This window comes from Xenopus laevis, chromosome 9_10S (assembly GCF_017654675.1).
Source record: "Xenopus laevis strain J_2021 chromosome 9_10S, Xenopus_laevis_v10.1, whole genome shotgun sequence".
NCBI classification, from domain to species: Eukaryota; Metazoa; Chordata; class Amphibia; order Anura; family Pipidae; genus Xenopus; species Xenopus laevis.
Window position 1 is genome coordinate 116,164,683 of NC_054388.1, and position 60,948 is coordinate 116,225,630.

At 42.1% G+C, this 60,948-nt stretch overlaps 2 protein-coding genes across 2 annotated transcripts; both read left to right on the plus strand.

Moving 5' to 3' along the window:
- The first annotated feature begins 6,986 nt into the window (after nt 1–6,986).
- LOC121398931 lies at nt 6,987–26,827 on the plus strand. The gene is made up of 9 exons (XM_041578526.1): nt 6,987–7,234; nt 10,823–11,152; nt 12,315–12,614; nt 14,937–15,038; nt 18,440–18,802; nt 21,385–21,693; nt 22,517–22,852; nt 24,660–24,965; nt 26,515–26,827. The coding sequence occupies exons 1-9, from the start codon at nt 7,186–7,188 to the stop codon at nt 26,535–26,537; spliced, it is 2,118 nt and encodes a 705-aa protein (XP_041434460.1). The 5' UTR covers nt 6,987–7,185; the 3' UTR covers nt 26,538–26,827.
- A 10,896-nt stretch (nt 26,828–37,723) lies between these two features.
- On the plus strand, nt 37,724–60,645 carry LOC121398862. Its single transcript, XM_041578321.1, has 8 exons — nt 37,724–37,818; nt 52,272–52,598; nt 53,964–54,263; nt 54,673–54,771; nt 54,978–55,334; nt 57,064–57,414; nt 57,933–58,229; nt 59,647–60,645. The coding sequence occupies exons 1-8, from the start codon at nt 37,764–37,766 to the stop codon at nt 60,141–60,143; spliced, it is 2,283 nt and encodes a 760-aa protein (XP_041434255.1). The 5' UTR covers nt 37,724–37,763; the 3' UTR covers nt 60,144–60,645.
- The last annotated feature ends 303 nt before the right edge of the window (nt 60,646–60,948 follow it).

The window sequence follows — 60,948 nt, forward strand, 5'->3', positions numbered from 1 at the left end:
GTTTCCCGGTGGAGATCGTCTCCGATAGAGGCACCCAGTTTACTGCCAAATTCTGGCGTTCCCTATGCAAAGACCTGGGAATTGTTCTTCAGTTTTCATCTGCATACCATCCGCAGACGAATGGGGCAGCTGAACGTGTCAACCAAGCCCTGGAACAGTTCCTGAGGAACCACGTATCCCTCTGCCAGGATGACTGGTCTGATCTCCTCCCATGGGCGGAATTCGCTCATAATAATGCTTGTCATTCCTCTACAGGGAGGTCTCCGTTCATGTCGGTGTATGGTCTGCATCCTCAAGCTTTTCCCCAAGACTTTGTGCTATCTGATGTCCCGGCTGCTGACGACTCCGCAGCCCATATGTCTGCTATTTGGGCTGCTACCAAGTTGAACCTAGAGAAGAGCGCTCTTGTTCATAAGACTTTCGCGGATCGTCGTCGAAGATCCTCTCCTCCCTACAAGGTGGGTGATAATGTCTGGCTCTCTTCCAGGAATATCCGGTTGAAGATACCATCTCCCAAGTTGGGTCCAAAATTCTTGGGTCCATTTCCAATCTTGGAGATAATCAACCCTGTGGCTGTCAGACTCCAACTGCCACCAGAGATGAGAATCCCCAACGTGTTCCACGTGTCTCTGGTGAAACCCGCCATCACCAACCGGTTCTCTGGCGGTCAATCTCCTCCTCCTGCCATCTCTGTGGAGGGTCAACTCGAGTACGAGGTGGAGAGAATCCTAGACTCCAGGATCTCCAGAGGGTCTCTTCAGTACCTCATTCAGTGGAGGGGCTTTGGCCCTGAAGAATGCTCCTGGGAAGGTCACCGTGATGTTCACGCTCCTCGTCTGGTGAGGGAGTTCCACTCCAAATTTCCCCAGAAGCCAAATCCTGGTGGTCCGGAGGCCCCCCGTGAGGGGGGGGGTACTGTCACGAGCGCCGCCCGGAGCAGGTCCAAGAGCTCCGGGCGGCGCGTCCTCTCCTGCCGGCGTCGCTCCCAAGATGGCGGCGCCCATGGCCGCCACGTGGGTAAGCGGCGCCGGCGCGATGACGTCAGTGCGCCGACGTCGGCGCAAGGACGTCAATGACGTCACTAAGGCGCCAAATTCAAATAAAAAGCCTGTTTAGACGCCAGAATGGCGCCCAAGTATAGGATTACCTTCCCTAAAGTGTATCCTGGGTTTCCTGTGTACCTTATTGCCAAATCTTGTTCCTGATCTGTTTCCTGACCCCTTTGCCTGGACTTTGGACCTTGTTGTATTCTGCCTGCCTGTGAACTCTTGCCTGATCCTGACTATTCTTCGTTTAACCCTTTGGACACCGTGACCTTGTTCCCTCAAGAGGGCTTCCTCCTTGATCCTGACAACCTCCCTGGAGGGAGCTCCCGGCTCCCTGACATGGGGAAACCATGGCCCAGCATAGGAGGACTAACTCAGCAGTTTATCTACATCTCAAGGAAAGGGGACACTCATTTGAGGACAGCAATGTGCATATTTTGGACTAATAAGACATGTGATTTGAAAAATACGCAAAATTTCCAGTGGACGCTTACCTGAACAAGCTCAACCCTTGTGATTTGGTGTCAGTGGCTGTACTCCCCTTAAGGGTTAAAATGCCAGGGAATTCCCTACCACTCAGTTGCACTGAAGAAGCCACTTGGATTTCCTGCAATTGGAGTTGGAAGCATTAAGCCCAGTTTCACTGAACAAGTCTGTCCTTTATCCCCATGTCTTATTCCAGTGTCATATAATGAAATAAATAAAATAATGTGTGTGTCGGGATGTGTAAAATAGCCATCCCCAGTATTATTGTCAGGCAGTCCCTCAGTGTTATAGACACCTAACTGGGTCCTAAAATAAAGTTGGGAGGGGTACTGTTTCCTATTCCTGCTCTAAGCTATGCCCCTTGCTGTTTCTGACAGTGACCAGCAGATGACTCTGTGCTGGAGTATAAAAGGCCCTGAAGCCATGCTTTCAGTGTCCATTTTGTGCTGACTGTAACCTGAACAGGCAGGTAGAGCTCTGTGGAACCTAGACAGGGCAGGTCTAGTATAGGATAGACTACTCACCCTTGAGAGGTCACTATAGGAGTGACAGATAGACTAGGTATAGAATAGGTTATTTAGCTGAGCAGCTCAAGGCTCCGACGAGGAGAGTCAGAGGGATTAAGATCCCGGGTACTAATAGCCCAGAAGTAGGGACTAAGTGTATAGGAACAGGGTAGATAGATTCCCCTCAGGTTCCACTTAGGGAAAAGGCTGAAAGCTGGTTGTATCTTTATTGCTGCTGAGCACGTCCTCTTGCCTGTGGGGACTAATACTGACCATATAGTGCTGTGAGTATTGCCGATCCAATGTTGATGCTAAATAATGTCTGCTCTATTGTATACTCCACTGAGGATTGTATATGTTCAATAAATATGTTCATGGTTAAGTTATAAGAATTACTGGCGCCCAATTATTATACCCTGAATCCAGTTACAGTTGCACTACACCCTGCCTCCACACCGTTGTGAGGGCTCACTCCCAAGGATTATAGGTCTCATCCGGAGCACATTTATTAGGAGTGGAGCTCAATAATAGTGTAACAGAACACACAATTTATTATAGCGCTACTGTCAGTCCCTTGGTACTGGCTTGCGCCCCGGCAAGAGGTCGCGGCGTGTGTGCGCACCGGCGCGGTTGCGTCGAGTTGTGCGCGCATGCGTGGACGGAGGTTCGCGGGCGCGCGCACGTCTTTGACGCGCACGTTTTGACGCGCGCGCGCGTTTTTGACGCGCGCGCACGTTTTTGACGCATGCGCACGGTGCGTAAAAGGACGCCGAGGCCTGCAAGTCACTGCGAAGTGATCTTGCCTCTGACACTAAGCGTTTTTGAATTCCACATTGCTGATCCACTGGTTTCCTGATTATTGGCCTGTTTTTGACTCTTCTCTTGGATTTCCCCTGGTACCGCTGATTCCGTTCCTGACCTACGCCTGGCTTTGACTACGTTTCCGCTTATCCCTGTTTGGCTACCTCGACTAGACTTTTTACAAGTGCCTATCCAACATCTATTACCGGCACCTCTGTTACTCTCCATCTGGACTTATTCCTGTCTCCACCCAGGCTCTAAGTTCCAGTGAGAGGCATAGGGGAGGCTATTATTTCGTCTGACCCATTACGGAGCCTGATAGCTACATGTGTATGTAGATAGGAGCAAGATGTCAGACATTGGTCAGTTCTCTATAATCTGTAATTTAGTTTTTGGTCAGTATAATTCACAAACACAGGAATAAGTAAAGTACTAAGGCTCAGCATCAGTCACATGTGGGTGGGCTGGAGTGTCCTTTTATTTGCACTGCACATGTGTGATGCATCCGCACCATGTTCCATTCATCAATCTTGATGGGAGCGCCTGCGCAACAAACAGCACCGAAACTAGCCGTGGATTGCGTGGAATGGCAATGTTTTTGGAGATTGCCTAACATTGTCCCCCTCAAGACACGTTCTCCGAATACAACTAAAGATGGTTCATTAGGATATCTCCTATTAAACTTATCAACTGAGGAGCATGGGCATTCCTAGCTGGCCCCTAGGAGTTGTCTTTGTGGGAAAATTCAAAGTCATATTGCAAATGACCCCTAGAAATTCTGGATGGCCTGAACCTCAAGTTCTTCCATACCTTGAATAATAATAGGTTTAGGTGGGAAAATTATTCACCCCAGAAAAGGATTGTTTAACGTTGGTTTAAGGAGTGAAAAACTGGATGAATGTGAAGATCTTGGGCAGCTCCAGCCTGAGGGCCACTGGATGAGCATGTGCTACTGTGGGAAAAGGACCCAGAAATCTTCTTGGAAGACCAAGGAACCCTTAGATTAACCTTGGGTTAAGTGTACAAAAGCCCAACCCGATCACCAACTTCGAAGACGTTGAGAATTCTGCCATTTCCTATCAACAAAGTCTTTTTTTGCCTTAGTCTGTTGAACTTTCTGCTGAAGAGTTTTAAAGTTCAAAGACAAAAGTCTATCTTGAATTGCCAGGACAAGAAGCTCAAAAAAGTCAAAGAGACTGGATGAAAACCGTTAGCAAGAAATAGAGTCTGTTGGGTCGAAGAATGAATGGAATTATTGTAAGCAAATTCTGCCCAATAATCCTGCATAAAACAACAATGGGTGAGTTATCCGAAAAGTCAAATGAATGTTGGATGAGATCCGCAGGTTAGAACTACTCGTTTAAATAAATCCATACACATAAATGGAGGTTACATGGGTCCTACTGTAAAGAGACGTTTAGCAGTGTTCCATGTTTTTCAAATCAGAAAACTTGTAAATACGTAGTTAAACCTTAGCTTTTAATAAATAATTAAACAAAAAACAGGTTACTACACACTGCCCAGTCTACTAACACACAGATTCACATCTCCTTACAGCGGGAAGACGTGTGCGACTATAAAACACATAAAACACATGTACTAAAAACCGCAGACTAAAGCCATAAACTTTTTTAACTGATTTAGATTTATATTTCAGATTCTGAGCTCTGGGCGACATGTTTTCAGTGGGAAAGGATCACGGAAATGCCAACATCATTCCCTGTATGACCGGCAACGAATAATAACAGTGAACCGGAAAATGTGATTTTAGAGAACAGTAAAAAGCAGAAATTCAGCGCAAATAAAGATTTATTCCTTGTCGTGTGATTTGTCCATTATATCCAGTTGTACATTACAGACTCTGAGCCAGGTCAGGTGATTTTATTTTGCTGCAGGCCAAAAAGTTGAGAGGGGCGGGGCTATCGGGTCAATCGCAGGGTTTCATGAAAGAATCGGCCGCTTCTCACTGTGATCAGTTACTGAGCCCTGGAATTCATGTTCCTGAGTTACAGAAAGTTCCCATACAGCACATAATAAAAATTTCATCTCGCCTGGCCTCCGTACATTTGTCCTCATAGTAACCAGGGTTGGACTGGGGGGGGGGGGTTGGGGCCCACCGGAACTGCTGTCCAGGGCCCCCTCCAGCCACCCCCGCTCCCCTAATGTGATGCGCTGAACACTAAGGAACGGCTGGGTGCGCATGTGTAAGTGGTGGCAGTAGGGCGCGCATGAGGAGATAAGCTGTGCGGCGCAGGGGTTTTTTCCCAGTGTCTCACCGGGCCAGTCCGACACTGATAGTAATTGTTACTGATCAGCAGCAGAGAGTGCGAGAAAAGAAGAAACAAAGCAAATCGCTCTCCAGATGACTGAGCAGCAGCCTGTACAGACTATTTACTGCCCATCTCTGATCTCAGGGTCGGACTATTCGGACGTTTTCGGCACAATCCGACGCACTGCAGCAAAACGCCTGTGAAAAGTCGCATATGACGGAAATAAAGTAAGAGATAGAAATGTCGGATGAAGTTGCAGCGTTGATCCGACTCAACACGACTGTTGGATGCAGACGCAGATCTTGCCCAAAACATCCGTGTTGTCCTACACTAAGTCCATTAGATTCCAGTTGACTCAAAGGTCTCTAGTTCCTTAATGCCATTCATAAGATACAAACCCAATGCAGAAATAAGGTTCAGAATGGGCTGATAATGAAGGGAAGGCTGCTGAGTGTTTTTAATTGGAAAACAGTAACAGCATTTTTACCACCATAGTTTACTGTTAGTTTTTCTTGTAGTTTGCACCAAGCGGTAGACTGTACACAATTTTTATTAAGGAAGATCTCATGACAGATATCAGGAGGCTGGAGTAGACCAGAGAATGGCCGAGTCTGGGCACCCCCTGATATAGCAGCATTCAGACATCACCTGACCAAGATGCCCCACAATGCCTTGCATGGTTTTGACACTCTAATTCTTGTTAGGGTTGTTAAATGGGAACTATCGCAAAAATGATCATTTAATAGAAGTTTCCTCATACTGAAATAAGAAACTTTCTAAATTAAAAATTCTGTATCATTTCTGAAATAATCAAGTTTATCGTCACTATTCCTCTCTCAGCATCTGTTTCTCTTCATTCTCTCTTCATGCAGCAGTTGGGTGTCAGATATTCACTGACAGTTAGATCCAATATATCTTATAGGGGGGCTCCTTTCCTAGCAGATGTATTAGAGTTCACTCTATTAAACTCACCAGACATCATGTCTCTCTACATGCAGGATTTGTGCAAAAGGCAGTTATTTTGTTAGATTGTGTTTGTACTGGAATCAGTTAGAGCGAGCTCTAATTCATCTGCTAGGCATTAAAGCCCCCTATAAGATATATTGGATCTAACTGTCAGTGAATATCTGACACCCAACTGCTGCATGAAGAGAGAATGAAGAGAAACAGATGCTGAGAGAGGAATAGTGACGATAAACTTGATTATTTCAGAAACAATACAGAATATTTAATTGATTGTATTTAGAACATTTCTTCTTTAAAGGAGAAGGAAAGGTTAAAACTAAGTAAGCCTTATCAGAAAGGTCCATCTAAATATACCAGTAAACCCCCAAAGTAATGCTGCTCTGAGTCCACTATCAAAAGAAACACTGCATTTCTTTCCTTCTATTGTGTACTCATGGGCTTCTGTATCAGACTTCCTGCCTTCAGCTTAAACCTCATTGCCCTGGGCAAGAGCATGCTCAGTTTGCTCCTCTCCCCCCACCCCTCCCTTCTCTACTGTAATCTGAGCCCAGAGCAGGGAGAGACTCAGGCAGGAAGTGATGTCACACCATGTTAATACTGCAGCTCCTATCCTAAACAAACAGAGTTTCTAGAGCTTTTTACTCAGGTATGGTAAAACATTCTACAGAATAAATATAGCATTCTAGCTTGCACTATTGCAGCTAATCTATTGGCAATAAAATGCCCCCGTAGCTTTCCTTCTCCTTTAAGTATGCTGAAGCTTATATTACATTTTTATTTTTGCGATAGTTCCCTTTTATGCAGAGAAAATACAAGGCATTGTGGGAGGGAATGGGTTACTGCTGCATAGTTGCAATGGTACTGTATGTGGAGTCGCATGAAGCAGTGCAGGGGCAGAGTTTCTGCTTTCACTGTGATTTCTGTATCTCATCTCAGTTGGAACAAGTTATTGGCCCAGTATGTGGGTGAGAGGTTGGAATTTCTCAATGGAGGAGAGAACTAGAGTAAAATCATTTCACAATAGATTCCCTCACAGTCACTGACAACACTGGACTATGAATTAGTAGATAAAGGACAGAAACTCAGTGGAACCAGCGAGTCCTTTCCCTTATGGCTTCTTGGATATTTCTCCTGATCCTTCTACTGCCGACAGCAGCGGGTAAGTTCCCCTTTACTGTAAGATTATTGGGGGGAGCTCTAGGGTTTGACTCAGGGGTGGGAGGTAAGTGCATGATTTTCTGACCCTTCCTCATTGTGTCTCCTGTTTCTCCCCTGTGTCTCTCTGGGCATTGCAGTAAGTATAGTAAGTACAGTCACTATTGTAAGTACAGTCAGGGGCCCATTTACTAAGCTCGAGTGAACGATTCGAAATAAAAAAACTTAGAATTTCGAAGTATTTTTTTGGCTACTTCAACCATCGAATTGGCTACTTCGACCTTCGACTACAACTTCGACTACGAATCGAACGGTTCGAGCTAAAAATCATTTGATTATTCGATAGTCGAAGTACTGTCTCTTTAAAAAAAAACGACTACCTACTTTGCCAAGTAAAAGCTACTGAATTGCTTTATAGCCTATGGGGACCTTCCCCAACAAATTTCATAGTTTTTTTTTATTGAATAAAAATCGTTCGATCGATGAATTAAAATCCTTCGAAACGATTTTTACATCGATCGATCAAAGTATTTCGATCGAAGTCGAAGGATTTGGTCAAAATCCTTCGACTTCGATATTCGAAGTCGAAGGATTTTACTTTGACTATTGAATATCGAGGGTTAATTAACCCTCGATATTCGATCTTTAATAAATTTGCCCCTAAGTGAACATGTGACTGTATATTCTGTGCCAAAATACTATCTGTGCCCCCCAGGGAGACATCACAGCAACAGGCAAATAACACACAACATTCTGGCCCTAGTGTCTGTGTGTGTGTCTGTGTGTGTCTGTGTCTGTGTGTGTGTAACTGTGTGTATGTGTGTCTGTGTGTGTGTGTCTGTGTGTGTGTGTCTGTGTGTATGTGTGTGTGTCTGTGTGTGTGTGTGTGTGTGTGTCTGTGTGTGTATGTGTGTGTGTGTGTGTGTGTGTGTCTGTGTGTCTGTGTGTGTGTATGTGTGTGTGTGTCTGTGTCTGTGTGTAACTGTGTGTATGTGTGTGTGTGTCTGTGTGTGTGTGTGTGTGTGTGTGTGTCTGTGTGTGTGTGTCAGTGTGTCAGTGTGTGTGTGTGTCTGTGTGTGTGTGTGTGTCTGTGTGTGTGTCTGTGTGTGTTGGTGTGTGTGTGTGTGTCTGTGTGTGTGTGTCTGTGTGTGTGTGTGTGTCTGTGTGTGTGTGTGTGTGTGTGTGTCTGTGTGTGTGTGTCTGTGTGTCTGTGTGTGTGTGTGTGTCTGTGTGTATGTGTGTGTCTGTGTGTCTGTGTGTGTGTGTGTGTGTCTCTGTGTGTGTGTGTGTGTCTGTGTGTGTGTGTGTGTGTCTCTGTGTGTGTGTGTGTGTGTGTGTCTGTGTGTGTGTGTGTGTGTGTGTGTGTGTCTCTGTGTGTGTGTGTGTCTGTGTGTGTGTCTGTACATGGATCTGTCTGTGTGTTGTTTAAGATACTATCATGTATCTGCTTCTCTTTCTGTTCATTCTCTCTCCCTCATTCATAGTGGCAGTTACACAAATGTCTAGTTGCTAGGGTAAGGTACCCAAGCAACCGCACAGCAGATTCCATAGTTTAAGGCTTCAGAACAAAATACTTTCCAAAACAGATGAGAAACAATGAAAACCAACTGCAAACTCTTAGCTGTTGGCATCACATTGCTTGTGTATAGAATATATTGTAGGGATCAGTTTGAGTGCAATCGCCATGTTTTTCCCACAATGCAGCATTTTATCCCTTAATTCCAGTGTCACTGCAGTTGGAAGGGGTCAGTTTCTAACACATTTGCATATGATTTGCCCAAAACGAGTGCAACTGTGTGAGCTTTGCCACTTATTAGACACGTCATGTAATGTCACTTCTATATGTGGGAGGTAATGTTTGAACTGGGACATAGGACACAATCGGAATGTTTCTCTCATTTATAAACTTTCTCATATTCATAAAACTTCTCTTCTAATGGAAAAGTTTAACATCTGATGCATTATGAATACGTTTTTTTGGCAAAATTAGAAAAACACATTAACAGAATTTTTCGACCGACTGATAAAACTGGGAAATGCCAATAAGGTTTTAGTAATATTTTCCTTTTTCCAATAGAGAATTCAGGGAGTAGGAAGCAGTTAATTTAGAGTGAGGATAATAGAGGGAATCAGTTGGCTCAGGTCAGTTCATAGACAGACACACAAACAGGGACTTTGTACTTTGCTTTGGTCTCTGTCTGGAACGTCTCTTATCAGGGTTTTTTGAAGTCACATTAATTTATCTCTTCCTTTATAACATAATTTCGCCTATTAAAGTGGAAAGGGTCAATATTGTCTACTGGTCGAGGTACATTTTTGAATGAAAAAAATCAATTTTTTGTGTACTACAACTAGGAAATAGTCTTAATTCGATTTGAATTTGAAATTAATTCAAAAATTTGAATATCAAAATTTATCATGTACTGTCTTTTTAAAAATTCGCCATCTAAAACCTGCCGAATTGCTGTTTTAGCCTTTGGGGGACCTCCTAGAACTGATTTGGAGTCAATTGGTGGACTTTGAAAAATCGAGGTTTTTTTGGGGAAAAAACTTAGATCGAATGCGCTATTCCTTTGTTTCGTATGATTCGAAAAACGATTAGAAAACTGACTTATTGAACCAAAAAAAACTTTGACTTAATTTCGGTTGGTCTTTTTGAATTGGAATTTCGAAGTTTAATTGAATTCGAAAATCGACCCTTGATAAATATGCCCGTATATTGCATGATGTGGGTTCTGGTGTACAATATATAGTAGTGGCAATTAAATTACTGTATTAGGAGGTATGTTATTGGAGTACTTTATATTCAATTGTTATTGCATTAATCCTACCATGTATTTAGGGGTTATCCGCAATGCACTTATCCTACCATTTGTTTTAATGGTATTATTATTGTTTTAATAACAATGTACAATAAATGGGTGTATACACTGCACAAACATTACAAATGACACCTAATACAAGAGATTTAAAGAGCCTTCCTTAACACAGGAGCTTACAATATACAATATAACATTTAAAATATATCATTTTAAATGTTTTTATACACATACACTCCGACCTATGGCTTTTTTTTTTTTTTAATGAGTGCTTATTGGAAATAGGCTTATTAATGGAGAACCTGGGACCCCCAAGGTACCCTGTGATTCTGATGGCAGCCCTGGTAACAGCAATATCTAAGCAATTTAGTGGCAAGTCTTCCCAATACCCTAAAACCCTTTTCTTTATCCATGGGTTGCGATGCGCATTTCCATGGAGTGAGTCAGAAGATACTGTTTATATCTGTTCAACAGCTTCTGAGAGACTTGCACTGCCCTGAGAGTCAAGAGTTGATCAGCCAAAGTGATTGGCTATAGGGAGACAAACCAAGAGAAGATTTGTTTATATCACAATTGTTATATCACATAGAAAGATCTCTAAGGGTTACCCCCCCCCCCCCACACAAATTACATGCTAATACTCATCTTCTTAAAACAGATTTCCTTATACATTGAGCAAACTGTAAAACTAAAAAAAAAAATCTAAAATAAAAAAAAAATAATAATCACATTTATGTGCTTATTTAATTCTGCTTTTAATTTCCATTCTGTAGGGTCTGTTTTTGAGATTTCTGCTCCTTCTCCCCAACATGTTCTTTTGGGAAATGAAGCTCATCTCAGATGCACCTTCTCAGTGGCTAAACCTCCCATAAACCCACTGCTCCTCGCTGTCCTCTGGTATTTTCAGGATAAGGAAATCCTTAGATATGATAACAAAGGTTTGTCCATCAACCCAAGAGTTTCATTCAGTAAAGAGGCAGCAAATAATGGGGATGTCTCCTTGTCTCTGGCCAACATAACCATCTCTGATAGAGGGATCTACAAGTGTCTGATCATATACAGTCCAGAAAAAATGGAGAGGAATGTGCTATTGGAGATCTTTGGTAAGGGGTTCTCTCCACTAAAATGCAAGGTTTGCCTTCTTGAGAGAATTTAGCATCATCTTTAAATAAATGATTCATGGAACATCAGAATATAAGAATATGAGCCTAAAATTAGGTTTCATCCTGTCTTCATTATTTATAAAGAAAATGTAACCAATATACGTAGTACAACTTTTAACAAGTTATGAATTAATATGTGAGTTTTTTAACTACACCAATGATTCCTGGGGGCACATTTACTAAGCTCGAGTGAAGGATTATAATGAAAAAAAATTCAAATTTCGAAGTTTTTTTTGGCTACTTCGACAATTGAATTGGCTACTTTGACCTTCGACTACAACTTCAACTTCGAATTGAACGATTCAACTAAATTCAATTCAAACTAAAAATCGTTCGATAGTCGAAGTACTGTCTCTTTAAAAAAAACTTTAACTACCTATTTCGCCACCTAAAACCTACCGAGCACCAATGTTAGTCTATGGGGACTTTCCACATAAGCTTTCTAAGTAATTTCTGATCGAAGGAAAATCGTTCCATCGATGGATTAAAATCCTTCGAATCGTTCGATTCAAAGGATTTAATCGTTCGATCGATTTAAATGCGGTAAATCCTTCGACTTCGATATTCTAAATCGAAGGATTTTACTTTGATGGTCGAATATCGAGGGTTAATTAACGCTCTATAGTCGACCCATAGTAAATGTGCCCCGTGGTGTGCATGATTGCAGAGTGCTAGTGACTTCCCATGATGCTTGGCCAAAATCATCTACTGGTTTCTTGAGAATAATATATTAGGGAAGGGAATAGAAACAGTAAATCTACTAGCCATAACTCCCAGTTGTGCAAAAGGAACTATCTGGTAAGGCTCTTTTCCCAAGAGTAAAAGTAGTAGGATCTATTTGGTCTCTAATATTTCATCTGATAGACAGAAGGTCAGGGTGGGAACCCCATGAATGAAGATAAGCTTGACTGCAACTAAAAACAATTTTTATTGTAAGGGCAAGGGTCAATTAAAGTTATAGCCAAGCAGTGAAACAGGGATTAGTTGGTGCTGTTTGTAGTCCCATTTTGAAAATATATAAATACTGGACTCCACCATTCTCTTATAAGTTTAAATCTTTGGGTGCACAGACATTAATATGTATTGTATAAATTTCTCCCAGTTTCTCCAGTGATCCATATCCAAAATAATGTTATTCAGAATAACAGGGAGAATACTTTGACTTGCATGGCCAATGGTTTCTACCCTGCGGATATCAGAATCATTTGGCTTAGCGACAATGAGCCCCTCACTAACTCAGAGTTGGGCAAACCAGAGAGGAACCCAGATGGCACATACAGAGTGACAAGCACCGTGACTTTACCCCCAATGGATGGGAAGATGGAGCATAACTTCTCCTGCAGAGTCCAACATGTCTCTCTCCAGCAGCCTCTCCAGGAAGACTTCCAGCTGGAGTATGAAGGTACCATTTATTAACTTTGTGATATCTTACATATTCACGTGGCTGTAAATAATAATAATAATCAGTGTCAACAAATTCTACAGAATTGAACAAAAGCTGTTCAGCTCGCCATTGTTGTAGGTCCTTCATCTGTTTCTCACTTGTAAAATACCTACTGCCCTGATTTTTACTTGAATTGAGGTGCAGGGAAAAGGGGGCTTCCAGTTTTGCTGCCTTAGGAATTTCAGTTTTTGGAAGATATTTAGTAGTTAGAAAAAAAGGTAAGAGTAAAGTAAAAATGAATAACTAGATGAAAATATGGGAATAAGTAGAAAACAAACAAAAGGTAGATAAAGTAAAACAGTAAGATGAAGAGAACATGAAGAAAATATAAGAATAAGAAAGGCAGGAAGAGGGGAAAGGAGTATGAGGAATAAAGGAGAACAGGAGAAGCGAATATGAAAAAGAGAAAGAAGAGTAGAGGAGAATAGAAAAAAAGAAGAGAGTAATCATGGAGTGTAATAATGGGGGGGGGAGGAGGTTATAGACAGAAGTGATATGGGAAAAATGGGAGAAAAAAATTATAGTAAGAAAATGAGAGAAGAAGGAAAACATTTTGGTTGACAAGTCATGTGTTAGCTGAGATCCTTGATTAATAGTCCTTTCTAGTATAGTCTTAAAGGAACAGTTCAGTGTGAAAATAAAAACTGGGTAAATAGCAAAATAAAAAATGTGTCTAATATAGTTAGTTAGCCAAAAATATAATGTATAAAGGCTGGAGTGAACAGATGTCTAATAAAACAGCCAGAATCCAACTTCCTGCTTTTCAGCTCTATAACTCTGAGTTAGTCAGTGACTATAAGGGGGGGGGGGGACATGGTACATTTCTGTTCAGTGAGTTTGTAATTGATCCTCAGCATTCAGCTCAGATTCAAAAGCAACAGTTATGTCCCATGTGACCCCCCCTCAAGTCTCTCATTGGTTACTGCCTAGTAACCAATCAGTGGAAAGCAAGAGAGCTGAAAAGCAGGAAGTAGTGTTCTGGCTATTATGTTACACATCCACTCACTCCAGCCTTTATACATTATATTTTTGCCTAACTAACTATATTAGATACATTATTTATTTTGCACAGACTATTTATTTACCCAGTTTTTATCTTTACACTGAACTGTTCCTTTAAATAAATGCTTGTTCCCTTCCATATATCTGGATCTTTCTACAATCCTTACATTAAGGGGCCCATTTGCTAACAATCAAATTAGTTATTTCAACTTGTGATTTTCCTTTATTTCTCCAAAACTGTACAAATTCAAGATTTCAAGATCAGGGGGCACATTTACTAAGCTCGAGTGAAGGATTAGAATGAAAAATACTTCCAATTTCAAAGTATTTTTTTTGGCTACTTTGACCATCGAATTGGCTACTTTGACCTTCGACTATGACTTCAAATCAATCAATTTTAACAATTTGAACTAAAAATCGTTCGAATATTCGACCACCTACTTCGCCCACCTAAAACCTACCGAGCACCAATGCTTTCTAGCAATTTCTGATCGAAGGAAAATCGTTTGATCTATGGATTAAAATCCTTCGAATCGTTCAATTCAAAAGATTTAATCGTTCGATCGAACGATTTTTCCTTCGATCTCTCTATCGAACGAATTGCGGTAAATCCTTCGACTTCGATATTCGAAGTCGAAAGATTTAACTTATTAAATGTGCCCCCAAGTGTCAAAACCAAGAAAACCTCTTAAGTAAAACTTCTCAAGGTCCTATAGAAGTCAGTGGGAGCTATTGGTCCATTTTTAATCAATCTCATTTGTAATTTTTATAATTGTGACTTTTGATAAATTCATTGACAATCGTGGTATGTGAGTTTAGTTGTGGCTTCCAAAACCTCGAAAACTGCAAACATTCGACCTTCAATAAATAAGCCTCCATGTGTTGGAGACAAATTTGTCAACGTTTGAGCTTGTGTTTTTTTCATGATTCAATTCTTTTCAGCTTTGAATAATCAGTATTTATTGAAAATTAATTGAAAAACAATGTGATTCTTGCTGACATGCAACTTTTTTTCTGTGAAAAAAAAACGTCCTTTCCATAAGCTAGCAAGAAAAAAGTCGCAAGACTTTTGTTGACGTGTTTTTTATTTGCGACCAGGTTTTATCATGAACTGGAGCTTTGTTAAGTTTATCCCTAAGTGTTTAGCAAAATGATATAGTTTAAATGTAGAACTACGCTGTCCTGAGAATGCAACACTAGTCTGAGTGCTACTGAGATGTTGTGAAAATGGACTAAAGCGTTACATACAAATGACACTATTTGCTTTTATTCCAACAGATGAAAGTAACGGCTCTGTAGTCGTGGCATGTGGTATTGCTGTGGGGATGTTACTAGTTGGGCTGGTAATTGGCTCCATAATATGGAATCAGAGAAGAAAAGGTATTTATATTCCCAGTTCCCATAAAGTCATTGAGTCCCGTGTGATGCAGGGTGAGTTGATGTTGAGCAGGACTGGGTCACACTAGGGTTATGAAATTTTGCAGAAAGTCTAGAGACATCAGGATATAAACAGCAAAATTCCCCTTGTTACCTGAAAAAACCAATCATATTGTTGGAAGAGCAAACTGTATGCCATAAAAATGAACAAATATCACCGTAGCAATATTGCAAATGCATAGAAAAATATTGTGAAAATGAATGAAATGTGAATACTTCATATAAATGCAGTGAAAGTCTTCTCAAAGAAGTTAATTATTCATGTGCCTCATGAATTCCTTCTGATTTGAAAAGGCAAAACACTACTATGGAATTAAGCAATAATAAAAAATAAAACAAAACAAAATAAACCTTGCCCAGTGGATAACTAAAAGTACTTAGGGAAAGTCAACTATCGTTCCATAAAAAGAACATCGTTGTAATTTTAGATCATTAAACAAAAAACTGTGTTTAGATCTGTAGCATCTTAGATGATCCAAGGCCTCCAATAATAGTTTGACTGACATAAAAGGAGTTGGCGAATAATCAAATCCATGAGGAGTAACTAGGTTTTTTTCAGACACAAATGGAATCTCTATACAAAAGATTTTAAAGTCACTAGGAACATCACACTGGTGTAATATAGAAAGAATATCAGCGGGAGTTTCATGAAAACTTTCTATTTCCAAATTGATGAATTGATCTTTTTGAGCTTGGAGAAATCCATTCAATAAAATATCTTTTTAGTGCCGCCACGTTAAAAGCTCTAAAGTTCAATCCCCCAAGTTTAACTTGGCCTCTTAACTGGAAGTGCAATTTTAGACTTTTTTTCCGTTCCATATCAAATGAATGCAGCATAAGTCCTTCTGAAAACACAAGGTATTTACTTGCCTTGTGCCACATACAGGAGCACTGCCTTAATACCAAAAATGAGAGTTGAATTCTCACACAAGGCATTATGGGCAGAGACATGAAAATCTCTCCTTTATCCCTTTGGCCAATTATACACCCAGAACCACAGGTTTTCTAGCACAGATACAGCCTAATAGTTCAAAGCCATATTTCCAAACTTGCAGACAGCCTATTCCCATCTTGTTAGTGTGAGGACTTACCCTGGTGGTCTAGTGGGGACGCCTGCCGCGGCGCACACTTGCTTCTTTTCTGTGCGCAATGTTGCCGGCGTATGATTTCATCACGCAATTTAAAAGGTAAAGGGACTTCTCCTTCAAACTCATTGGACGTTGTAGGTTCATCTTGTGAGAGTTCCCGGGTGCTATCCTGTCTAAATCCTGTGTTCTGATACCTGTTTTGACCCTGCCTGCCTGACTTTGCTGACTTCTGTGATTCCGACCTCTGCCTTTTATCCGACTATTCTGCTATCTGTATTCCAACCCGTGCCTGTCTGACTCTTCTTGATTGAGATCCTGGTTTTGACCCTTGTTTGTCTGACTCTGCTTGTATCCTGCCTGCACCGACCCGGCCTGGTTTCGACTACACTTTCTGTTTGTCCCCTGTACTGAGACCTTCTGCCCAAAAGACTTTGCTAACGATCGTGCCCGTCTGCTTGTCCAGAACCCTTAGCTTTGCTCCTCTCTTTATAAGACCTGGTGGCATCCAATTAGCTGAGGGCTCCTCCCGAGGTGAAAGGCGGCTGTTAAAGGCGGAAGCAAGAGCCGAGACCAGGGAGCTTAACATTGGTTCTGGATTCTCGCTGCCGATAGATTTAGAAATTGGAAAATGGCTTCTGAGTGGGTAGGACTTGTGATGTAGTGAAGACAAGAACCTTGCCTGGTTAGGCTGAGATGGGCTAAAAGGAGCCAAAAAGCCCTTCCTGTGCAAAACATGCAGAATAAGGCCTTCTGAAACCAGATGAAATAAATGTCTAAAACTAAAGCTTTAAATAAAATCACCCTTTAATGTTTAAAGGAAGGTGAGCCCATTTTTTACTCCTTGAGATTATTTATCTACATGAAACTTTGAAGCATGAGGTATAGAAGTGACTTATTTTCCTTGTAACAGGTAAATTGTGACACAATTAATTCTCCTCCTATTTCCCTAACATTGACTGCTGTCCCCCTCTCTATCGCTGCCAGAATGGCCACCTTATTGCCTGTTCTTCTTGAGTTTTCAGTAGTAGACTTCTCAAAAGAGAATTAGATAAGGAGCCATATTTATTCATTATCTCAGTTTTTATTACATTCACCTTGACATGACATAACATGAAAAAGATGTAAACTCCTCTAGCAGCGCAAACACAACTTTTAGTTAACGCTTAGGGTTCTTAAAGGATCAGGAACAAAAATTATTTGTTAGTATAGAATGAAAAAAAACCACAAAGACATATTAAACTTTTAAATCGCTAAGTCTTTATTAAGAAATAACTTACCGAAACTCCTCTTACCGCTCCTCTTCAGAAAAGGCGACACGGCAAGGATCCATCATGCGGTGCTCGATTTCTCCTCCCTGGCTATCTCCTATAAGGAAAGCAGGGAGGAGAAATCGAGCGCCGCATTATGGATCGCCGGATCACCTTCTCTGAAGAAGAATGCAAGCGGGGTTTCAGTAAGTTATTTCTTAATAAAGACTAAGCGACTTAAAAGTTTAATTTGTTCTTGTGTTTTTTTTTTGTTCTATACTACCAATTTTTTTTTTTTTTTTAATGTTACTGGTCCTTTAATTATCAGAAATATATCATCAAAAAAAGCAAAAATTTTCTGTTGTATTTTGTTGGTCAGACTTCAGAAAAGGCACAAAGAAACAGTTCCAATGCAATATTAAACTCTGAAAGCAGTAAAGGACAAACTTGTCTTGTGCCTTTGGAATTATTGAAAGGTTGAGACTGAGCTTCTCCCAAAAGAAACTGAGTTTTGGAATTTGATTAGACGACTACAAAAGGTCCTTTGCACTCAACCCATTATCAATATATTAAGGTCAGTTAGACTGTGCCTTAAGATACTAAAAAATGCTTTACCCTTTAAACAAAACAGGGATTGTTTGCCCATATACTGTAATATATATAAGATGAACAACTACATCAAACTTATCCCTGGTATGGCCAGTCCTACACTGAACTTTCATACACTTTCAATGCTCCAAGTTCCACCCTTCAAAGTTTGGTTCCAATATTTTATATTTTATATTATATATCTGCCCACAATTATTTGTTAGGAAAAGGCCTTTCATATTTTGTTTTAAGGGAATTCTACAAGGCATATGAATACCTTCCATTATGAGAAAACTCTACTATATTTACTGCACATAGGGGCTCTCTTTAGCCTTTAAGCCCTCCTCCCCATCTTTCCCCTAATCTTTCTGATCCTTCTGTTTCAATACTAAATGCAATAACTACAAAAACTATATTTCAGCATCCTTACAGGGTTCTTGTACAGTGAGTGAGATTAAGGGGCCAGAGAAGTTGTTGGATGGAGAAGAGGCCACTCTTTACTGTACGGTCAGTAACTGCCCAAAGGGGGACCCACAGGTCAAATGGATTGAAGAGAGGTCAGGAGACCAGTGGGAGATACCACAGTGTCGGGACTCAGGGGAAGCAGAACAACTGTTGGGTGACTCCTACTTGATCACCTGTAGGAAAGAGGGGCTGCAAACCTACTGCTCCTCCCTGAGATTTGTACCCCGTGTGGGGAAACACAGAGACGTGACCCTTATCTGCAGGTTGGTCTGGGCTGGGAATACTACAGAGAAGAGATTCCATTGCACAAACATTTATGGTAAGTGCTGTGATTTCATATGGCATATTGTGTACAGGAACAGCTGTTTGCTTGGATGTAAATGAGAATTCTTCATCAATAAAAACCTTAAGTTTATTAATAAAAGGTGATGACAAGTATCTGTGAAACATGAGTCTCATTTGCCAAAGAACCATGTTAAGTAACATTATTTCTGGCAGCTCCCCAAGCTTTAAACTGTTGATCATAAGACTTTTAAGTATCTAGAGACATCACTGGTGATTCTTACCCCACCATTGCCCTGAGGCAGCTTTTGTGCTACTGCCCCCCATGCTCACCTTTACAGGGGGCGAGGGTGGTCCACAATGATCCACAACACTGGTGCAGAGAGTTCTGTTAAAGTTACCTTTCTTGCCACCCTGCTAACCAGTGGATTCTGTGCCAATGAAGCGAGTCATGAATAAGGAAAATGATTCTTTATATGTATTGTTTCTTTATTGTTGCTGTTCTTAGATTTGTTCCACAGGAACACGTAACGCTTGCTTGAGCCAGAATCAACAAAATTGAAAACCTAATTTCTGTTCAGGTCTCTGGGAGACATTCAGTTCTGAGATGTTGGACAAATATGTAGCTTTATAGCACATATTTTGTTTTGCACAATCTTGCAAAAAAGAAAAAAAATCTGCTCTGTGCAGAACAATATAATATAATAATAATATTTAGTTACTTGATGTTCTTATATCTATAGTAAAAAGTAATAAGTAATAAAATCCACCAGACTTGCTTATTTTCTTTTTTCACTAATCATCCGACTGGTTTCTCAATTCAGAATTTCCTGTATAAAAATATCTGTGGTTATACAGCCTGGAATCTTACTCCAACCAGCATAATCTAGTTTAGGAAAACCAGCATGGGGTGAGGGGTCTCATGGAGATGAGGTGTTGAATGAATTAGCATGAATGGAACTATGAGGTGTTATCTAACCATCCAAAACAGCATTGCATGTGGCAGCTAGAAATAGAGTCTACAGAAAACCTATCCACACAGACCAGGACCTGCTGTTTGACTCCCACCATCCACTAGATCACAAACTGAGGGTCATCAAAACTCTACATCACAGAGCAGACAAGATCCCCATCAGCACAAAGGCTAAGTTGAAAGAGATGGAACATCTCAGAGGGTCCCTGAAGATGTGTGGGTGTCCAGGCTGGGCCTATGTTAAAACCAGGAGGAGGAGAAAAAACTCCAAAACTACCATTGAACGAGGAAAACAGGACAGATACAAGATCTTCGTCCACTCCATATACTGTATTTCTGGGATGTCTGAAAAACTTAAAATGATCTTAAATGCTGCATTCCAGTTTGCCTTGAACCCAGCAATACACTGAGGCAACATCTGGTTCACCCAATAGCAAAGCACAAGAAGAGTAACACGGTGTCTGCAGTGCAGTGAAGAGTCTTCAGACTTATATGTGGGAGAAACCAAACAACCTTTACACAAACATATGGAGAGAGTCAGCTCCTCTGGTCAGTACTCAGCCGTGTACCTACCTCTAAAGGAAAAGGGACACACGTCTCAAGACTGACAAGTTCACATTCTGTACAGGGGGGAGGTTCAAAAGAGGTGTTAAAGAAGCCATATATGTGAAAACGGGAAAAATCAAGTTTGAATAGAGTTTGAATATTGTCTGCCACATACAATACTGTTTAGCACCTCTCCCTGGTTCAATAAAGGTTTAAAGTGGACCTGTCACCTACACATAAAAAGCTGCATAATGAAAGTCCTTTGCAAATTAAATATGAAACCCCCAAAATTGTTTTCATTAAAACATCCATACCTGTTATAAAGGTGTTTAAATATCTAAACTGTCAATCAAATATTACCTGCCCCGCCTCTATGCCCGTGGCATAGAGGAGGGGCAGTCAATTACTTTCACTTTCCATTCAGCACTTCCTACATGTCACTGCTCTCCCCACATTCCCCCTTCCCTCCTCAGGCTCTATAATTGTGTAGGGTACTGCACATGGACATTAGGTCCCCCATTCTGGTGCATACACAAGATTTTGGGGTGATACACAATTTCCCTTAATAACAGTGTCCACAAAATGGCTGCTGCCTGCTTGCTGTGATTGTATAATTCCAAGACAGAAGGAAACAAAATTTAAATAATAAATACAGTGTAAGTAACATTTATTTTGCTCAACTAACATGATAGAAAAGAATTTGAAATTATTTCTTAGGGTGACAGGTCCCCTTTAATAACACCTCATAGCTCCAATCATGCAAATACCATCAGCACCTTATTTATCTTCATCAGATCCCTCACCCCGTGCTGGTTTTACTAAACACATTATGCTGATTGGAGTAAGATTCCAGGGTATATAACCACAAATATTTTTGTACAAGTTATTATGAATTGAGAAAGCCAGTCGGAGGACTAATGAAATGTCTTCAAGGAAAAATTTAAAAAAGTCCAGTTGATTTAACTTATTACTATATATATATACATATATCTATATATATATATATATATATATCTATATATATATATGTATATATATAAAGCATGACCTGGATGAATGAGAATCTTCACATACATGTTCTTATTATGTTTATTTTGCAGCCAAACCAGCACAGGTATCAGTGGTCCCATCTCTGTGTGAGTCTGGGGAGATCCTGTACTCTCTCACCCTGCGGGGATTCTACCCCAGACATATCTCCATCACATGGACCTGTGGGGCAGGACATTCCCAAGGCAGAATATTATCCAGAGAACAATATGAGGAGAATCTGGATCTCACATTCAGTGTGTGCAGTGAGGCCAGAATTAGTGGGGACCAGTATAAAGATCCGGAATTCCGAGTAGTTGTGACCTGGGAACATGGATCCTTGGATGCACCGGGATACAGCGAGTTCTCTGTGAAGGATCCAGGTGAGATACAAGACATGCAGATCTGTTCAGCCATTGGCTTTTTGTCCAACCACCCTCATGACCAAAACCAGAACTCAACCCTTTTTATAATAAATTCTGTCTTTCGAGATTCAAGACCTTTACATGAGATAGTCGAGCTAAGGGTCTAGTATCCTTTAAAAGACTTGATCTTTTGTTCACATCATTAAACTCAGTCCCACAGCCTAAAACTCTCTTACAAGTTATGAATGTAACTGTAAAGTGCTGCGTATAAATAAACTACAAATAAATGTTGATACATTAGTGATATCACTGCTTTGGGCTCCATCTATTTGTTGTGGGATAGTGAAGGGGCAGCTGGAGAAAATACTCTCTTTCATACCCTTCCCCTGCAACATAAACTCAGTGTTGCACTTGCTCATTGCTGCATTTTCAGTTGATAAAGAATTTCCATTCCATGACTTGATGTCAAATACAAAACATCAGACTGAGGTTTTATGCCCAGGATGGATGGTGAAAAGAAGAATAATGTTCATTTTACTCCTTGAGTTCAGTTCTAAACTGATGAAAGTGCCAGTGGTTTGTAGATGTTTCTGGCATTACCCTCACAAGCTATTGGTTAAGAACTGGTGCATTTAGGTCTGACTCTTGATATGTGACTTGTCTGTGCCTTGACTGTAGATACATGGACTCATATTCATGAGAAACAAAGGGCTTGGAGCCATGAGCACCACTATAACCTCATGAAGTGTTCCTACGCCCCTGCACCCCTGGATAAATGGTTGGAACTTTATTTGCCTTTTAGTGAATTCTCAGCACAGATGGCACATCATTTGTTTTACAGAATTTCCCTGGAAACCATTTGTGGAACCAATACAGGACACTAAGTTTCTCCATAACAGCCCAAGCACCCTGCAGTGCAACATCTCCGAGTATTTCCCTGATGCCCTGACAGTGACGTGGCTGAGGAAAGGGGCAGAGAGTGAGGAACTAACAGAAGTGCCCAATACTCACCCATATATAAGGTCCAACAAACAGACAGATAACACCTACAGTTACACCCCCTGTCTCCTCATTTACCCCTCAGTGAGAGACCAGGGGGCAGAATATATCTGCAGGGTGACACATCCCAGTCTAGTCAGACCCATAGACACAAGGACTGGCACCATCAATGTCTTGGGTAAGTCTATTCTTTCATATTTTCTATGATTCTCTCTCTCAAAGCCTCAGTTTAAAGGCAATATTTGCCTATTTTGGCAGCACATCTATCATCATATATTTATTAATTTTTTAATCAGCCACTATGATCCAGACATAAATGGGGTTTCCAGTGTTTTAGTGACCCCAAACATTCTCTTATCTTATAATTCCATGGAAGTCTTGAATAGTGATGAGTGAAATTTTTCGCAGAGTTTCACTGAAAAAATGATGCTCATAGACTCCAAAGGGGGAAAAAATTGTTGTGGAACAAAAACTATTTGATGCCCCAAGAATTTTGGCGAAACAAAATGGGCCAGGTTCGCCCGTCACTAATCATGAACTATACATTTCTAATGGATTCAGCAGATTCTGACAAGGGTCTCTCCATAGCCCCCAAAAATGTTCAAGGTCCCAGACAAAAAGAGGCTTATTTATCAACATTCTCATTTTAGTGGTTTTAGAGGTCTTTTAAACCATGACTATGCTCACTTTCTCTAAACCACAAATGTCATGAGATTTATTAAAAAATCCAAATGAAAAAAGCAGGGATGAAAAAAAAATGCTGAACGTTGCACTAAAAAATACGAATACCTCTAAAAACCTCTAAAAATTTGAGTTTTTGGACAATTCCTAGTGAAAATAAAAAAAATAATGAATTGATTAAAAATTGTCCAGTAGGATCAGCGCAGCTCACATTGACATCTATTGGACATCAACAACATTTACTTGGTGAATTTTTAAATTAGAGGTTTTAATGGTTTCTACACTTAATACATCTAATTTTTTTTTGAGCTTTTTAGAAATAGAGGAAAACCACAAATGTAATTTAATTAATTGCCTGATAAAAAATAAAAAATTCAGAAAAGAAATCATAGGCTTATGGATAGGATTTCATAAGGGGTATATTGAGTAGTTACTAAGTAAAGAATACGATGAATGCCTCCCAGTGAGCCTGTGTTTAGGATTAGTAGCAGGAGTCAAGTAATAATATATAGAAGTGATTTAGGCAGCAACATAGTGCACAGGTGCTATAGTAGAAACAATCTAAGCAGGGACTGGGTGCAAGTTCAATTATAACCAGGTTTTCAGGAAGGAACGTCACTGGTATTTGCTGCTGTTTAGTCGCCTGCATGGGAGCTCATTTTATTCAGGTGACAAAACACCCTAAAGCTGGCCATAGACGCAAAGATCCGATCGTACGAATCAACGTACGATCGGACTTTCCCATCTCCCGACCCTCCACTAACCATTCAGATCAAAGTCTTTACCATTCCGATCAAATAAGAACAGATCAGCAATGTTCTGCCCCTGACAGTAATCGTACGATAGACAAAGCTGGTGACAGTCTCCCACTGATAATCATATGATCGGCAATACACGCAGAGATATTATCGGCAGCCGACAGAAATTTTCTAACCTGTCCCATCGACCAAACGACCGATCTCCGACGGACGAAAAATGACGGGACTCTCTTCTTCTTTGCTACACGCTGTCAGTTGTGCCCATTATCAGTTCAAATTCCTTACTAAATTTCAGAGTGGGATTTTGAATTCGTTTTATCTCCCCTTTGTCTGTATGTGTCACCTTTATAATATGGCCAAGCCAGAATAATGATTCCTTCCACTTTATCTGCTGCCTAGTAATAATATTTGTAGTTGCACATTGTTTTTTCATGATATATTTTCCTTTCAATATTCAGTAGACTTTTCAAAAAACTGGTAGTATAAAGTATGATTAAACACATTCTCTAATTACTTTATTCATTGACACAATATTCCCTCCTCCAGCCAAACCCGTGTTACTGGATCCTGTACAAATGGATCTTCTCACTAACAGCAGAATTCAGTTCTCCATCACCCTACGGAACTTCTACCCCCGAGATCTTCACATCAACTGGAGCCATGGGGAGAAAGAGGCAAAGTTTAATCAGCCTCCAACAGACACAGTGACCAAAACAGATCAACTGACATATGATATCACAAGTGTCTGTAGCCTCCCTGGATATCAGTTCAGCAATCCCGAATATAAACTCCATGTGACCTGGAACCATGTGACTATGGAAGCCCCTGAATCCAGGGAACTGTGGGTAACAGGTGGGTAGGTAACTGGGGTAGGCTTAATGAAGGAACATAATGTAGGTGGGGGGTTTCTTCATTGTGGAAAGAGCCTAAAAATGTTAGTTCAATCACTTGGACATGATTTTATGAAAAATTCATAATGCCAATATAATGAATGTTTGTCATATCACCTGCTAGTCAGTAACTGTCGATATACCTTCAAAGGGATGACAAAGAAGTGTTCAGATGTTGCTGTGCTCAGAAAGAAAAGTTTCAGATGCCCTTTCCCATCCAGGCCCGGATTTGTGGTGAGGCCACAAAGGCCTGGGCCTAGGGTGGCAAAATTTATGGGGCGCATCTACAGTGTCATTGGGAGCCACAGGCGCTCGTGCGCCCACATGCTCACTGGGGAAGGAGATGAGCGTGTTCATCGGCAGGCACTAGGACCTGGCCAGCACATGTGCTCGCAGTTGGGTGGGCGCGCATGGGTGGGTGGGTGCTAGGATCCAGGTGGCCCAGGGGCGGCAAAAGAGGAGATCCGGCCCATCTCCTTCCTGAGCAGAGCAACATCCAAACACTTCTCTGTTTTCCTTCTGAAAGTGTATCAATTGGACTGTACAGTTACTGGAACTGACCAACAGGTGGTGCTGTTGTTAAATATTTCATTATATTGTCAATTAATAAAAACTTATATAGCTCTGAAACCAAAATAAATCATTAACTTAACTTGCAAAAGTTCTATTTATGTAGTATTACCGCATTTTTCCCTGTTTTATTAAAGGGTTTGTAAACCCATAACTCTAAACCTCTGCACTCCCTAGTTTTGCTTCAGAAGTTGTCAAAAAATGCAATTATAGGTGCAAAAGAGCTGACCAATGAGAATGCTGATGCCCAACCCTGTGTCAGCTCCTGTCTTACATACACAGATTATTGTGCCATTTTGGGGTGATTATTAGTGATGGGTGAATCTGACCCATTTTGCTTTACCAAAGGTTGGTGAAAAGGCAAAAACTTGTCAAAATGCATTCAAGTCTATGGGTGATAAATGATTTTTTGATGCATGTGGCGGTGCAAGAATTTTTTTCACCCATTGAAGTCTATGGCATCATTTTCATGGTGAAAAATGTAGCTCATCGCTACACTGATTATATGACACTGGAATGAGACATGGGGATAAAGGACAGAATTGTTCAGTGAAACTGGCCTTAATGTTTCCAACTCCAGTTGCAGAACAAACAACATGGAGCATTATTTACTCACATCAGCTGGGATTCTCATTGGAGGATTTCTTTGCTGCCCTGGAGAGCTGGGGGAAGTTTTATTGAGTAATATTGCTTTACAACCCTGATATTGCTGGACTACAGCTCCCAGCATGCCCCAGCCTTCATTATATGTTACATTATTCTGGTATTTGTAGTCCAGCAACAACTGGGTGGAGTTTGGTTGAGCAGTGCAGCAGGGTTTATTAGCCTTATAATGTGTTGTTTGAATGTACAGAGCTACTGTACAAGTGCAGGTGAATAAATACAAATATGCAATAAGAGTGAATGCAATTTATGTGAATATATCCCTATTTTATTGGCAGATTTTCCTTGGCACCACAAGTAGGAGAGATCCTGGTTCCTACACTGGGTAAGAAGAAAGTGACACTGAGCTGTAAGATCTCTGGGTATTTCCCTGATGTCCTGACTGTCAGCTGGTTCAGGAACGGGGAAGGAGACCAATCAGAAGTCCCACTGTCTGACCAATGTGATGGTTTAATGGCCAAAGACTGGTTCAGGAAGGGGAAAGGAGACCAATCAGATTTTCCACTGTCTGACCAATGTGTTGTTTTAATGATCGAAGACCAGTTGACAACTGGGAAAGGAGACCAATTAAAGGCTGCACTGCCTGCCAAAGTAGGTTCTACAGTATTTTCCAACTTGTTTAAATAAAGGAATGGAGAGCAGTCAGAATCTGTGCCTCCTGCAACAAGTAATGGATCATCAATTGCTGATATAAGTAACATTGATAAAGGAGACCAATCAGAGGCTGCAACTCCTGCCAAAGTAGGTCCTGCAGTATTTTCCAACTTGTTGAAAAAGAAAAAAGGAGAGCAGTCAGAAGCCGTGCCTCCTGCAATATCTAATGGATCATCAATTACTGATATAAGTAACATGGAGAAAGGAGACCAGTCAGAACTTGCCATAACTGCCCATTCTGATGGGTCACAGAGCACAAGTATGTAAGAAGAAGGAGAAAGAAGACGAATCAAAGACCCAAATAAACACCAGACTCTATAAAGTATCTGAGGCCAAATCCCACAGGCAGGAGAATCAGACATTTACATGTGAAACACAATTAACCTTCTCCCCAGACCAGAAGACTGACCAAGGAGCTGAATTCATCTGCAGAGTGAGACACCCCAGCCTGGGGCAGTTAATAGAGAGAAGGACAGGGCCATTGGTGATCCCTCAATAATCTCTGTTCCTGCCACATATCTCACCAAAAACATTTCTCTTGTTTGCCAAAAGGGTACAATAAGGATATTGCACATTGTTCTTTTATGTTCCTCCCCTGAAAAACAATTCATTCTTAACCATGTGGAATAAGAACATTTAGATTTAGATTTATCTTATTCTGAAAGGTATTGGCAGAGATCCCTGGTTGTGCTACAGACAGACAGACAGACAAAACACTGCCCTGACCTCTGATCTCTGCTGCTTATAGGAACCAAATCCAAAACTAAAGTTTGTACCTTGTACATTTATCATTTGGACATGTCCAGTCAGTTTATAAACCTTGTGGTTTCATGGCCAAAAAGGACGTCACCAGATGGTTAGTCTGTGCGATTCCACAAAGTAAAGATGGATCCAGAAATATTATATTAAAGAGTTATGCTAAATAACCATGTATAACTTTGTAAGTGTCAATATTTGACTGTTTAATTGTCTCAGTTCATAACTGGAGTCTAATGGCTCTAATGCTGACACATGGCTTACAAAGGGATCATATCACTAGTCCTGCTGGATCACAAGTGGTTACTAAGGAACATTACAGAGGAAACGATATTCAGGTAACCTGGCAGGCTGCAATCATTCTGGCTCAACCTGGAGGAGCAGCAGGGGGTACTGTATACTCCTGCTTCTAAACCAGGGAGTTGGCTGCTAAGAAGATACAGTATATATATATATATATGTATATATAGTTAGTTTAACTATATTAGATACATTTTTTATTTTGCACAACCTATTTACCCAGTTTTTGTTTTTACACTGAACAATTTATTAAAGAATTAAAGTAATGATTAAAAATAAAGTACCAATCTTCCCACTCCCTTTTTCTAAACCTTCCACTCTCGAGGAACTCCAATTTAATACATTTTACTGATCTTTCCAATTTCCAAATGTGGCCACTAGGGGGCATTAAAAAACTCCCAGATGTTTTGACTGATGATACGTTTACACCCTTCAGAGCTCTCAGAAATGATACAGTACAACCTATAGTTAAATACCTCCATGCAACTGTGAGAGACCTTTTCTAAACATTTCTGCACCCTCTTATATACTGTTTGAGGATTACCCACTATTGTGGCTCCTAAGCTCTAAATCCCCCATGAAACTTTTATCCCAAATGTTCTGGTCAAACCCAGCAGCTCCATTCCACCTTACTTACCTACATTGGGAGCTCTGGAAAAGGAGATGGGAAGAGGCAACTGTAAGGAAATCTTACCCTGGTGGTATAGTGGGGGAACGGCAGGGACGCCCGCCGCGTCCGTCTGCTCTAGGGTGCGCGCGCTCACCTCTTCCTGGGATTTGTGCGCATGCGTGATGACGTCAGGGAGCAGTGGCGCGAGATTCAAATAGTATTAAAGGGAGCTTCAGTGTGTAGTCCAGTGCCCGTGATAGGATTCGTTTCCTGGTGCTGTTAGCGATTGCTATTCTATTCTGACCTGCTTCTGCTTACCTGTTTGACCCCTGCCTGGCTGTTTTGACTACTCTGATCTCTGGAACCTGACCTTTGCCTGAAACCAACTCTGATTCTGCTTCACCCTCCTGTTTGACATTCTGGTTTGACCTCTGCCTGTTATTTGACTCCGATTCTGCCTCAACCCATCTGATTGATTACCCGGTTTTGACCCTTCCTGACGATTCTGATATCCGTCTGCCTCGATCCAGCCTGTCTGACCATCCGCTTGCCTTGACCTTTTGTACCGTGACCTTCAGCCCAAAAGACTCTGCTAAACAGCCGTGCCCCTTCGCCAGCCAGAACATCTCGCCTTGCACCCCTCGTTAAGTCCAGGTGGCACCCAAGTAAGCTGAGGGCTCCTCCCGAAGCCCAACGGTGGTCACACTAGTGGTGAAGCCAAGCCAAGACCAGGGTGCTTGGCATTTGTTCTGGTATCGGGTGCCGGCCGTGACAGCAACAGTTTGTACTACTTCTTACTATCCTCTCGTGACAGACTGATACAATACACATTTCTGCATCAAATTGACACCCATGTGTTTGGTCGAAAGGACAGCAGTAACTGCCACAGTTGCTAAAGTGAAGTCATTGATTTCCTACATATGACCAGGCAATGCCCCATATTCAGCATTTTTGGAGAACAGTTACAACATACCTCTCTACACATTTGTCCCCCTCAATACTTCTTACTTGGGCAACTTTCTGAGCTTTCTACCAGGGCCCCACTGTACAATGGGAAAAGGTGTGTTACACTGAGATGGACAGGCTCTAGAACACTCACTACAAATGTGGCACAAGGTAAATACCACCCTCCCAATGAGTATGTACCTCACCAGGGGCAGCCCTGACAAGTTTGACCAAATCTGGCAGCCATGGATTGTTGGGGAAGGACTGTGTAACAACTTACCACCCTGGTGGTCTAGTAGTGCGGCGGGGACCCTTGCCTGTCTGACTCCGCTTGTACTCTGCCTGCCACGACCCAGCCGGATTGGACTACACGTTCTGTTTACTCCTTGTACGGAGACCTTCTGCCCAAAAGACTTTGCGTTACTATTGTGCCCCCTTGCTCGTCCAGAACCCTTCGCTTGGCACCTCTCTTAATAAGACCTGGCAGCATCCAATTAGCCAAGGTCTCCTCCCAAGGTGAAAGGCGGCTGTTTTAGGCAGAAGCAAGAGCCGAGACCAGGGAGCTTAGCATTGGTTCTAGATTTAGGGTGCCGACCGTGACAGACTCATAATCCTTAATGATTATGCTACACCTGGGGGGGAATATTTACTCAAATTTATCTCGTCTTTTATTAAAACTAACTTGACCTAACTCCCATCCACAAATTTAACTCATTTATCAGCTCAAAAAAAATTTCAGATTTTCCTAGAAAACTCAGTCTTGACAAAATCGTACAAAAATTAGAATCATACCCCCAATTCACTTGATTTTTTTAAAATTGTTGCCCAAAAACCCTTACATTTTCAGATTTTCCTAGAAAACCCAGTGCAGATTGTGACCTCTTCAGATGGTCACCTGCCTTTGACTTCTACATGACCTCAAAAAGTTTTAAATGGAATATTTTTGGATTCAGATTTATTTTTTTTTTTGGGGTATAATAAATCTATAAAAATTCAAGTTTTTTTTACTTCAAAAAAAAAAATGGAGTGAAGTGTTCAAGTGTGAAATGTACATGGTCTAATATTTGACTCAACTGTTATAGTTAATGGCATTTCTAAGGAACCCCCATGGGGGACTATTACCTCCTGCCCCCTTTCTTCCCCTCCTTTTCTATTAATGAAAAACCAGTAAAAGTAAAGGTTTTTTTGTTTCTTAAATAAGAGTATTCTTTTTTGAAAGGCAAACCGAATGTTCCCTAGGACTCAATGTATACAATGCTCGGCAGCAGTAGCAGTAAATATGTGAATATTAGGGCCCACAGGTGTTATATAGATATTAGTCACTGTGTGGTTGGTTTTTATGTTAGTTCCACAGTATGAGAATGGAAACACATGGCCTATTAGGATAAAATGCTCTCGGTTATTACTGAGCAGTGTAACAAGTGATGCACCAAATCCAGGATTCATTTTGGGATTTGCCTGGACCAAAATAGTGGATTTGGTGAATCCCTAAATGAAAAACAAGGGAAAGTTGTGCTCACCACTAATTTTTAAAACCATTAGACGGAGGTGCAATTAGGGTGTGACCACAAAATACATATAGTCAAATACAAGAGTCCTCTGCACTCAACCCATTATCAATATATTTAAGACAGCGACATTTTGTGCTACTGCTGTGTTGTTTAAAGGGTAAGGCATTTTTCAGTAGCAGTAGCACAAAATGTCTCTGTCTTAAATATATTGATAATGGGTTGAGTGCAGAGGACTCTTGAAGTTGTATCCCTAAATGAAACACATTAAAATCTACCACATGGGAACTCACACACCTGTGTGTAAGGGCCCTGATACACACACATAATTACATGCCCCCCACACATACACAATGCAAGTTCAACAACACAAAATATGGGGCCTTAGGTAAATCTGAAGCTTGGGGCCCTCAAAAAACTGGGGCCACACCTGCTTTGGCACTATCTTTAGCCATAATTACTAGGGATGCACCAAATCCATTATTTTGGATTTGGCTGAACCTCTGAATCCTTTGCGAAAGGTTCGGCCAAATACCGAACCAAACCCAAAATCCTAATTTGCATATGCAAATTAGGGTTGGGAAGGGAAAATATTTTTTACTTCCTTGTTTTGTGACAAAAAGTCATGCAATTTCCTTCCCGCCCCTAATTTGCATATGTATATTCAAAAGGATTCAGCCAAATCTGAATCCTGCTGAAAAAGGCCGAATCCCAAACCGAATCCTGGATTTGGTGCATCCCTAATAATTACCTAAGGATGCCAGTATTATCCCTACAGAAAATGAATGATCATATGAACCCCAGACATGCCAGTAAAATCACTGCAGAAATGGCCAATGAGCACTCCATTAATTGGTTTGTTCACCTTCCAATACTTTTTTCAGTTCAGTTATTGCTGTGCAGGGTATGCTGTATATAGAAGATTCCTTACTCACTACGGGTTTATCTAACCAAAAAATCTTTTTCCTACTTGACTGCTTGAACATGGTATTGATTAAGAATTATTCCATGTTTGAAAATGTATTTTGTTGGCAAACACAAGGGACGTCAATGGGAGCTGCAGTCGTTCCCTCATACACTTATTTGTACATACCCTAGAGAAGAAGTTTTTTCTTGAAAAGGAACTTTTTTGCCATTCCATTTTTGCAACGATATCCTTTTACTATGGCATGGCTCAGAAGATTCACTAAAAAATATACTAAAGGAGTCACAAAACTATTAAATTTACGTACGATGTTTCCTCATCAGAAATAACTTTTCTGAAATTAAGCGAATCAGAGGGCAGAATACACCCTGACTTGAAACCAGCGGAAGGTGGAAGCAAATAGCTTTCACAGCCCAAAAGTGAAAAGAGCAATCCCTAAAGGGCAAAAACAATCTCCTGTACACCCAACAAATACGAAGAAGCTAAAGACTCCCTCACTAAATGCTTCCTAGAGAAAGGCTATTAAAAAGAGCTTGTTCATAAAGCAACGGCAGGAGTAGATAGCCTTGAACGACACAGCCTTATGGTAAAAAAATAGAAAGAGATTTCTAACCAAAGGATATCATTTGTTTCCACCTATAATCATAATAGCAGCAAGCTGGAAAAAGTTTTTAGTAAATACTGGCCATTGATCCAAACCTAATTAACTACCCTCCACCTTTTTGCTATGAAAGGGTCACTACCCTAAGGATAACCAATGCCCATCAGACATCAGTCCAAAAAACACCTTTTTTTTGGCAAACCCAACAAATGTACATATCCCTGTTTAGGCTGCAATTGTTGTCCCTCAGTCATAAAGGAGTCTTAAGATTATCCATCCAACCAAGAGACATGAAATGAATCTTAACACGTGCGCCACCTGTAATTCCTCATATGTTGTCTATCTGCTGAAGTGTAAGTAGAAGGCAAGATCCCAAGGTTCTGCAGTTCACTCCCTTTGCCGGTATCTGCTGAAGTGCCCATGTGGGTTTGCCTATGTTGGCCAAACTACAAGAGAGGTGAAAACCAGGACACAGGAAGATAAAGGGAATATAAGAAAGTTTAAACTGAACACACGGACTGATACACACGTTTCTAGACATTTTAATGAGTTTAAACTTAACCCAATGCAATTGAGATGGTGCATCCTGGATGAAGTAGGAAAAAGTAAAAAGGGTGATGATAGATGGAAAATACTTCTACAAAAAGAAGGTAAATGGATTAAAAAGCTAAACACACTGATACCCAATTGGTTAAACCATTTCTTTCATAATCAATATTGACCTTAATTCTTGCAGATCTTGATAATAGACTACACCAGCAAGCTAGACAAGATATGAACTATGTTGTTACTATATTTAACATATTAACTTTCAGGATTTCCTCTGGCCTCCAACAACCACACACACAGGAGCACTTAAAGTGATTGGACTAATTATGCTAATTGGTTTTTGGTGGGGGTTGTGCAGGGTGGGCTTAGGGCTCTTACTCACTTGCGTTCTGCGCTCCCCTGCGTTCCGTTTTTTGGCGTTCAGCTGCAGGGGAGCGCAGGAATAGACGCATGTCATTATTTCACTCAGGCGCGTGTAGGCGCCGAACGCAGGAAAAATGCAGCATGTTGCGTCTCAACCTGCGTTCGGCGCCTACACGCGCCTGAGTGAGTACAGCCCCATTTGAAATAATGACATGCGTCTATTCCTGCGCTCCCCTGCGGCTGAACGCAGAAAAACGGAACGCAGGTCAGAACGCAAGTGAGTAAGAGCCCTTAAAAAGCCATTTTGTGTTCTGTTCACTGTTACACTTGAGAAAGGGGCTTGAAACATGTTGTGGCAGCAAGTCTGAAATAAAGGCTCTGCTTTGTCGATCGCTCTCCTTTCTACAATCTATGGCAATTTATCCAAGGCGCGCAGTACACATTTAAAGGATTGATGCACTTGGTCAATACTCAGCAAAGGTAGCGCAATGGAAGATAACCCCTGTTTTTTAAACCATTTCTTTATTGCCAGTGTGAGGCTTATATGGCCACAAGTTTCTTTGGGAGGCTACAGAGGGCCCACCACTTGTGGTTCCACTTGTAAATGAGGCTTCTTATCTTTTCTCTCTTCCGACTTATATACTGGATACACACACTGTATTAAGGGCAATGACAAATGAGGATATTTATTGCCCCAGAATTAATCAACGCTAGCCTGGGAAACTAATCTCCTCCAAATGCTTCCCCTGATAGGAAACTTTGGGCAATTATTGGCTAAAAGGCAGGTGCCCCCTATTAAATGACACCTAAAATTATCAATTTCTGATTTTCCAGGATTTTTTGTGAAAATGTCTTATTTTCACAGTTTTAGTGAAAATCTTCAATAGGGAGGGAGTAGAGAGGGGAGTAGGGAGGGAGTTGAGAGGGAATAGGGAGGGAGTTGAGAGGGAATAGGGAGGGGGTAGAGAGGAAGAAGGGAGGGGAGTAGAGAGGGAATAGGGAGGGAGTAGAGAGGGGAGTAGGGAAGGAGTAGAGAGGGAATAGGGAGAGGGGTAGAGAGGGAGTAGGGAGGCAAGTAGAAAGGGAATAGGGAGGGAGTTGAGAGGGAATAGGGAGGGGTAGAGAGGAAGAAGGGAGGGGAGTAGAGAGGGAATAGGGAGGGAGTAGAGAGGGGAGTAGGGAGGGAGTAGAGAGGGAATAGGGAGGGGGTAGAGAGGGAGTAGGGAGGCGAGTAGAAAGGGAATAGGGAGGGAGTAGAGAGGGAATAGGGAGGGGAGTAGGGAGGGAGTAGAGAGGGAATAGGGAGGGAGTACAGAGGGAGTAGGGAGGGAGTACAGAGGGAATAGTGAGGGAGGGAGTAGGGAGCTGAGACGAACTGAGGTAAGGTAGGGCAGTGTGGGACAAGGGGCATGAGCTAAAAACACTACATTTAGGACATATGCAAATTCGAGGAAGTGCTAGTGCCCCCCATGCCTCTATTTGAAGAGTCCCAATGCTTAAGAGATTTTCACTAATCTGATCATAACACTGATAACACTGATCTTTTGGCTGGCTGTACACAGGCATATACTACTGGCAGTTGCTCCAAAAAAGCTAATTGGCCCACACATGGGCATCTACAGATAGGGGTATGGGGGGCCCTTGCCCCTCCCTGGATTTGTACTTCATAAAAAAGTTTATTCTCCTGCCATATGTATACATATTGTTTTGTTCTTGTTTAAATAAACACATTTCTTACGATTACCATTGAGTACCTGCAATAAGCTTATAAAAGGCTTACATCTTATGGTCAGCACCCCATCAAATAATGGACCATTCTAATGCATATTCTACTGCTCAGAGCAGCAGTCCAGTTTCGCTCCACCCCTTCCCTCTGTGAGAAGCTTCCTGCACCTCAACTGTGTGAGGAATTAGCTCCACCCCTTCCCTCTGTGAGAAGCTTCCTGCACCTCAACGGTGTGAGGAATTTGCTCCGCCCCTTTTCTCTGAGATTCTTCCTGCTCCTCAGCTGTGTGAGGAATTAGCTCCACCCCTTCCCTCTGTGAGAAGCTTCCTGCACCTCAATTGTATGAGGAATAAGAGAATTTTCTGATGAAGCAGCTTCTTTCCCAGGGCAGATGAGTGTCAATCGGTTGTGTTGAGCTTAGAGTGTGAATGTCTGTGTGTGTCTGTGTGTATAAAATGAAGTGTTAGTTTTAATGTGTGTGAGGGCAACTGTGTGTAAGAAGGTGTGACAGAGTATGTGTGTGAGACTATAATGAGTCTGTGTATAGTTGTGTAACTACATTCATTATTCAGTCTTATACGTACAGCTGTGGGTTTTGCCTACAATCATTCTCTCTCGGTGTATTTGTCACAATAACCCCTACAGTTCCTTGTCTTTGCCATTTTGTCTTTGTCATTGTTTCTTTTGGGATGACTCTTATCTTTTAACCCTTCTGCTACTCTGGGAACAAAGCAGCTTTCCCCTAGACTGAAACAGAAGGAATGAGCAAAGATCAGTTAAAATTGTACGATCTGTTACTTTATTTTCATTGTGATGTTCAGGTATTCGTGCAAAGCTAAAGACAAATTAACTAGAATTCAGGAGCCTTTTTCCAGGACTTTTTTTTCCAATAAAAAGGATCAATACACTAGAATCCCCCCCCTTTATTATATATTTTATTCTCATACACACATCTTCCTATTCCATCATATTTTCATTAGAACACCAACATGCGGTTAGTCAACTTACTGTAGGAACCATAAAGATGAGAATGAGATTGAACAACCTGCTTAAAGAAATTAAAGATGCAATTGATTGATTGGCTAAGCTCTGGTGAGGTTAAACCAGGAATACACTGATGAATTAAATAATATTTGTTACATGTTCTTCCAGATCATTTGTGCTTTTTGTATAATGAATTGTTTTATGTTTTTGACAGCTCCTCGCCTTGGGACAACTGGTGTTTTATTAGGACACTCAGACCCAATATATGAGCAAACATTGATACAAGATGTAATTACAATCGCTTAAAGATATTGTCTGAGCCTTTTAATTGACACTTAGTGGGGTCATTTACTAAAAGTCAAATTTAGAAATCATATTTTACCAGAAATAAACTTGTTCTAACTCGTATCCATGAATATGGCTTATTTACTATGGCTTATTTATGGCCATTTTAAAGGTGATGTATAGCGTTCTACCCATCTTTTATTATTAGTCAAAAATTGGATCAAATCAAATTGTTTTGAATTGTCGCACAAATATCTTTGTCAAAATGGCAGAAAACCTCAAGAATTGTGAAGTTAAGATACATTAACTTTTACATGAAGTCAACAGATTTCAGATGGAGTATTTTTGGTCTCATATTTGTAGCAGTTTTGACACATAATAAATCCCAAAAAAGTCACGTTTTTTTTCCCTGCAAGTCTTTTGGATTTTGTGCAGCAAAAAAACTTGATGAGCAGAAGTCGTGTTTTGATAAATCAGCCCCTTACAATATACGTGGGATCACGTACAGGGCCGCCATTAGAAATCACGAGGCCCCATACAACAAAACTTTCGGGGCCCCCCATAAACATTTTTTAAAAAATTGGTGGTCAGGGCCCCTCTACAAATTAAAAAATAAGTAATTTCACCACTTCAGGACTTAAATTTCGGCTGTTTTCGTGACTTTGGGTCTTTTCGCTGCTTCGGGACTTTGATTGTTCGGCTTTTCATTGGATTTCGACTTTGGAAGGGTGGCAGGGCTTTGGTGCTGTCAAGGGGGGCCGGCTCTTTAAAAAAGTGCAGCACAGCCGGGCCCCCCTTCAGGCCCGGGCCCGGTACAGTTGTACCCCCTGTGCCCCCCTGATGGCGGCCCTGATCACGTATGTACTTGGACTTTGTGGATCAAATTATGGATTACATTATGGTCACAGGGTTCTGTGTTTAATAACATTAATTATATCCCTTCATATTATTTGTTAGACATATTGTGCACTGAGCCTCATGAGAGTTAAACCTTAGTATGGAATTCAGGCTTGATAAAGGGCAGGAGCCCAAAACATTGCCTGGTTTTTGGAACCAATAAACACTTTTCAACACTTATTGGAGAGCTGCCGAGGGATCTTTCTAGATGACATGGTCACGTTTGCAGTGGGGTAGGCCCCTGGCATCTGATGCTACAAAGAACGACTGGTGTAGTAGACAATTTCCTATTTTTCTGTTACACTTCTGATGCTGCTCATAGAAGGGTGTGACCTTTATAGAACATTCCTTGCACTTATTGTCTTTAACTCTGTACAATAAATACACCTGAAAGTGAAAGTGATTTGAGCAGAAGCTGCAGGACATGGAGCAGCGAGAGATTCTCCTGATTTTCCTCTTCTCATTCCTCCCCCAATCAGGTAACATTAGTCTCTTTATTATGGGGTATCAGCTGGGGGGCACAAGTTGTGGGGGAGGGGCAGGACAGGTAACATCACTGTCATGTAAGTACATGAAATAAGGTTAAGTATCCCCGGGGGAGTGAGGAACCCAAGAGGAGATTAGGGATTGTGGAGGTTGTAGTTCCTGGTTTGCTAGTGGGATGGGTAGAGACACAAGGGGTTAAAAGAGGAAGAAAGTGAAAGGAACATGCTCCCGCCCCCTTCCCAGAATAAAGGGGTAGCTGGGTAAAGGGGAAGTGTTGCTTAATATTGTAGCGGGAGGGACTCCCCTGATGGGGGTGCTGGTGATAGTGGTGCTGGTGATAGTGGTAATAAGTGTAGGGCATAACGGGGGTTAGGGTGATAGAAGGGGCATGAGTTACGGAGGAAGGACAGCAGGTGGGACCCTCCCTCTCAGGTACAAGCCTTTGCAGCCTTCAGCGGCTATCAGATGTTAAGTAAGTTAATAGTTAACTAATATATAAATGTGAATGTACATTGCCCAACGCTCAATGGTTTTGGTTTATGTTGGTTGTTATTTATTTGATGTAATGAATAAGATGTGGCCTTTTTCGCCCAAGATTTCACATGTGGTTGGTTTGTTATCTAAGGAAAGGGGGGGGTGTTGGTGTTAAGAGGGGCCCGTCAGATTGACTCTGTCCCGGTCATGTATCCCCGAGGGTAAGTGAATATAAAATGGCGCCCCTGCTGGTATCTGAGAATGGAATGGTCTGAGAATAAAGTGCCGGTGCCATGACTCAGTGTGTCACTGTATATTACAGACTGTCCCTATAGGAAATAATAACACATAATTGCAACGCAGATTGGGATCAATAGTCAGTACATTAATAGTCATCAGCCATTAGTCGCTGAATGAGAACAAATGGGGGGGAACCTCACTTCTCACTGAGCCACCTTTGTACATTCCAGAGGGAGAATTATATTCACAGAGCAGCACAATGGCAACTTACCTGTGCAGAACATGTGGGAAGCAAACACACACCAGGTGAAATCTTCCCACTGCAGCAGAAATATATATATACATATACATATATATATATATACACACACACACACACACAGTATATACAGTATATACACACACCAAATACAGTTCTAGTACCAGCACTCCCTGTGCCATTCAGTGATTTTATTATACACATTTTACAGAAGTCCGATATTCTGGTCCTCGTTAGGACTTTTAGCAATGAGAATATAAAAGTGCTGAAATTACAAACCAGAGAGCTGCTGAATAAAAGCAAAATAACTCAAAAATCGCAAATAACATAAAATGAAAACCAACTGCAAATTGTCTCAACTCATCATATTAACAGTTGATTTAAAGGTGAACAAGCCCTTTAAGAATATCATAAAAAACCACATACAGACAAAAGCTTTGCAGTCGGGCATTTTGGAGCAAGACACATTTACGTGTTGGATTTGGGAGAATATGTATGTTCCAAAAATAACACTTTCCAAGGTTATCAGTAGCACACAACAGTGATAGGTCACATATGATATTTTTATTTTGGGTACATTAGTAAAATTATTGATATTGGCCATAAAAAGGTTTAGTAGACCCCTGAGTTTTATATTTGGGATGTTTATGTTGGTACCCAATTCTGTGTGCAGTGGCGTAATATACCTAAAAGCAAATGGGTGGCACAAACTGGTGCAGAACAGGCACATTAGTGGAGCAGGCAGGTAATGGGGAGCTGCTGTGCACTCCAAACATTGTTGGCAGGGTGGGCCTAGGGTGGGGTAATTATGCTATAGCATATGTGAGAAATAAGATGCTTAAAGAGGTGCTTCACCTTTAAGTTAACATTTAAGAGCCCATTCACTAAGCTCGAGTGAAGGAATAGAGGAAAATAGAGGAAAAATAGTTCGAATTTCGAATGTTTTTTTTGGCTACTTCGACTAAAAATCGTTTGACTATTCGACCATTCGATAGTACTGTCTCTTTAAAAAAAAACTTTGACCCCCCTAGTTCGCCACCTTAAACCTACTGAGGCCCCCATAGGATTTCCAAGGTTTTTCTGATCGAAGGATAATCCTTCGAGCGATTAATTAAAATCCTTCGATCGAGCGATTATTCCTTCGATCGCACTATTTGCGCTAAATCCTTCGACTTCGATATTCGAAGTCGAAGGATTTCAATTCGGCAGTCGAATATCGAGGGTTAATTAACGACCCTAAGTAAATGTGCCCCCTAGTATGTTATAGAATGACTAATTCCAAGCAACTTTTCAGCTGGTCTTCATTATTTACATTTTATAGCTTTTGAATTATTTGCCTTCTTCTTCTGACTCTTTCCAGCTTTCAAATCTGGGTCACTGACCCCATCAAAAAATAAGGCTACACATAACAGGTTATTGTTGCTTTTCGTTACTCATCTCCTATTCATATTCCAGTCTCTTATTCAAATTGATGCATGGTTGCTAGGGAAATTTGCACCCTAGCAACCAGATGGCTGAAAATGCAAACTGGAGAGCTGCTGAATAAAAAGCTCAAATAATAAAAAATGAAAACCAAGTTGAATAAGAACAATTCTTTTACAATGTCATAAAAACTACTAACATTATTATTTATCCTATATGTTTCCTTTAAGAAATATAATAGCATACCTCTCAACTGTGCTGTTTTCTGTGGGACAATACTGATTTTGACCCACAGTCCCAGGATTCTTACTGAAATATCCCAAACTTCTCTTTGATCTCCTGCATTGATGCCACAAAAAGATACAAAAAGTTTCTGAAACTTAATTCAGATAAGAGGCTTTTTGGCAGAGAGGCCAGAACACTGAGCGCCTCCACTGAGATACAATTGAAACAAATAAGGAAAAGCAAAGAAACAATTGTAACCAATAAGATAATCAGGTCACTTGGGGGAACTGAGACTCACAACTTAAAGGGCAATTCACTTTCATTAGCAAAACGGTAACAACATAAAACATGGCAATAAAACTCCCAGAAATGTGTTCAGACCTTTATAACCTGCCAAATTTTGTAAAATGGACATGTTAATTAGGGGGTGTAGCCATATATTTTTGACACACTACACACACGTGATGTTTTTATGCCTCTTTAAATGTTCTAATGATGGGTAGGGATGTCGCGGACTGTTCGGCGGCGAACTTGTTCGCGCGAATATCAACTGTTCGCACTCGCGACGTTCGCCATTTTGGGTTCGCCTTAGCTGGCGCTTTTTTTTGACCTCTTACCCCAGACCAGCAGATACATGGCAGCCAATCAGGAAGCTCTCCCTCCTGGACCACCCCCACACCCCCTGGACCACTCCCCTTCCATATATAAACTGAAGCCCTGCAGCGTTTTTTCATTCTGCCTGTGTGTGCTTGGAAGAGCTGTTAGTGATTTGAGGGACAGTTGATAGTAAGTTTGCTGGCTAGTAATCTACTTGATACTGCTCTGTATTGGAGGGACAGAAGTCTGCAGGGATTTGAGGGACAGTGAGTTTAGGTTAGTTAGCTTTGCTGACTAGTAATCTACCTTCTACTGCAGTGCTCTGTATGTAGCTGCTGTGGGCACTGATCTCTTCTGATCTCATCTGCTGACTGCTGTAATAACCCAATAGTCCTTGTAAGGACTGCTTTTATTTTCTTTTTTGTTTTTTTACTTTGCTACTATAAGAGCCCAGTGCTATTAGTCTAGCTGTGTTGGGGAGTGGGACTGGTGTGCTGCTCCTAGTAGTTCAGCACCAACCAGAGTAATTTTTTTTTTTTAATATACATATATATATTTTTTTATTTTACTTATCTTACTGTTCTTTAACGTGTACAGTGCTGTTTGCTGTTCTTCATAGTAGTGCACCAATAGTATTGCACTTGCAGGCATTGTTTGCCCAGTGTGTTCTTCAAACAACTGCCATCTAGCTGTGTGAGCTTTTTCACATTCTGTCTAAATATCAATAATAATACCGTCTCCAGAAACACCACCTGAGTGACTTTTTCAAGCAGCAATAATATATTCCGTATCCACTGCTGTAGTAGTGTATACGTTGACCTTGCAGGCATTGTTTCAATTTGTTTGCCCAGTGTGTTCTTCATTTTCAAACAACGGCCATCTAGCTGTGTGAGCTTTTTCACATTCTGTCTAAATATCAATAATTATACCGTCTCCAGAAACACCACCTGAGTGACGTTTTTCAAGCAGCAATAATATATTCCGTATCCACTGCTGTAGTAGTGTATACGTTGACCTTGCAGGCATTGTTTGCCCAGTGTGTTCTTCATTTTCAAACAACTGCCATCTAGCTGTGTGAGCTTTTTCACATTCTGTCTAAATATCAATAATAATATCGTCTCCAGAAACACCACCTGAGTTGTTGTTGTTTTAAAAATAATGCCAGGCAAAGGCAAGCCGCCACGCAGAGGCACTAGGGGCCGTGCTGCTATGCTATCCTGTGGCCCTAGGAAATTGCCCAGTTTTAAAAAGGCAATGACCCTGAACTCCCAAAATGCTGAAGAGGTAGTTGACTGGCTTACACAGCACACCCCATCCTCTACCGTTTCTAACTTTACCACAACATCCTCATCCTCCACTGCTATGGGCACCCCACGTAACACTTCCTCCACCACCGGCGCCCCTTCTTCACTGGAGTCAGAGGAGTTATTTTCACATGAGTTTCTTGAACTGAGTGATGCGCAACCATTATTGGCAGAAGAAGATGAAGGAGATGAGGACGTTACACCAGATTTAATTCTGGCAGAGAACACAACAGAGATGGACATAATGAGTGATGAGGAGGTCCCCGCTGCTGCTTCCTTCTGTGAGCTGTCAGAAGAAATTGATGCATCTGAGGAGAATGATGATGAGGAGATTGATGTTTTGTGGGTGCCCAGTAGAAGAGAGCAAGAGGAGGATAGTTCAGATGGAGAGACGGAGAGTCAGAGAGGCAGGAGGAGAATAAGACTTAGAAGAAGCAGGGAGGACAGCTCGCAGGGAACAGTAGGGCAACAACATGTATCGGCACCTGTGGTCAGCCGGCCAACGCACCCGCCATTGCCGCCAACGCCGCCAACTTCTACTGTTACCGCCAGATTGCCAGCTTCAAAAAGGTCAGCAGTGTGGGATTTTTTTAATGTGTGTGCCTCTGACAAAAGCGTTGTAATTTGCAGTGAGTGCAGTCAGAAACTGAGTCTTGGGAAGCCCAACAGCCACATAGGTACAACCTCTATGCGAAGGCACATGAACGGCAAGCACAAAGCACTTTGGGAGCAACACCTCAAAGGCAACAGACAAACTAAAAGCCACCCTCCTTCTGGTCCAGCATCTTACTGCTCTACCTCTGCTGTCCTTGACCCATCTGAACCACCCTCCACTCCGCCTTCCACCTTGACCACCAGTTCCCAGTCATCTGCCCCCAGCCAAGTTTCTGTGAGGGCCATGTTTGAGCGTAAGAAGCCAATGTCTGCGAGTCACCCCCTTGCCCGGCATCTGACAGCTGGCTTGTCTGCACTCTTAGCCCGCCAGCTTTTACCATACCAGCTGGTGGACTCTGAGGCCTTCCGCAAATTTGTAGCAATTGGGACACCGCAGTGGAAGGTACCCAGCCGCAATTTTTTTTCAAAAAAGGGAATACCACACCTGTACCACCATGTGCAGAGCCAAGTCACCGCATCTCTGTCACTTAGTGTTGGGCCAAAGGTCCATATGACTACTGACGCATGGTCCTCCAAGCATGGTCAGGGCAGGTATGTCACCTACACTGCCCACTGGGTGAACTTGGTAATGGCTGGGAAGCAGGAAATGTGTGGCTCAACATCAACAACAACAGTGGAGTTGGTGTCACCGCCACGGATTGCACGCGGTTCTGCCACCACCTCTACTCTTCCTTCGCTCTCTACCTCGTCTTCTTCCTCTTCTTCCTCCTCTGCTGCTGGGTCCTCCTCCTCCTCCACACCTGTGCACCCCCAGCTCCCCCTAGGCTATTCGACGTGCCAGGTACGCCGTTGTCATGCTGTCTTGGGGATGACGTGCCTGGAAAGCAGAAACCATACCGGATCTGTACTCCTGTCATCTCTGCAGTCACAGGCCGATCGGTGGCTGACCCCACACCAACTGAAGATCGGAAAAGTGGTGTGTGACAACGGAAGCAATCTGTTGGCAGCACTGAGACTGGGCAATTTAACACATGTGCCCTGCATGGCACATGTTCTGAATTTAATAGTCCAACGTTTTGTCTCGAAGTACCCAGGATTCCAGGACGTTCTCAGGCAGTCCAGGAATGTGTCGGCCCATTTCAGACGTTCCTACACAGCCATGGCACGCCTTGCTGACATTCAGCAGCGGTACAACATGCCAGTCAGGCGTTTAATTTGCGACAGCCAGACTCGCTGGAATTCAACGCTCCTCATGTTGGAACGTCTGCTGCAACAACAAAGAGCCGTCAATGAATACCTGTTTGAACTGGGTGGTAGGACTGGATCTGCAGAGCTGGGGATTTTTTTACCCCGTTACTGGGTGCTTATGCGCGATGCCTGCAGGCTCATGCGACCTTTTGAAGAGGTTACAAATATGGTCAGTCGCACCGAAGGCACCATCAGCGACCTAATACCCTTCGCTTTCTTCCTGGAGCGTGCCGTGCGACGAGTGACAGATGAGGCTGTAGACCAGCGTGACGAGGAGCAGGAAGCGCACGATTTCTGGTCGGAATCACCAGAACGAACCCAGGCACCTGCTGCAACGCAGGGAGAGGTGTCAGAAGTGGAGTCAGAGGAGGAAGGTGGCTTTGTGGAGGAGGAGGACCAACAGGAGCAGGCTTCCCAGGGGGCTAGTGGTGACCTTTTGGGGACCCCTGGTCTTGTACGTGGCTGGGGGGAGGAGACCGTGGATGATGTAGTCCTTGATAACGAGGAAGCGGAGATGGATAGCTCTGCATCCAACCTTGTGAGAATGTGGTCTTTCATGCTGTCATGCCTGTTGAAGGACCCCCGTATCAAGAGGCTTAAGGAGAAGGACCTGTACTGGGTCGCAACGCTACTAGACCCTCGGTACAAGCATAAAGTGGCAGAAATGTTACCAACGTACCACAAGTCCGAAAGGATGCTGCATTTACAAACCAGCCTGCAAAACATGTTGTACAATGCTTTTAAGGGTGATGTCACTTCAGGAACTCATCAACATTCCAGGGGCAGAGGTGCCAGTAATCCTGCCACGAGCGCACCTGCAAGGACAAAGCACTTTGGCCACTCTGTAACGTCAGACATGCAAATGTTTTTCAGTCCAAGGCAGCGCCAGAACCCTTCTGGATCCACCCTCAAAGAACGCCTCGACCGGCAGGTAGCGGACTACCTGGCATTAACTGCAGATATCGACACTCTGAGGAGCGATGAACCCCTGGACTACTGGGTGCGCAGGCTTGATCTGTGGCCAGAGCTGTCACAATTTGCCATGAACCTCTTGTCTTGCCCCGCCTCAAGTGTCCTCTCAGAAAGAACCTTCAGTGCAGCAGGAGGGATTGTAACTGAGAAGAGAACTCGCCTAGGTCACAAAAGTGTGGATTACCTGACCTTTATTAAAATGAACGAGGCGTGGATCTCGGAGGGTTACTGCACGCCGGAAGACTTGTTCTGACTCCCCATGCAGCTGTCCTTCTCTGCACGCCTCATGACTCCACACACAGCTGTCCTTTAGCGTCCTCCTCCTCCCTCCGCCACCGTTACAAACTAGGGTGCAAACCCTACTGGTTTCATTTGAATCCAGGTAAATCCTGAGTTTTTCTGGCCTCTGTGCTTCAGTGGCTGCAACCAAAAAAATTTATATTTTCAGCATTTATATGGCATATTTTTTCTGGCCTCTGTGCTTCAGTGGCTGCGACAAAAAAAAATGAATATTTTCAGCATTTAGATGGCATTTTTTTTCTGGCCTCTGTGCTTCAGTGGCTGCGACAATTTTTTTTTATATTTTCAGCATTTAGATGGCATTTTTTTTCTGGCCTCTGTGCTTCAGTGGCTGCGACAAAAAAAACATAATTTTTCAGGAAAGTACACATGCCTAATTTTTCAGGGTTCTGCAACAGTGGCAAAATCGCATCTTTTATGGTCACCGCAGGTGATCAATAAAGTAGACCAAAACTGGGCCCACACTGCAGAATCAGTGTTTTTTGGTTCACTTCACTGTACATTGAATTACCTCTGCCTGACCGTGCACGTGCGCACAAGCACGGTGACTGCTAAACACACCACTACAGAAATATTGCCACCAACAGGACGAACATCCTGGAGGTGACAAGCTCAACTAGTAATTAACAACTATTATTTGCTCACTTGACGGTATCATTCATGAAAGCTCTTTGCATTTTTTTGCGTTGCAGTAAGCGCCGCGTTTCGTCTTTGCGTGTGAACAGGCTGTAACCTTTACACGACTTGATTGGCATGTAGACGCCGGACGTTTTAAAGCATTTTATTACACAGGTTTAGGAATGTAGTGTGATTTCTGCCCTTTACAGCACAAAACGCAGCGCTGTGTCAACAATGGATTTTTCAGATACATTTTTGCCCTTGATTTCCCTCTGGCATGCCACTGTCCAGGTCGTTGCACCCTTTAAACAACTTTAAAATCATTTTTCTGTCCAGAAATGTCTTTTTTAGCTTTTAAAATTCGCCTTCCCATTGAAGTCTATGGTGTTCGTGACGTTTGCAAACCGTTCGCATTTTTGACGCAAGTTCGCGAATATGTTCGCGAACTTTTTTTCCGACGTTCGCTACATCCCTAATGATGGGAGGTGTATGTAATAGTTATCACCCCTTGTATAAACATGTCCACTATCACTTTAAGAACCCAGAGTGTGCACACTCTGGGGCAAATTTACTAAAGGGTGAAGTGACTAACGCTGGAGACATCATTTTGGAACGTTGCCAATTTAGTAACGGTCGCCGGCATAACTTTGCTAGCAAAGGAGACAGATTCTAGTGGTACTTCACTCCCTTATGCCAGGCGAAGTTACGCTCTGGAAAATGGACAAAACTACACAAATTCATTAAGATGTGGATTTTACTGAATGTTAGCTCTTGCACCAGACTTGCCTTCGTGTCATGGTCGGCACCCAACACCAGAACAAATGCCAGGCACCCTGGTCTCGGCTCGTGCTTCACCAGTAGTGTGACCGCCTTTGGGCCTCGGGAGGAGCCCTCAGCTACTTGGATGCCACCAGGACTTAAATGAGAGGTGCAAGGCTAGAGGTTCTGGATAGGCAGAGGGGCACGACTGTAGAGCAAAGTCTTTGGGCTGAAGGTTGTGGTACAAGGCGTAAGCCAATAGAGTAGTCAGATCAGGCCGGGTCGGGGCAGGCAGAGAATAAACGTAGTCATGCAGGCAAGGGTCACAGCAGGAAGTCAATCAGAAAGGATTTAGCAGAAGAGGTAGTCAGTATTCAGGCAGGGGTCAGGATCCAGAGGTCAGAATAGTCAAAAGCCAGGCAGGGGTCACAAACAGGTTCAGGATATAGCAACGAATAGCACAAGGCTCAAGAGCACCAGAAAACAATATCCTATCACGGGCAAGGTTCTGTGGCTTTAATTGGGCATTTATACTTTCAAATTTGGCACCATTGCGTGCTGGCGTCATCACGCCAGTACCTTTAAAAGACCTGGAGGCGCGCGCGTACCCTTAGGGATTTACCAACAGGGTGAGTTTTATTTATTACACTTCACCACCTCAGACCAGGCGAAGTGCAATAGAGTAGATGGGACTTCCTCAAAAAATAGCTGGAAATTTTGCTAAGTCCCAAAAAACGCTGGCGACTTTTCAGTTTTTCAGAGTGATAGGCTGCAAAAGAGTGTACATTTTTTCTGGGGTACCCGGCTTCCCCCCTACATTTGCCAACATATGTCACATAAACTATACAGTGGGCTCATGTGTAGGGCAATATAACAACTTTATTTTATTTTATTAAGTTTCCCTGGACTTGTGTAATGTAATGTATTTGCTGCTACATATACGTCCATTCAACTTTAACTTCCCGCTGTATGTAAATTAGCCAAAGCTAGCGCAACTTCGCTCTGCTTGCAGAATTAACGCTAGCGAAACTTCGCTAGAGTTAGGCGCCTTGGATGCAACTTCGAATATTAGTGAATATCCTGGCGAAGTGTTGCGCTGTGAGCGAAGCCGTCACTGGCGAATTTTCGGAGGTTAGTGAGTGTGCCCCTACATGTCTGCACGGATATATTAGTGATTAGAGAACAGCACAGCTTCAGTGTAATCATCTTGAAAAAGGAACTAAAATGTTCTGAAAGCTTCTTATGATTATATTAGTTAACCAAATAAAGGGATCACCTTTATACCACTTTTGTTATTTATTTAAAAGGGTTGCCCAGTAGAATGAGCAGAGTTATGTGTTGTAACAGCAGATTGATACACCCGGGTGTGTAAAGTAAAGATCTCACAACTCCCAGTGGTAGTGGAAGACTGTAGTACAAGCAGCCATGTATTTAGTTGACCCATATTTAAAGTTACAGGATTATGCATTTAGGGAAAAGGTGACACTACCCTAAGTTAATATAGATTTATGGAGTAGAGCCAATCTATTTGGATACTGCAAAATATTTGTACAAACATATAAAACTTACTATGAGGACATTAATCTGAATTCATTCCTTTGATGTTGTTTAGAAAGTAAAACTGTACCGTAAAGTACTGACATACCCTAAGAGACTGATATATATATATATATATAATACACAAAAGCCATGAATATCTTGTAAATTATATCCTTATAAACGGTGAGTTCTGATGTCATCAGTTATAAACGGTGAGTTCTGATGTCATTTCTGTCACATGACTCACTGAAACTTGTGTATTATAATTAATAAAGTACCCCCAGTTGTAAAATATAAGGATATTAGAAGTTACCTCGGAGTTCCATGACCTGTATAACTCGGCCTTCGGCCTCGTACTTTTATATGGTCATGAAACTCCTCGGTAACTTATAATATCCTTATATTTTACAAAAGGTTACAAAAGGGTACTTTATTCCCTATATATACTGTGGGGAATAGCTCAAGGCAGCGGGTAGGGCTCAGGTAAAACAGTTCTTACAGAGCACAGTTATAGCACAAGTTCTGTGCTATAACAGTCAAATAATAAGGAAAACCTCACCGGTTTGCAGTGTTACAGTTCATAGGAAAGTTCCTTGCAGCGGTAACAAACAGTCGCTCTTTTGAGTTGCAGTTAAATACACAGTTTGTTCACAATCACTTCACATCGTGTGTTCAGAGCTTCTCTCTCTGACTCCCAGTACAACACACTCCCACTCCCCGCCAGGCTCCCTTAAACAGCCCCACCTGCGGACTAATTGGGCAGCAAACTGAACTATCCTTGCTGCAGGGTCCTAACCTGTCTTACCCTGGAGATTTAAAGGAGCCAATACCTCAGGCTGGGTGCTATATACCTCCCATCATATACAGGCAGCCTATTGGAAAACAGAAATATGTCACAATATATATATATATATATATATATATATATATATATATATATATATATATATATATATTATATATATGTAACACCTATTTGGGCTGCATAGCACACAAATAGTTAAACTGTCCAGCTAGCAGTAGAAGCATGGGTTACACGCGACTTACACACAACAGGGTCAGGGCCAGGTGGAAGTGTTCCCTCTATGGTGTAGTGCAACTACATCCCCCAGGCTACTGTGCATACAACAAAAGATGGGCGCCAGGAGGTTCTTGCAGTAAAACAGAAGCGGTTTATGTAACTATACACGAGGCAAGTGACCACAGGTTTAGTACTCAGGCAGGAGCTGAGGCAATAGCACATTTCTCACACAGAGCTGCAGCCATTAGGCATTTCTCACAGAGGAAAGGTCTCCATTAGGCATTTGCAGAATTCACACACATTCCCTCCTGGAAGTTGTCAGGAAGCAGCTTGTACCCTACAGTCCCTCTTCACTGAGGTCCCTGACTGGAGGCAACACACAGAGCCTCTGGGAAGCTCCTCCCTTACTGCAAATCCTTGTTGGAGCTTCAGCTGCTCTTTCTCTCTCACCTCTCTGCCTTTCTCTCCTAGAGAGACTATGACAAGTCTGCCCTAGTGTATCTGCTCCTCATTCACGGGGTTACCTGGCCCCCGACTTGGTCACATGACTTCTTCTGGCCCTGAGCACATCCAGCTGGAATCACATCCAGAGGCAAAAGAGGAAGAGGCCACTCCCTGCACTCACTATATAGGAGTGAGTCAGAGCAGTGTCATTCTCTCCTGGCAGGTCACGCTAAGAAAAAGGTGGGGGCCTTAAAGCTGCAGGACACATTACCCAGTAGGGGCCCTATATATATATATATATATATATATATATATATTCTCACCAGAGGTAGCCCTATTTCATTGTTCAGAATGTTTATTATTCACCATGGCTGCTGCTGATATATATAAACTGTATAAATAGATGGGAGCAGAAGCTAAATTGGAGATGGTTATGGATACGATTTGTTTATTGTGCACATAAATTATGGGTTATGCACAATATATGCACCTTACTGATCGGTCGTGAGAAGGAAGTAATAGATATGCACTTTATTGCACAATATATTGATGGTGACATATAATGCAAATTGTGGATATATATATATATATATATCTGCACTATACTATTCTATAGTAGGTATTATTAGGCACAATAATATGCACTTTATGGTGATTTAAAGGAAAACTATACCCCCAAAATGAATACTAAAGCAACAGATACTTTAAGTGACATATTAAAGAATCTTATCAAACTGGAATATATATTTAAGTAAATATTGCCCTTTTACATCTCTTGCCTTGAACCACCATTTTGAGTTGATCTGTGTGCTGCCTCAGAGATCACCTGACCAGAAATACTGCAGCTCTAACTGTAACAGGAAGAGATCACCTGACCAGAAATACTGCAGCTCTAACTGTAACAGGAAGAGATCACCTGACCAGAAATACTGCAGCTCTAACTGCAACAGGAAGAGATCACCTGACCAGAAATACTGCAGCTCTAACTGTAATAGGAAGAGATCACCTGACCAGAAATACTGCAGCTCTAACTGTAACAGGAAGAGATCACCTGACCAGAAATACTGCAGCTCTAACTGTAACAGGAAGAGATCACCTGACCAGAAATACTGCAGCTCTAACTGTAACAGGAAGAGATCACCTGACCAGAAATACTGCAGCTCTAACTGTAACAGGAAGAGATCACCTGACCAGAAATACTGCAGCTCTAACTGTAACAGGAAGAGATCACCTGACCAGAAATACTGCAGCTCTAACTGTAACAGGAAGAGATCACCTGACCAGAAATACTGCAGCTCTAACTGCAACAGGAAGAGATCACCTGACCAGAAATACTGCAGCTCTAACTGTAATAGGAAGAGATCACCTGACCAGAAATACTACAGCTCTAACTGTAACAGGAAGAAGTGTGGGACCAAAAGACCAAACTCTGTCTGTTAATTGGCTCATGTGACCTTACATGTTTGGTATGTTTGTGTGCACCGTGAATCATACGATCTCAGGGGGCAGCCCTTATTTTTTAAAATGGCAGTTTTCTATTTATGATTACCCAATGGCACATACTACTAAAAAAGTCTATTATTAGGAAAATGTTTTATTTACAGTAAGTAGGGTTTTACATATGAGCTGTTTTATGCAATATATTTTTATACAGACCTACATTGTTTGTGGGATAGTTTTCTTTTAATGAAGAGTGGAAGCTGGAAAATGTTGGCTCTTTCTTTGCATCTGAGGAAGTGGGTTGGTCCACGAAAGCTTGTGCTTCAAATTTCTGCAAATAAAATGAGATAAAGCCTTTGCCAGAAATGTTGGTTTGCTTCTTCCCTATACAGTCTGGATGACACAATTGGCTTGGAAGCAGCTTGGGATACAAATGCACCCGGCAGTGATAAGTAAGTGGTAAAAGTTCTTGCTATGCTCTTTCACTTTTCTACACTATTTGCTCTCTGCTGTAAGGGCAGGGCCGTATTTATATGAAGGCACTCGAGGGCCTGCGCCTAGGGCAGCAGGTTTTAGGGGGCGGCCCTTGGGTGCCTATACATGTGTTTTTTAAATAAAAATAAAAAAACGCACAGCCTCTCCACGGATTTCTGTAGGAAAGAGCTGGGGGGTGTGGGGTAGGCTTGGCGGAAGTGATGTCACATGTGGCACGAGGGGGCGTGTTTAGGTCTGATTCCTAGGGCAACATTGGACCTAAATTCAGTCTTGTTTAAGTGTATATATTGAAGTGTGTTTTTTTATTACATTATATGCTTGTGTGTGTAATATGTATTGTATGGTGTAGTGCAGGAAAAGGACATTGTCATTTCATTTCATTATCTATTCTTTTCCTTGTATGCAGAAGAGATGATAATAAATTGGACTTGACCTGACTTGATTTATCTTTTGTATGTGAATATGTCCCTGTAGGTGCAGATCTGAATATCTTCCCATCTTCCCAACGTGCACTCGCTGGCTCTGATGTTCTTCTCCCCTGCAGCTTCCAAGTGGATAAAACTTCCCCAAACCCTGAACCCCCAAATGTAATCTGGTACTTTCGGGATAAGGAAATTGTAAGATTTGATAACAAAGGTTTGTCCCTCAGCCAAAAGACTTCATTTAACGGATGGGCAGCAAATATGGGAGATGCCTCCTTGTCTCTGGCCAACGTGTCCATCTCAGATGAAGGGATCTACAGGTGTCGGGTGATATATCAGCAACAACAGAAAGACACACAGGTCATATTAGATGTTCTTGGTAAGGTCTAAATCTATTTATACTTTATATATTCCGGGTACCCCTGGAAATATAGCAGGGTGACACCCCAATGTTTCTATATATCTGTAACCTTGTTATGAGCTAAGGGGGCCCAGTCTGAAGGTCAGTTAGGGGGAGATTTGGGGTGAGTGTTTATTTGTACCCTGGGTACCCCTGGAAATATAGCAGGGTGACACCCCAATGTTTCTATATATCTGTAACCTTGTTATGAGTTAAGGGGGCCCAGTCTGAAGGTCAGTTAGGGGGAGGTTTGGGGTGAGTGCTTATTTGTACCCTGGGTACCCCTGGAACTATAGCAGGGTGACTGTTACCCCAATGTTTCTATATATCTGTAACCTTGTTATGAGCTAAGGGGGCCCAGTCTGAAGGCCAGTTAGGGGGAGATTTGGGGTGAGTGCTTATTTGTACCCTGGGTACCCCTGGAACTATAGCAGGGTGACACCCCAATGTTTCTATATATCTGTAACCTTGTTATGAGCTAAGGGGGCTCAGTCTGAAGGTCAGTTACGGGGAGATTTGGGGTGAGTGCTTATTTGTACCCTGGGTACCCCTGGAACTATAGCAGGGTGACACCCCAATGTTTCTATATATCTGTAACCTTGTTATGAGCTAAGGGGGCCCAGTCTGAAGGTCAGTTAGGGGGAGATTTGGGGTGAGTGCTTATTTGTACCCTGGGTACCCCTGGAACTATAGCAGGGTGACTGTTACCCCAATGTTTCTATATATCTGTAACCTTGTTATGAGCTAAGGGGGCCCAGTCTGAAGGTCAGTTAGGGGGAGATTTGGGGCGAGTGTTTATTTGTACCCTGGGTACCCCTGGAACTATAGCAGGGTGACACCCCAATGTTTCTATATATCTGTAACCTTGTTATGAACTAAGGGGGCCCAGTCTGAAGGTCAGTTAGGGGGAGATTTGGGGTGAGTGTTTATTTGTACCCTGGGTACCCCTGGAACTATAGCAGGGTGACACCCCAATGTTTCTATATATCTGTAACCTTGTTATGAGCTAAGGGGCCCAGTCTGAAGGTCAGTTAGGGGGAGATTTGGGGTGAGTGCTTATTTGTACCCTGGGTACCCCTGGAACTATAGCAGGGTGACACCCCAATGTTTCTATATATGTGTAAGCTTTGATTATGAAATTCTCTTTTATAGTATTTTATAGATTAATTGGTATTAGTTTGGAAGATTTTGGTATCAACAAGATTTAATACATTCTTTAGAAATACAGCACATAAACTATAACGTTTATATGTACAGTATTAAAACTCTCACCAGCTTTCCAGCTCATTCTTCTCAAACCTTAAGATTTATATCCAAGGTAATCAACTGCTTGTTTTTCCCCAGTTCCCCCAGTGATCTTCATCCCCAATAAAGTTATTCAGAAGAATAAGGAAAACACTCTGATCTGCATGGCCAATGGTTTCTACCCAGAAGATATTGATATAAGTTGGTATAAAGACAATAAGCACCTCACTAACTCTGAGTTGGGCAAACCAGAGAGGAACCCAGATGGCACATACAGAGTCACAAGCACCGTGACTTTACCCCCAATGAATGGGAAGATGGAGCATAACTTCTCCTGCAGAGTCCAACACCTCTCTCTCCAGCAGCCTCTCCAGGAAGACTTCCAGCTGGAGTATGAAGGTACCAATAATTGATCATTTGCTCATTGGACCATTACTAAATAATATAGTAAAATATTCAAAATTATTTTGTATTTAAAATAAATCAGCCCCTGTCCGTATCTACAGTAAATTTAGTATAATTTAAATGGTTCTTGCCTATGCTCAATAAGTATTTAGAAAATAAAGAGCATACACTCAAGTGTGCCTACGGACTAATTACTGGTATCTCGCTTCTCTCTATTGATTGGATATAATTAATCTGGCAACTCAATCAGTCAGTTACCCTATTTCTAAGAATAAATCACTAATATTTACTGCACTCAAACATGCTGGAAGAGGGTCTTTCTATTTCTTATTAGTCAGAGCAGCAATGTGTATCTGATGTGAGACAGCAGGTTCATGGATATAATTTCCTTTAATTCTATAAGATGAAGAACACCCAGTTATCATTATATCCTGCATCCTTGCATTTGTTATTCCTGCTGGATTGGGAGCTGCTGTTATAATCTGGAAATACAGAATGAAAGGTATGTGTTGGCAATATTGTTTGTGATATTGTTATAGAAAATCCTGTGATTAAAGTAAATGGTTTGTGAAACATATTGGGCTAATTATATGCATGTTGGTGCTTTATTGTTATCATAATATTACAGACAGTTTATGGCATTCCAAAGCACTTTAAATTAGAAATCTACATTTGGAGCAAGATATATTGACCAGAGATCTGTTTCAGCATCTTCACAGGGTTACACAGTGAGTGAGATTAAGGGGCCAGAGAAGTTGTTGGATGGAGAAGAGGCCACTCTTTACTGTACGGTCAGTAACTGCCCACAGGGGGACCCACAGGTCACATGGATTGAGGAGAGGTCAGGAGACCAGTGGGAGATACCACAGTGTCGGGACTCAGGGGAAGCAGAACAGCTGTTGGGTGACTCCTACTTGATCACCTGTAGGAAAGAGGGGCTGCAAAGCTACTGCTCCTCCCTGAGATTTGTACCCCGTGTGGGGAAACACAGAGACGTGACCCTTATCTGCAGGTTGGTCTGGGCTGGGAAGACTACAGAGAAGAGATTTCAGTGCACAAACATTGGTAAGTGCTGTGATTTTAATTGAAGCCCAGCAGATATTATGATATTTAATAATAAAACAATGGGCAGTAACTTGATTCTGATGATACTGATACTGATTCTTTGACCACATAGACATTACTTTTCTATATGCAAATATGGTCAGAGCATGGGCTTCCGGGGCCCTTCCATTTGCACTTAAACTATCGTTTTCATCAATAAAATTGTCTTCCTTGTATTCTGTCAGTGTGGTCCAAATAAAACAATAAGCTCTTTTCTAGAGAATCCAAAACTAACCAAGTGCAAGTTTGCACCAATAGAATGGGACATTTGGTTCCTAACAGCAGATGTACTGTGGGTTATAACTTTCTTCAACACCCTACAGACCTGCTGAGTTACAACTCCCTACAACTCCCAGTAGATTATGCATTCGGATGCTTTCTCACAGGTGGGACATTGTTGTGGAAAGGATATTGTCAAAGACTTCACAAAATCGACCCACAGATCTTTCAATAACTTTCGTGCCAGTGGTTCTTAACATACAACTTGCTGGGACTTCACAATAGACTTATCAACAGAGTAAAAACCTTTAAAATGGAGCTTCTCCCTATCCTTGAGCATATCCAATTGAGTGCCTACACTGGCTGGTGATAATACCAACCCTTATATCTCTTCAGAAAGAGCAATTCTGTCTCTCTTCACAGTGAGCTATCACTGGAGATATCCCTCACATTAGCTAGTTCTACCTTACTAATCTTCTTACACTACTAGGACTGGACTGAGAATCAAAATAGGCCCTGCCATTTCAGGTATAAAGAAGCCCAAACAGCCCCCACCAGCCCACTAAGATGTGACTTTCTGTGGCACCTCAGAGCAGCCCATCTGGCATTTGCCAGAACCCACAGATTGCCAGTCCAGCCTGGCCTCCTGTCTAGTTCTAACTATTACTCATTACAGGAATTAGCTCACACATTATCTAGTCTTACCTTACAGATCTTCTTCTACTGAGGCTTCTGCCTCCTGCCTGTAAAGTTGCTAGTCAACAGGGTCAAGAACTGGAGAGCCACCAGGTAGAGGGACTAGCACTGGAGGCAACGAAGTGCAGATGCACACCTGGTCCCTCTTTAACGTTCACGGTGCATGGGGCATAGGAGGATGGCACCTCCAGCAAGTAATACAAAATAGAGTTACTCCAGCACACGTAATTACCCGGGTAATAACCCTTGAACAGATTACGTGTGCTGGAGTAACTCTATTTTGTATTTGTAGTTTGTAGTAGTGAATGGGCACAGAGATGTGGAAAAGGGGAATGGAATTGGTTCAGGAGGCCCAGAGAGGAGAGGAGTAATGGAGAATAGAAATGATATAGACTAATAGTAATACAAAGGAACCAACAGGGCACAGAAGAACAAATGTGTGGGGAAGAGGATGGGCACTGGCTCAAGGAACACAGAGAAGTTGCTGGAGCTAGAAGAAGGTTGAGAGGTTATGGAGATATAGGAAAAAAAGGTAAGAAAGCTGACAGTGTGCAGAGATTGGAGAGGAACAAAGTAGAAGGGAGAAGGCAGAGATTGTCTCCCTATATCCAATATAATTTCACTGAGGTGTCAGTTTTTAAATACAGGGACTGTTACATGACCAACACCTTACAGAACCCTTGGCTTTATTTTAGTAATATGATTTAAGCTGCATCTGGAATATACATGAATGTACTGGATATTATTATGGAATCCATCCATGTCTCCTAATTAGCCATATTCTCACTGAAACCAATTGTGGGGCCAAGAACACTGATTGTTGGAGAGGAGACCAAACTGCACTGCACTGGGACCAACTGCGCTAGTGATGTGCAGGTCACCTGGTCAGTGAAGGGAGGAGGAAGTGATGAGTGGATTGTGATAAACCAATCAGGAGAGGAGGAGGCCACAGAACCTCTGCTCATTGGTCAGTACGTGGAACATTGTGAGAAGGAGGGAAATAACCACATAGCGACTCTGACTTTCACTCCACACCTGGAAACTCACAAGGGAGCAAAATTTAGCTGTAAATTTGTCAGTGGTGGGAAAACCAAAAAGAAACAGTTTAACACTGAAGCCATCCAAGGTGAGGACTACTTGCCCTTTTAACATATATTCAAGAACCAATTCCATTAATTCTGATATCTTTTTATTATAAGCCATTGCATAGAAATTTGGGTTTAGGGTTGAGAAGGTTTTCTGGTTTTATAGCTTCTCTGTCTATCCCCTTCCCGGCACTGGAATAGACATTGTTGTAGAACATCCCCAACTCTAGCCAGTTAGGAGCCAAACTAAAGTAATTTCCCAATGGCGGGAGGGGGGGTTGAATTATCAGAGGGAAGTGAAGTCAGACTGTCAGTAGATTTTCTCTCACATACTCCCAATATAATGTAGGCCATCCCACTCTCTCACTCTATCCCTAACAGCTAAACACAGACAGAAACTTTCTGATAAGCCCCACCCCTTTCTTATTGAGCCCGACCTCCAATTAGGAACGAGTCTGTAGGTTGGATGTAGAACCCCATTTTCCTGTGCAGAGAAGTCACAAATGAAGGAATATTACAGTATTAATTCTATTACTTCCCTGCAATGTTTATCTTCCAGCAAAGCCCAAGGTGCAGGAGCCAATAAATATCACATTCCAGGGGTCCCAGAATCTGGACCTGACCCTAAACCTGCAGAGATTTTACCCTAAAGACATCAAGATAAAGTGGGACTGTGGAGAGGAGACCCAACAACCTTCCAAGGAAGACTGGAGAGAAAACTCTGATCTAACGTGGGACGTCACAAGTGTTTGTAGTGTCCCAAAGGGTCTCTTTAAGGATCCAGCCTTCAGGGTGCGAGTGACCTGGGAACATGAGTCAATGGGTGACCCCGAATCCAGAGAAGTATCTGCGGCAGGTACAGTTACTGAGCCAGGATAATGGGACTCACTCCTTATACTCTCTGTAATGTGATTCCTGTAGCACATGGGATACAACACTTCTCAGTAGGAGTCAAGAGACACTATCATCATTTTGTCCCCATTTGTTTCGTAGCAATACTAATGGATTAGAGTAATTACAACTACAAGTGCAGTCGGTAAAGTGCAATTTTCAGTGCAATCAACATTTGCTCCCAAAACTCCAGTGTTGTTGCACCTGCCAGGGGGAATTGCGTCTGATATAATTGCAGCCGGAGTAGCAAAATGTACACAATTGCGCTCACACGATGATGTAAATCTGACACAATTGCACTGAAAATTTTCCAAAACTGGTTGGTGTCATATCAGGTATATGAAAGTGATGTGTGAGTCTGATGCTTTAAACTGAGTGTTCTGTTCCTATTGATGCAGAGCTGAGGGAACTGTGCAGGAATGTGCAGGAATGTGCAGGAATGTGCAGGAATGTGCAGCTCCAGGCATCCCCTGCATCAATATGCGCAGGACTGAGCACAGCCCAGCGCAACTATACGGGAGTGTAAGAAGCACATTTTGATACAAGTTCCTTTAATGAATGGGGTTTTATGTGGGGAAATTTGCAAAGATCACACTGCAGCTACAGATCTGTTACTCGGAGCATAAAGGTGCAACTATAGATCTGAATCCAACCACCAATGCATACACTCGTGGGGCACCTTATGTCATACTGTGGAGTCTAGTGGGGGAGCAGGTTAATCATGGAACTTTAGAAAACCACCTCTTTTATTTGCACTCCCCCCATAAAATCTTACAATAACACAATGAGGATTATGCAGTAACATGGTGTGAACAGAGGTGGAATTGCCCCCTGGCCCATCCCTTTGGGACCACAACACTGGTAAGTTTTTGCAGTTGTGCTTCCAGAGTAGAGAAACTGGCAGTCAGAAGGGGAGGGGTCTCCCAGTTACGTTATTGGGGTTCAGAACTCAATAATACAGTATTTTATGAAGATATTCAGTCTAATATTTTATGATAAAATTAGGGCACTGTTTCAGGTCATTCCATGTTGTCAGTGCCGGGCCAACGCGGGCAGCCTGGCCCTGCAAAGCGCCCAATACGCGGGTGCGCATGAGCGAAAAGAAATGCGTGAAAAAATACAAGTGTGCATGTGCACTTTCGTTTTTCGCACATGCACACTAGTATTTTTCGCGCATGCGCACTAGCATAAACGCGCACGTCGGCCAGAGCAGGGACCGGACTAGGGGATAGCAGAGAAGGTGCGTGCCTGGCGCCCTCCCAGCTTTGCACCCTAGGCTCGTGCCTACTCTGCTTCCCCTAGTTCCGGCCCTGCATGTTCTGTATTGGGTCAGTATAACAGAGAGTGAGACATTACTATTTATTTACTCCATTGTGTTGCAGATTTCCCCTGGCGCCCCCAAGTGGAGAGTATGACAATTCCAACACTGAGAGAGAAACAGGAAGTCTCCCTGAAGTGCAGGATATCTGGTTATTACCCCGATGATCTCACTGTGCACTGGTTTAGACTGGAGAAAAGAGACAAGAAGGAATCTCCACTGGATACAGAGACCTACAGACAGACACTTACTGACTCACAGGAGCAGGGGGATAAGACTTTTACCTGTCACTCCAGTGTCATTTTTATTCCTACAAACAAATCAGATCATGGGGCAGAATTTATGTGCAGAGTGGAACATCCCACTGGGACAGTAGAGAAGCGCTCAGGACAGTTACATGTATATTCACCATGTAAAGTAAAATCTGCTTCTCCAATTAGCAGGGCTGGAAATGAGGGGCTCATCTTCTCCCACATCTGTTACTCATGTAGTTGGCCAGTGAATGTGGATGGGACACTATGGGGAATATTTAACCAACACACTGGTCTGGGAGGAGAATGAAAACTGTGTCCACTTTGCCAAGGAAACACCAAGACCAAGGGATTTGCAGCAACAGGTCAGATCTCATCTCCACTTTTGAATAAGAAGCCCAGGGACGTTCATCTAACAATAAATCTCCACTAGATTATATATGAGGCCATGCACATTAGTACAACAGAAATGACATGTGTGCACCCATCTGAGAAAGAGAGAACCCCTCCCTGTCCAATTAGTGCATAATATTCCAATGTGAAGGCAAATTAGCCATTCTGTATAGTAATATCTGTTATAGTATAATAATATAGTAATATCTAAAGATTGTAATATTTGGCAATGAATGAGATGGATGGAAAATGCCCCCCCCATGCTATTTGCACATTGAATGACCTGCTTACTATAAACTTGTGACATAGACAAGAGAGGATTTCCTACAATGCTCTCTGCTTTTCTGATTTTCCTCTGCAAGGACTAGTGTTTTATGTTGCGATAATAATAATAATAATAAAATAAAATTGTAAGCTCACAGAGCAATAGTTTTTTAGCTACTGGGGTCAGTGACCCAGATTGATTAGAAAGCTGGAAAGATGTAGAAAAGCAAGGCAAATAATTTAAAAAAATATAAATAATGAAGATTAGGGAGGGGTTGTACGTGGGGTCAGGGCTGGTCCTATCAAATGTGGGGCCCAATTGGGACCATGTTGGCGGGGCCCCTAGACAAAGTGTTGCTGGCTACTGACACAACAAGTATTTAGGAAAATAAGGGCATACAGGCACAAAATAGAAAGGAAAGGGACAGACAAGGTAAGAGAGTGAGAGGGATGAAATA

Coding starts and splice junctions, on each gene's coding strand:
- LOC121398931 (XM_041578526.1), top strand. CDS start 7,186: ATGGCTTCTTGGATATTTCTCCTGATCCTTCTACTGCCGACAGCAGCG. Junction 12,615..14,936: donor CTTCCAGCTGGAGTATGAAG/GTACCATTTATT, acceptor TTATTCCAACAG/ATGAAAGTAACGGCTCTGTA. Junction 21,694..22,516: donor GTTCTCTGTGAAGGATCCAG/GTGAGATACAAG, acceptor TTTGTTTTACAG/AATTTCCCTGGAAACCATTT.
- LOC121398862 (XM_041578321.1), top strand. CDS start 37,764: ATGGAGCAGCGAGAGATTCTCCTGATTTTCCTCTTCTCATTCCTCCCC. Junction 37,819..52,271: donor CTCATTCCTCCCCCAATCAG/GTAACATTAGTC, acceptor ATGTCCCTGTAG/GTGCAGATCTGAATATCTTC. Junction 55,335..57,063: donor ATTTCAGTGCACAAACATTG/GTAAGTGCTGTG, acceptor TCTCCTAATTAG/CCATATTCTCACTGAAACCA.